At 35.9% G+C, this 72089-nt stretch overlaps 3 protein-coding genes and 1 long non-coding RNA gene across 4 annotated transcripts; 3 read left to right on the top strand and 1 right to left on the bottom strand.

Annotated features, from left to right (window-relative positions):
• The first annotated feature begins 18797 nt into the window (after positions 1–18797).
• Positions 18798–20661, top strand: LOC113276087. The gene is made up of 3 exons (XR_003323951.1): positions 18798–19009; positions 19797–19853; positions 20392–20661. It is a non-coding gene; the product is annotated as an uncharacterized LOC113276087 (long non-coding RNA).
• A 23912-nt stretch (positions 20662–44573) lies between these two features.
• On the top strand, positions 44574–45173 carry LOC113272773. Its single transcript, XM_026522569.1, has one exon. It carries the CDS (start codon positions 44574–44576, stop codon positions 45171–45173), a length of 600 nt encoding a protein of 199 aa, XP_026378354.1.
• A 3270-nt stretch (positions 45174–48443) lies between these two features.
• Positions 48444–51523, top strand: LOC113276085 (protein-tyrosine-phosphatase MKP1-like). The gene is made up of 2 exons (XM_026525675.1): positions 48444–50738; positions 51126–51523. Exons 1-2 carry the CDS (start codon positions 48594–48596, stop codon positions 51207–51209), a joined length of 2229 nt encoding a protein of 742 aa, XP_026381460.1. The 5' UTR covers positions 48444–48593; the 3' UTR covers positions 51210–51523.
• A 72-nt stretch (positions 51524–51595) lies between these two features.
• LOC113276086 (coilin-like) lies at positions 51596–56195 on the bottom strand. The gene is made up of 13 exons (XM_026525676.1): positions 55928–56195; positions 55734–55798; positions 55366–55632; positions 54997–55236; positions 54614–54683; positions 54077–54154; positions 53755–53896; positions 53611–53642; positions 53026–53220; positions 52716–52787; positions 52481–52627; positions 52204–52360; positions 51596–52080 (listed from the first exon to the last, which is right to left on the bottom strand). The coding sequence occupies exons 1-13, from the start codon at positions 56117–56119 to the stop codon at positions 51881–51883; spliced, it is 1857 nt and encodes a 618-aa protein (XP_026381461.1). The 5' UTR covers positions 56120–56195; the 3' UTR covers positions 51596–51880.
• Positions 56196–72089: the final 15894 nt, after the last annotated feature.

The raw sequence follows: 72089 nt of genomic DNA, 5'->3' as shown, positions 1-72089 counted from the left end.
TTCACCAATTGGTCAACAAAGGACTTTGGTGCATGCTCACACAAGCACCTGGGTACTACATGGTCGTCCATCATCCCATGTAGCCGGTCCTCCTTCATTCAATGATTAAATCTTCGATAAATCACCAACTGATCAGCAATCGATCAAAATTAGGGTTTCGGACTGAATGCTCTGCAAATCATGATTTTGAGCAAGTTTGAATACTAATAATTTTATGTTGATCCAGCAATCAACATCTTAATTAATTGTATAATATTCGGTCCAGCTATCAATATTTTAATTAATATTTTATTTGGTCATGTTACCAATAATTCATCAAACTAGCAATATCTGCTCAGAGGAGCAATATTTTCCCAAACAAGGAATATTGATATAACTATCGATATTCAGTAATTTTACTCAGACGAGTAATATTTTCTCAATCCATCAATATTGGTTCAACTATCAATATCCAACAATCCGTCATACAAGTAATATTTGCTTAGCTCATCAATATTTATCATGTTGATCCAATTATCAACATTTATTCAAGACCTATACATCTCAACAGACATGTTCAATCCATGAATCACTGAGCATTCGACAATCATGCTCAACTGAACAATATTTGGACTCACCGTCTAAGCAGTCAACAATTAACCAATTAAATGACGTCTGCCTTGCAGACTCCACGTTCGTGAAACAACAATCACGTCACATGGGGGGATATTAATTAGGGTTTTGGTCTGGCGGCCTATTGCACGTGTGTTCATCCATGATGAGAAATGTGAGTAAGTTGTGCAAGAGGTTGAGGGAGTTAGCAAAGTAGTGGGTGGACGATCAACCAAGTCTCCACACGACATGGAACTGATTTTACCACGATCTCCCACTTTCCCACTCTTTCACTCAAGAAACCGTCATACTTACAGGGATCAATGTGTTTACTATTATGGCAATATAAATAAGTTCTAAATCAATGAAAAAAACAACAATTCTCTCGATCGAAACTTATTCACATAACTCAGCACTCAGCAGTTCATCAATTTGCAGAAACCCAAAACACATCCACAATTCTTGATCATCATTGATCCTAAAAAATTATCAGCTTCCCTCCTACAGATCAACCCACATCCCTCTTTGTGACAGAATTGACTCTGTAACGACCATTGACTTGGTTTAGGCTGGAGTCCTAAAAACTGATCTCTCGAACTCAAAGCACTCCCGTGCAGTGCATCTGTTTGAGGTTAAGAAGTTTGTTCGGTTGAGGAGTCTTGTCCCGTACGGTCGTCTCTTCACTTCCCTAAAAACCAGCAAATCGTTTTTCCCCATCTACAACGGGTATGCATATTATGGTTCCCGGACTTGGAATAACATGCAACAGTTTAGCATACAAGTACGCACACTGTGATATATCCAATCATGGTTGATTATTCTAAACTCCTATTTCAATCATTGAAACATTCTTAGAAGATGACAATAGTTGTCTCACACAAACTATTAGCTTCAAAGAAATTTTCATGTGATCGAATGATCAATACGAAACATTCCGAGTCTACATCAGATGACTGTCTCACACAAATCATGTAAGATGTTACCATGCGATTTTTCACATGATCACCTTTTGAATTTCGTCAAGAATATAAGATGAACTTGGTTAAAGAGAAAGCTTACCAACACATATTTCAAGAAATGTGTAAGTGAGTTAAACTTAACTCGAAATATCAAATGTGCATAATCAAAGTCTATATAGTTATACGACTTTTGTCTCAAATAGGAGATAGAGTAGATAGACTATTCGGTTATATATGAGTTCAAGTTTGCACATACCTTTTCTTGATGAAATTCCACAAGCTCCCCTTAGTAGTTCTTCGTTTTCAATCGATGAACGCCGTGAAGTCTAATGCTCAACTACACTTACTATCCTAACCCGAGACTTAGCTATAATTAGACTAGAAATAAAGACTTATAGTTTTGGCAACTAAACTTGACAAACATGCTTGAGATAGCAACGCTTGCGAGTTTGATCGAGCAATGCTATAACACGGTGAAAACGATTTGCTGGTTTTTTAGGAAAGCGGAGGCTTGAGCGTGCGTGCGGAGACTCCTTGAACGAGAAAATTTCCTAAACCTGTTTCAAACAGATGCAATGCTTTCGAGAGATCAATTTGTAGGACTCCAGCCTAAACCAAGACAATGGCCGTTCCATAGTCAATTCGGTCACAAAGAGGGATGAAGGTCGATCTTTAGGAGCGAAGATGAGAAGTGTGTGAGATCAATGATGATAAAGGATTGTGATTTAGAGTAAGTTCTGATTGATTGATTGAATTCTTCAATGTTGAGAGTTCTTGTTCATATGAGAATTCATGGTTAGACGATTATTCTTCTTGTTCAATCGTGGATTCAGAAAATTATTTATATTACAAAAATAGTAGACACATTTATGTCAGTAAGTGTGACGGTTGCTGGAGTGAAAAAGTGGAAAAGTGGGAAATTGTGGTAAAACCAGTTCCACGTCGCGCGAAGGCTTGGTTGATTTTCCATCCACTACTTTGCTAACTCCCTCAACTGCTTGCATGAGTTACTCACATTTATCATCATGGTTGTACACACGTGTCATAGGCCGCCAGACCAAAACCCTAGTGAATATCCCTCCATGTGACATGATTGATGTCTCATGAATGTGGAGTCTGCAAGGAAGACATGTATTTAATTAGTCAGTTGTTGACTTGACTAAACGATGAGTCTTATCCTTGATGATTCGAGCATAATGAATGAATGTGGTATGCTCTGAGACTCATGGTTTGATCGTAAGGTGTCTGCTGGGACACAATGATGAAAAGACGTTGAGTCTTCATGAATTATGGTATATCATTTTACCAGTTGAAGTAAGATAATGCACAGACGTTGAGTCTTGATGGATTATGATACATCATTTAACCAATTGAGGTAATAATAATGTTTTGATAACTTTAATCGACGCGTGTTCAATGAGATTGCTCGATCAAGGAACTGTTAACAGGAAATATTGTTGAGCACTTGTCTGTGTCATGAATTGTCGAAGAAAAGAGAGTATAATGGTCGACTGACGAACAAATATTGGTTGATAAATCAATGAAATGTTAATAGATGAGCGAATGTTGATAGTTGAATCAACATGAGGAACATTGCTCGGTCGAGCAATTGAATATTGATAGTTGAATCAATATTGCTAGAAGTGGGTTCTGAACTCGGTTGACCGTGTATTTTACTAACTTAAGCAATTTAGTGTTGATAGATGAGCAAAGCAAATATTGCTCGTTTGATGATTATTGGTAGCGAGACCAAATAAAATATTAATTAAAAATACTGGTAGATGGACCGAATATTGTATAATTAATTAAGATTTTGATTACTAGATCAACATAAAATTATTAGTGTTTGAACTTGCTCAGAATTATGATTTGCAGAGCATTTGGTTTGAAACCCTAATTTTGATCGATTATTAGGTGAACATGAACTATGAGTTTTGTTCAGTCTTTTGATAAATCAAGGTGAACAGGAACCAAGATATACCGGACTTATATTCCATAAGAACAACCTAGAAATATCAATCATTTCACAATAATCTTAATCGTATGGTAGCGAAACAAGATATTGTAGAATCACAAACAATGAGACAAAGATGTTTGTGGCTACTTTTTATCTTGCCTATCGGAGAATCAATCTCGAGAAAATCTTAGAGAAGATAACACTCAATACGATAGAACATGGAAATATCAGAACACGCAATTACAGAGAAAATAGTTGGGTCTGGCTTCACAATCCCAATGAATTCGTCAAGTCGTTAACCTACAGGGTTTCGTGAAAAACCTAAGGTTAAAGGAGAATCGACTCTAGTCGCAACTAGTATCACACAGGAGGTGTGGGGATTAGGTCTCCCAGTTGCTAGATTTCTCCTTTATATAGTCTTCAAATCACGTTTTGCAATCAATGCTACATTGGTAACAAAGCATTCAATATTCACCGTCAGATGAAAACCTGATTAGACTCAAGCTATAAGTAGTCCGAGACATTGATATAAGTAGACTAGAAATGAAGACTTATAGTTTTGACCACTTAACTTGATAAACAAGCTTGAGATAACAATGCTTGCGAGTTCGACCGAGCATTGCTCTAACAATCTCCCCCTTTGTCAATTTTGGTGACAGAACTATCAATACATATGGATTACAAAATAAATAGACTTTTTAGCTTCTCATCCAAATGTTTGATCTCCTTGGTTCTTCAACATTACTCGAAATCTTCGTCACTTCCAAGTACTCCATGATTCTAAAGGTGTTCAACTCAACATCATTGTTGTTGAAGATCCATAGCTATAACAATGAGAAAACATTTGCTCTCAATCATTGTTGTACAATGCCATAGTATTATTACACAACATCAAAGTCCAATTGTATCACAACTTTGACAACAATACGATGGTGATATGTATCAATCCCCCTTAGTCAATACTTCATCTCACATGAAAACCACCCCCCTTACATAATGATCCGTAAACCATATGTATTTGTAGTGTGAACTACACATTAATTCTCCCCCTTTTTGTCAATAAAATTGGCAAAGGTACGAAACCTAATGGGATCCTAATAAAATTTCCATAGAGATACGTCAAGACCAAAAGAGAAAAACATATCAACTTTGTTTAGATGCAATCATATATCCGAAAATAAATGCATGTATCAAGGAGTTTATAAGCATACAATATAACTCCTATAATATTCCACAGCCACACTCCCCACAAAGATTTGGCAATAAAGCACAAGTTCAATTAAGAACTCTCCCCCATAAAATGTCATTCCCGAAAGAACAACATTTGCGACCTTACTTTCACAAGAAAAGAAGGATTTCTTTGGACATTAAAAAATTACATGAAACATGAATTTGTATCCAAAATTCTCAATTAAATTAACCACAAGAGAACCCGTGATTAATTTAATCGGAAATGCTCACTTAAGAAGACTTACGGAGCCGCACAGTATTTACACAAAAATGTGGATCAGGGAAGGACCAATACTGCAAAATATTCAAAGATTCGTTCTATTTTTAATCAATATTTGCATAGAGACATATAATAGAGTTAATCTTTGTAAACAAAAGTTCATCTTATCTTCCATCAATATTTACATATTGACATAATAGGCTTAACTTTTGTTTGTCAAAAGTTCATTCAATCTTTTACCAATATTGACATATGAAAGACATAACTTTTGACATGTATGGGACAATCATAGTTCACGGACGCAAACACACATATCCCATAACAAGTTGCAATATATGAAACCATAATGATTAATACTGCAAAATCATCTTCCAAATAAACTTTAGAATTTAAATAAATAAATCTAAAAATATTGGAAGATTAAAATCGTTGTAAATAACTATGTATACTCACGATAATGGCTATTCCAAACCCTAGTTATCCTTCTTAAAACACAAGAATAAATTCTCATAAGAAGTTTCCTAGAAAAAACAAGAAAACCAACAGATAAAGAATTTAATCGACATCTTCATCATCGGAAACCATCCAAGAGGCTTAAATCCTATCCATATCTTCCTTGATCTCGGGAAACTTAGTGCCAATCACACATAATTTCTCGTGCACGCATTTTATCTTGGAATTGATCTTACACACACCCTTGTGAATTTTATGAAGAAGACTCAAGGTGGTAGGATCACAAGAACCGTCAAGGGAATCACATCTTTTCCTTTTGCAAGCATTTTCCTTCATACGTTTGAAAGTACAAGGACGAACAAGCTTGAGAGTTCCAATGGAATTGACAATGGAAGCAATAGAATATGCTCGAAAAATTTGCTTAATTAAGCAAGGAAAGCTTAACTTCTTGTTGGATGATGTCGTTGAGAGTATTTGAAGAATGATGAAACCACAAATATCAAGACTTCGAGATCCCAATTCAAGGTAATAGACTAATTCCGCAAACTCACGATTCTACCGAGAATTGTCAATTGTGGAGGGACAAATATTAGATATACCAAGTTTTCCAAACGACATCAAGGCGAAGCTAAGATAGTTAGTAGGACCTTCAATCCAATTAATACTCTTACCACAAAGACCATTAAAAATGGTTTCATAGGATGGTCTTTCTCCGCTTAGTCTAGGAAGGCGAAAAATTACCTATAGGAATTTTGGTAATTCTTGAAATCAACTCTCTATTAACAAGAATTCTTTATCTATTTATCATGGTCTTGAATTCCATGTCATCAAAATCAACATCATGGATGTTAACATAGAAGATTCTTGTGAGAGTGTCAAAACCTTCACCAAGACCATTAAAGATGTTTCCAAGATTAAACTTTTCAAAGAAAACCAAATCTTCTTTATGACCACTAACCATATCCATTTTATTTTCTAGAATGAATCCACTATAAGAAATCCTTTCAAAGATCTTACTACTAGAATCACTGACAAATCTAATTCTAATAGAATCTTGATTTTGAGGTATAGTCATGCTAGAAGATGATGAAGCCAAGTTTTTTGAATCCTTCTTTGAAACCTTGAAATTTCCCATAAGACCTACAAAATGAAAGTACAAGAAGAAGGAAGAAATTACTTGATTAGCTCCTTGAATATGAATAAAACCCTTGGTCACTTTTGGGATCTCCAAAGAAGAATTTTAATGGAGATAAAACATGAACCCTAGAATCGTTCATATACGCGGACTAGAGAAGGAAGAAAAAGGATACGCGTACCATGCTTCTTATACCACCCAAAAATGGGCTTGGACCCGTTCATGAACCGTGACCCAGAAAAGGAAAGAAGGGTTTCTTAAGATGTTCAGCATCCAAGGTTCGCACACTGAAAGGATCAATACATTGCTTTAAAAGGATAGTAGAAAACAAATATATAACTTTAATAAACCTTGGAAAGAGAAAGAAAACTTGTCAAGAAATTTTTCTCATAAAAAAAAAGATTAAAAATAAATTAACCTGAACACAAAAAATAATCAAACCGTTACTTTCCCCATTACAAGTTATATACAAATAGGGTAGAGCCAAGCTTGCTACCAAGCAGCTGAATGTGCAGAGAGATCCTCATGCATTTTTTCTGGTTGATATTTGTGAAATGTACCAGAAGTATAATCATAGTAACGATGATACTCAGGGTTAATAGGTTATTTTAAAACCTTTTTCTTATGACCGAGGAATGACGTTTTCCGAAAATTAGAGCCTACATCAAACTCATTGGAAATATTTTTATTAATTTCATATGAGTAGGTAGTAAGCATGGTTCGTACATTATGAGTACATGATTTGACAGGTACAAAACTTTTATTATAAAGATACTTTTCCTCAATCGAATTAAGTTTTTCTGAGAATTTAAAAACGCTTTCAAAAGATCTAAATAGATCTTTGTCAATTGATCCATCACGAAAGTAATTCTCAAAAAGATTAAGAGCAAATCTAGTGAGATTCCATATCTTTGAGCGTTGACAACGTTTTCTCGAACGATATTTCTTAGAAGAACTTTTGATTTTTCCTTTAGACTGTTTCTCATCATCTAAGTTTTCCAAAGTCTTAGATGGAACGAGATTATCATAAGAGATCAGAGGTCTAAAGTTTAATAAGATCTTAACAGTCTTTAAGGTATTCTGACGTGCGTTACAGATGCCAAGAGCAAGTTTCCCAAAGAAATTTCTCATAGGGACAGACTTCAAGGATCAGTCAAACACAAAATTATTAGGTTTATAATGTTTGGCTGCTCTTATACCAATTGAAAAAGCGTGGGTCTAACAACCACACCCAATATTTCGCTTAGCAATCTGTATGACAACCCCAATATAATTCAAAGAGAATCAACTATACAATCAGACTCAATCATCTCAATTCAATCCGCAATCAAACAAATAGGAATTTGCGAGCCCGATTAAATAAGAGAAATAACTTGGACGGTATCATAAACCAATATCCAAGTGCCAATCAATTCAATCACCAACCCAAAGGCCGGATTCAAGAACTGATTGAATTTAACGCATAATCTGTGATATTTCTATTATATAATAACAAAATATAATGCGAAAAAGGAATAACAAAGACACCAGAAGTTTTGTTAACGAGGAAATCGCTAATGCAGAAAAACCCCGGGACCTAGTCCAGATTTGAACACTACACTGTATTAAGCCGCTACAGACACTAGCCTACTCCAAGTGAACTTCGGACTGGAATGTAGTTGAGCCCTAATCAATCTCCCATTGATCAAGGTACATTCGCGTTTCTTACACCTCTAGAACCACGTCGGATTCTCCTTTATATAGTCTTCAAATCAGGGTTTGCAATCGATGTTACCTTGGTAACAAAGCATTCAATATTCGCCGTTAGATGAAAACCTGATTAGACTCAAGCTAATATCTTTCAACTGTTAGATCGAACTTAGCTTGTTACACACAAATGAAAAATGACTTCTTTAGATATGAGTAACCGTACCTAAACATGTGCACCTTGTTAGCTCAAAAATAGTTAACCGAAGTTAGCCATATGATCACTTTCATATCAACCTTATTCATCTTAACCACAACTAGGTTAAATGACTCAAATGAAACTAGTTATAGAGTTTTCAAATTGTTTATATTCTCATAGAAGTATACAAGACACAATTGAATCAAAACCGATTTTGATTCACTCGAATCAAGTCATGAAAATTATAGCCACGGTTTGAAAAAGATTGCATTCCTTATTATGTATATACATGTATTAGTTCATGTACAAACCGATTCTTGAACTTAACCCACTCAAGTATGCAAACAGTTACGCATACTTAAGTAGCCGGACTTGGACTGTGTCCGACAGTATGTGAACGGGTACGCATACTATCACACATCCAAAACAACAGTTGAATTAGTACGCGTACGGGTACGCATACAAAAGTTCCCCGACTTCAAATGAGTTCGCCAGTACGCATACGTGTACGCATACCAAGTCTCTCGGACTTTACCTGCATACGGATATGCATACTATACCGGTCTTGGATCAGCATATGTGCAAGTGCGCATACTATGTATATAATCCAATTATGGTTAAGTGTTCTAAAATCTATTTCAATCATTGAAACTTTCTGAGAGGATGACAATAGTTGTTTTCACTAACTATTACCATCAAAGCGATTTTCAAGATATTGAAATAATCAATATGAAACATTCCGAGTCTACATCAAATGATTGTATCACACAAATCATGTAAGATGTTACCAGGCGATTTTCATATGATTATCTTTTGACTTTCGTCAAGAATATAAGATGAACTTGGTTAAAGCAAAATCTTACCAACACATATTTCGAGAAATATGTAAGCGAGTTAAACTCAACTCGAAATATGAAATGTGTATAATCGAATACTATATAGTAATACGACTTTTGTCTCAAGAAAGGAGATAGAGTAGAAATAGACTTTCCGAGTGATAGATGAGTTTCAGTCTCCACATACCTTTTGTTGATGAAGTTCCACAAGCTCTCCTTAGTAGTTCTTTGTATTCAATCGATGAACGCCATGAAGTCTAAAGCTCAACTACACAAACTATCCTAGTCCGAGACATTACTATAAGTATACTAGAAATCAAGACTTATAGTTTTGATCACTAAACTTGACAAACAAGCTTGAGATAGCAACGCTTGCGAGTTCGACCGAGCAGTGCTCTAGCACTTTTGTCAATTGATTGATAAAACTATCAATACATATGGATTAAAAAATAAATGAGACTTTGTATATTCTCATACATCATGCTTGATTTCCTTGGTTCTTCAACATTACTTGACTTCTTTGCCGCTCAAAATATTCTAGTGACTCTGAATGTGTTCGACCCAGCATCATTGTTGTTGAAGATCCGTAGCTATAAAAATAATCAACAAGATTGTTTTCATATTGTTATATAGTATCATAGTATTATCACACAACATCAAAGTTCAATTGTACCACAAATTTGACAATAATACTATGGTGATATGTATCACTCCCCCTTAGTCAATACTTCGTCTCACAAAGAAAATCACTCCCCCTTAATGATTCGTAAACCATATGTATGTAGTGTGAACTACAAAATAAGTCTCCCCCTTTTTGTCAATATAAATTGGCAAAGGTGCAAAAATTATGGGATCATAATGAAATTCTCATAGAGATACTTCATGACTAAAAGAGAACATATCAACTTTTTTTCGATGATTTCACATAGTATAAACTTAGTGTATTCACGAATGAGTTAATAAATATACATGATAACTCCTACAACATTACACAGACGTACTCCCCACAAAGATTTGACAATTAAGCACAAGTTCAATTAAGAAGTCTCCCCCAAAAAATGTCATTCCCAAAAGGAACAACAAGAGCGACCTTACTTTCACAAGAAAAGAAAGATTTCTTTGGACATTAACAAATCACATGAAACATGAATTTGTATCCAGAAAACTCAATTAAATTAAACACAAAGGAACCTTAATGATTAATTTAGTCGGAAATGCTCAACATAAGAAAAATTACGGAGTCATACAATACGTTCACATAAAGTGGATCATGGGAAGATCAATATTGTGGAATATTCAAAGGTTCATTCTCCTTTTCATCAAAATTTGCATAATGATACCATAAACTTAACCTTTGACATATAATCCAAAAGCTCATTATATTTTCCATCAATATTTGCATAGTGACAGAATAAACTTACTTTTACAATATATAAAACCAATAAAGATTAATACTACAAAATCATCTTCCAAATAACTTAGAATTTAAATAAAAAATCTAAAAACATTGCAAGATGAAGAACGTTGACAATAGCTATGTGGAATCACAATAATTTTTATTCCAAGCCCTAGTTATCCTTCTTAAAAGCACAAGAATAAATTCTCATAAGAAGTTTCCTAAATATTATAGATCTTTCTCAGAGCATCTACTGAATTCATTCTCAGAACCCATTAATTATGGGATCATTTAATTCTTCCAAATATTTAGAAATATCAATTAACTTACTAAGTTCTCTTTTTAGATCACACAAGATGTTGTTTGTCAGATATAACATTTGTCCATAATGAGCTATCTTTTCTAAGGAGAACATGATTTGAGATTTTAAATCATTTCTTTTGTTAATGAAATCTTTCACCATATCCCTAAAGTTATTATCATTTTGACAAAAAGATAAAATACAGTTAGAGTATGAACCTTTTTCATCATTCGAGCATTTCTCCTTTTTCTTCCTTGAACATTGGATTCTGTTAGAGCATAGCTCGTTTGAACTCACCAAGCGTTGGCATGTCAAGTTTGGTTGTCATATTTTAGTGAAGCAAAACTCATGTTAAGAGTCTCTTGATTATGTACTAGAGTCAACTTCGTATAGATTAGCTAGAAAGTATTAGGATATGAGACATTACAAGTATTACGTGAAGACTTGAAGTATGTGAAGAAGTAAGGAGCTACAACGACGACATCATCCTTCCACTTGAGGTTAGTAATATTTGACTTGAACTGTTTCATTCCCTAACGTATCTTTCAAGTCGTGCATATTGAAAACATAACTGCGAAGCTATGAATGATTATACTCTAGTTATACATAGTATTAAGGAATACAATACGAAGTATAACGCTTATCTTTTGAACTTCGTATATAAGACATCGACATAATCGTATGAATGCTATTGTGATTATGTATGGGTATGAGGTGAAGATTTCGTCCTAGAAAATAATGTTTTTACATTAGTTTAAAGGAAGTACAATTCATAAACTTGTGTTATGAATCGAAAGGGAAATCGCTAGGATTGTTGATATTGTTATTCATTGAAAATCTTTTGAATTACGAATATGTGTGTTTAGTATAACCACTCATGACTTGCTTATGTTCTTGGTAAAACTATTCACAAGTCCTGACTTTTGCATTGATATGACTTTTATTAGTGAAACCGATCTTAAGTAATCACCTGAGATAGTATGATCGATTTGTTGTAATTGGTATGACCAACTCTAGGCAAAGGGGAACCGATCCTAGTAAGAGGTGCAACCTATCACAAAAGGGGAGTCGATCCTTGTAAGAGGTGCAACAAGTTTCTAGTTATTGGGAACCGATCCTATGAACATGTGCAACACGTTTTTAGACATTGGGAACTGATCCTATGGACATCTGCACCAAATACAAGTTAGATACCATATATATGTGGGAACCGATCCTAGTACCTAGTCAACCAAGTTTTGGTAACTAGCGTGACTAATTCTAGTACCCACATGGAGGTATAACCAAAACTTGTTTTGGTAGAACCGTGAAACCCATGTTTGGTGATTTGATATGTTAATCAATCACGTAGTTCTTGGAAGTCAGATGAACCAATTCTAAACTTGTTTGGAAGTGTGGAAAATCGGTTCTAAGATTGTAAGTATGAAAAAGAACTTACAAGGTAAAGATGTCGACATACTTTGAACATGCGCAACAACGCTTACCTTTTATTGTTTAATGATATTCCTTAATAGCTAAAGGAGAATCCCGGATCGAAACTAAATTGAGAATCTTTTAATTAAGGTTTTTAATTTTATATTTGGAAAATAAAAATTAGTAATGTGCATTTACTAGTTGGAGATTTTCTAAGAGATTTCGGTCAATATTTGGACAAAGCATTTCCAGAAATTATGGAAGCCGAATTTGGTAATATATTGCATATCTTGAGAATATTTTCTTTTTTTGAAATTCCTTGGTGTCCAAACTTCCTTGGTCTATAAATATTGAAGTTTGCATACGAGCAAACTAATCCTCAGAGCCAGCAAAACTACCTAGTTGTGTTGTTACTTGTGGAGCCTCCTATTCGGAGAGGAAAATAACCTAATTAGGCGAAATCTCTTACGACCGCTCGGTTTAAAGACTTCTTTGGGATTGAGAAGATCTATTAGTACCGTTAGTGGGAAACTAGATAATTTCAGTTTATCTTTTGTTTTCGATTGATTTGATTGACTAACGGTTGTTGAACTTTGATTGCACCTAGTTTGTTTATGCTTGATAATCTTCTCTTCTGATATAAGATTCATTCAAACAATATCGAAGTTTCGACGTGGATCTTTAGAATGTTTGTAGATCTAAAAAAGTCTTGTGATAATCCGTTGTTAACAGACTCCATTCTGTATGTGATTGATCACAAGAGATTCAACTTGATTGGGTGCAGGTATTTAGTGAAGATCTAAGAAGATTTGAAGACGAAGAAGATTTCTGATTTGGGTTCATAATCTTTGGTGTGCACAATACTTGTTTCGGGTAAAGAGGATCCAACTATAATCGATTTAACCTTGTGATAGAATGGAATGATTAGTTGAGTAGATCGGCATCAATACTATTCTTTGTGATTAAAAGTATTGATTGCAAAATCTTGACAATTACTTTGGTAATTGTTATTGGATAGATCTAAGGACCTGACAAAGGAGTTTATTGGGATAAACGGAAGAGCCTTTTTTCGAACTCATATCACTTGGTTGAAAAGAGTTGTTACCGAACATATTTGTTGTTCCTTTACTGTTTGGAATACGAACAAAAGGAATTGTTCTAAGTGCGTGACTTATTTCAAGTTGGAGGCGTAGGGATACAAACGGAACTAGGTGAACTATAGGTTTAGTTGCTTGGTCTCAACTATACGAAGTTGGTATTATTTTGTATAGCGGCTTAACCCTGAGAGTATTCAATTCTGGATAAGATTCCGGGGTTTTTATGCATTTGTAGTTTCCTCGTTAACAAAATCTTGCCGTGTCATTTACTTTTATTTTCCGCAATTATAATTGTTGTTATTATAATTTAAAGTAAATTACAGAAACGTTAATTCTTATTTACTTGATAGCAATCCTATTGTGTTTGGTTAAGTCTGAACCTTTTATCAAGTAAACATACTTCGTTGTTGTATTGTCTCGATCTCGTATTCATAGACGATCACACGAAGTGTGAACCGATTAGTTGTACTGTCTCGACTCGGTCCATAGACAATCACTTTCGGATAAAGGACTTATAGGTGGAAAAGTTTTAGATTTAGGTATATTTGGGTACCCTCGTCTTTCAATTGGTATCAGAGCAGGCAAACACGAAAAGATCTAACAATCTGTGTTTGGTGCGATCCAACCTATAAGAATTGAATCTATGTCTGATTCAGTTAACGTAGTCGCATGATTTGATATCCTCAAGGTCCCATGGTGGAGGACACAAATGAAGAGTGCAATACTCTCATTAAAGGAATCTTCTAGGAGTTGGTTAAGAACTTACAACTTCTCGAGAAAGTCTCTCTTTCATCTAACAGATGACACACTGATTTCCCCTTATGAATATCTCATTCAAGGAAATCAATATAGTTCAAGAAGGATTCTCAATAGTAACCTGATTGGGTTACTGAATGCCTCCTATGTTGCTTCTATTTCTCATTGTGAACATCTCACTAAGAGAAATTATCATATCAAAATCTTAAAGTTTGTGAATCTTGTCTTTGGTCCTTTATCAACAATATCCACAAACAATCCTGTTGGATTAGATTTTAGAAGCAACCTTATGGAAAGGAATTCTCAAACAGAGCTCTTACTATATTGAAAAACAATATTGTAATAAAATCCTATTGCAATATAAGTCGAGTTAAAGAAACACTTCGAACTTATGACAACAAGAAGTATCTTTTCATCTTTTCAATGAAAAATAGCCATATGCATTCACCTCACAATGGTTTCTTCGAAACCAGTGACAGGCTAAAAGGATTTGGTAATCCTGATATGTCAAACTATGTCATAACCTATAACTCATGGGTTGATCTTCGGTTCTGTGGACCATTTCGGTTCCTAAAAATCCATGAACGGATTGGTATCATGCCTATTAAAAGAATCTATTACCGAAAATATGTTTTGTTAATAATAGATGTCTCCTCAACATCGGAAATAAATACTTGGACTGTTTTGCAAGTCTTTATAATATTTTCGGTCAAGGTAAACTTTGTGATTTCTCAAAATATTTATCTAGAGGCTCTCTTAAGCATACTTTCAAGGATGATACCGAATGAAGATCTAAGGAGAAAGCTTACAACGATGATTCTATCCAAGAAACTTGCTCGAATGTTCAAGGGAAAGTGCTACCAAATTCTACATATGGTGATGGAGTAACCTGTGGAGAAATTGTCAGTGAATACTGTATTCATGAGATTGAAAAATATCTTGATTCCCTAGAATCAGAAAGGCTAACGTTGTGCAACAACACATGTTGTCATTTAATTCAACTCATATCCTCTTCAAAGGTGCATGCATCCAGTTTACTAGATGGTGTACTAGACCTAATCGGAAGAAGAGTCCTACTTGATGAAAGAGTTGATACTGAATGGAAACGAGTACTCTACTACAAAAAGTTAATAAAAACATCCCATGAAAATTCGTCAGATGATGTTGTGCACCTTACCATCACTCTTAATCATCTTGAGAATGTTTTGTGGAAGTTTCAGTCTCTACTTGATGAGATTACTCCTTAAACGGAATTACAAATGACCTGAGAAGACACTTGTATTAGATAACAAGGATGAATAAGTTTAAACTCTTGTTCAGAAAAATAGACATCAGTTTTTGATTTCTTTCAATAATTGTGTAAGGTCTATTATGAATAAAACTATCTTATTTATGAATAAAATTATTAGTTCATAATTTTTCTTGTGATAGTTTTTTCGTTTACATAACATGTGCTTGAATGCTTTATTTTTATTGTTATGTATGTTTATGGGATGTTTGATTTCGGTTTTCATAACCTTGATATTCGATCTCATATTGTGTGAACCCTTATGGTTTGGGTGACCTTTTGATTTAGCAGGATTAAGTTCTAGCCCATGTTGGTAGGCTTTATCAAAGGATCATGAGGGGTTTTGATTGAAACAATATGTGAAAAAGTCATAATATGTTGAATCGTTTGGTTTAGCATAAAATCATGTGTTTCGGGGTTTCAACTTTTGCTATGCATAAGTTAAAACCGGTTTTCAACCTTTCTCTGGTAAAGTTTGGTTGTTGTTGTTCTTTTGTCTTGCAAGAGGATGAAAACATAGTGATATTTTGGTATCAATTCTCCCTGGGAAGATGCAAACATTAACGGAGAAGAGGATAAAGAATTTGAGGTAGCTACTTTGTTAGTTAATCGTTTTCCTGTTTAAGAAAATCCTGATTTTATTGCATATATTTATTGCTTTTGCTTAACAAAATTTCGGTACAATTGATGTTTATTCCATTGTTTATGTATGGATGTGTGTGATTCAATTGTTTCCGGTTAAGAAAAACTATTGTTATCTTGCTTTATTGATTGGTATCAATTGTTTAGGCTTACAAAATTTCGGTCCAATTGCGGTGCTTTAATGTCTATGTTGTTTCAATTGCTTCCGGTTGAGGTAAATAATTATGCAAGTTGATTTACTTGGTTTGTATGAATTGTTTATGGCTTAACAAAAGAGTTTTCGGGATGAACTGTTTAGTCCAATTCGATTCCGGATAGAAACTAAGTTATTCTGATCTTAGTTAGACTTATCAAAGTGGAGGTTTCAGTTATTCAAGTCTAATTGAATGCCTTAAAAAGAAATGCTAGTTAACTAACCTAGTAATTGTCTTGTTTAAAATTGAAAGGTCTATGTTATTGATGAGAATAACTAGAGCCCGATGAGAAAAATAGAGTTAATTCTGATCTTTATTTTGGTCTTATTGAAAAAGCGGTTGTATTTGTACAATCGGTTTAGCAAAGGAACTAAGGTGCTTAGTCGATTTTTGGTTTGCTAAACTATTAGGGAAAATTGCTTTGGGCAATTGTTTCCTTGGTAACATATCAAAACAAAATTACTTTGTAGTTTCGGTTTTGATATTGGTTATCAAAAATGGTGTGTGGAACCCTCGTGCTTAACTCTTATAAGTTTTGCAAGTGTTATAAGATTTGTAAGATCCTTTCGGTTTGCTTTTTTATTTGCTCGAACCTTTGTCATTTTATGACGAAAAGGGGGAGAAATATATGGAGTAAACAAGTGATATTTATATTGATTTGTATTAATTTGGTATCACTAAGGTAAAAGACAATGGTGCTTAAACGTTATATCTAACGAAAGAGTAAAGCATAGACTAAGGGAGAGTAACATATCATATGATGATTGGAATAACAAAGACGTGCGGATTGAAAAATCTACCTATCTTACCTTTAGGGGGAGTATTATCTTTGTTATTATAATGTCAACAACGACATTTATGGATTGAATGTATACAGATTATTGTGTTGTTGAATTCGGGAATCAAGCGATGTGTAATAAATTCTTGTAATTTTTTTTATCCATATGATGTAAGAGTTTTGTCACTAAAATTGACAAATGGGGAGATTGTTAGAGCATAGCTCGGTTGAACCCACCAAGCGTTGGTATGTCAAGTTTGGTTATCATATTTTAGTGAATCAAAACTCATTTAAAGAGTCGCTTGATTATTTACAAGAGTCAACTTCGTATAGGTTAGCTTGAAAGTATTAGGATATGAGACATTACAAGTATCACGTGAAGACTTTAAGCATGTGATGAAGTAAGAAGCTACAACGACGACATCATCCTTCCACTTGAGGTTAGTAATATTTGACTTGAACTGTTTCATTCCCTAACGTATCTTTCAAGTCGTGCATATTGAAAACATAACTGTGAAGTTGTGAATGATTATACTCTAGTTATACATAGTATTAAGGAATACAATACGAAGTATAACGCTTATCTTTTGAACTTCGTATATAAGACATCGACATAATCGTATGAATGCTATTGTGATTATGTATGGGTATGAGGTGAATATTTCGTCCTAGGAATTAATGTTTTTACATTAGTTTAAAGGAAGTACAATTCATAAACTTGTGTTATGAACCGAAAGGGAAATCGCTAGGCTTATTGATATTGTTATTCCTTGCAAATATTTTGAATTACCAATATGTGTGTTTAGTATAACCGCTCATGACTTGCTTATGTTCTTGGTAAAACTATTCACAAGGCCTGACTTTTGTATTGGTATGACTGTTATTAGTGAAACTGATCTTAAGTAATCACCTGAGATGGTATGATCGATTTGTTGTAATTGGTATGACCAACGCTAGGAAAAGGGGAACCGATCCTAGTAAGAGGTGCAACCGATCACAAAAGGGGAATCGATCCTTGTAAGAGGTGCAACAAGTTTCTAGTTATTGGGAACTGATCCTATGAACATGTGCAACACGTTTTTAGACATTGGGAACCGATCCTATGGACATGTGCACCAAATACAAGTTAGATACCATATATATGTGGGAACCGATTCTAGTACCTAGTCAACCAAGTTTTGGTAACTAGCGTGACTAATTCTAGTACCCACATGGAGGTAGAACCGAAACTTGTTTTGGTAAAACCGTGAAATCCATGTTTAGTGATTTGATAGGATAATCAATCACGTAGTTCTTGGAAATCAGATGAACCAATTCTAAACTTGTTTGGAAGTGTGACAAATCGATTCCAAGATTGTAAGTATGAAAAAGGATGTAAAAACCCAGTATTTACTTTTTGATTATCGACTAATCAAGGTGCTTTTATGCCTCGTACTGTGGTTGTGAATTTGGCTTAATAACATGTTAAGTTGTGCAGATCAGATGAGTTGCACTTGGACTACATTTTCACTTATTTATTTTTGGCTAGAACTGTGGCGGAGTTTCACTTCGACACCTAGGGTCCGTGTCATGCTTTGGTTAGTAAGCTGGTTAGGGGTAGTTTCGGAATGAGTTTGTGTCAAAACTCTTATGGTTTATCCATCTGAGACATTTGGTACCTGGTCACTGAAAGAGAATACTCACAGAGAAACCCACGAGAAACTCAGGTGAGAAGAAGAAGAAAAATTCAACCACGAACGTCGAAAAATTCTACCCAATTTTTCTATGAACCTTAGTGATTGAAAGTGAGGTGTTTGGTGTTCTGAATTTCGTCGACTGATAGGAAATTTGAGAGTAAAAGAAATGGATTTCTTATGTCCTCCTGATTGAAGATTGGAGGTATGGTTCAACCTTGATTACACATATTTTTTCAACAGATTGAGAATTTTACAGTTTATTCAATGATTCATTCCCTCAGATTTTAGCAATTTTTCTACTAAAATTAAGTATGTAAAACCTAGTTTTTTTTTTAAAGGTTTTGATTTCATCTCTGCCTAGTTCTGAATCATGATTGGATTGGAATTCGAAGTAAGGAGGAAATTAGTGATATTTAGGAAGCTGTGAACACCGAAAATCTTAGGATTTACTTGAATCCAATTCTCGTTTTGACCTCTCACTGTGGGTTCATGATAGGGGTTTAATTTGTTAGGAATTAGAATCAAATATAGTGTAGTCTCCCATTTCACTTTGAATTTTAGACTTCTTAAGCAAATTTGTTGGATCGGAATTAACGTCGTCATTTCAGAAAAGTTTCATACATTGTTTATTGACTTTTGGGTCTGATTATAGACTGTTTTGGGATTGAACTAGGTTAGGATGACTTCTTGAGAATTTTAGCTTTGTGAACAACAATTCCAGTGTGTTATTCAATGTCATTGTCAGATTTGTATGTTTTGAGATTTGACTCAACTGGAGTAACAACAAAATTGACACCTTCACTTCTTGAACTAGCTTTAAGTTTCTACTGTCAATGTTTACAGGTTACTCCAATATTTTCAGATTGATGTTAAGTGCTACAACTCGTTGTTTATAGGCCATAGTTAAGGGATAGATTAGTCTGTAATGTTATGTATAGGTCAGTTTCGGTAAGTTCGTTATTTTCTAACTTAATTTCTGTGTGCTTAAGGTATCTCTGGCTTCGATAGGCGAACTGCAAAGGTTAAGGTTTGAGTAGCGGGTAAAGGTGGGAACTTATATTACTCTTTTGTACCATTAATGTCTTTTCACAAAACTTACTTATGCACTTAAACAAAACTCATATATTGCTGGTCTTTGATTCCCTAAAGTTCTGTTGATTCTTTTGGCCTTTCTTTTACTTAGAAAGGACCTAAAATGTGGCTTGCCTGTATGTATGTTATGGGAAACAAGAGTTTCCATCTGTGGTACATAGGAACTTTGCTCCTCCATTTTATAACTACTTTCTTTCGAGATTTTATGCCATGGCTAGGGCGATACACCGCAGTATTACTATCTAGGTGCTGGAATTTGGCATTGAATATTATACATTGTTTGAAGGAGGAGTAAATTCCATGTACATGATTGTTATGCGAGTGTTGATCTTGTTTTAATATCTGGAATACTTGGTTGTTCATTTCAGTGATTCAAATGTTTATCTGTGTTTTGGGAAACTTGCATGGTTTGAAACTCAACTTTGATGATTACTTTTGAGAAGTGTAAGTATCTATTGGGCTTGTTTAGCTCACCCTTCCATCTCCTTTTAGTGGCAGGAAGCTCTGATGTAACTGGTGTTGACACGGCTGAAGAAGAGATTAATGTATGGGTCGAGTAAAGGGTTTTTAACTTGTATATAGAAAGGTAACTGCCGGTAACTTTTTGGGGGCAGATCTGTGTAGGTAGAACTTGAGAGTGATGTACTTTTGCATGTAAGTGAAGTACCAACTAATGTGTAGTGTATATTATCTATCTCCAACTCTTTGTATGTAAATAGTTAGTAATGTACTGAATATAGCTATCTTGGGTCCAGGTCTGTATACTCTTGTGCTGTCTTTGTTCTTTCCTTTTGTTTTCAACATCAGTATTTCGGACCCTTATTACTGTTCTTAGCACCCTAGTATGAAATAGTGTTTTAAACTCAGATTAGGGAATTGGGGCGCTACAGTGTTGGTATCAGAGCCCATTAGTAGGTCTTATAGGGCGCTTAGTAAAAGCTAGAGTTAAAGGACATCAAGAATAAAAATCTTATTGAATATGGTAGTTGTTATTTGTTGTTGTTTGTGAGTAGTATGCTTATAATATGTCTTGTAAAGTTTTAGACATTAAGATTTATATTCTTGTTGCGGTGGTAGAGAATGGCAGACAATAATGAAAATCAAAGTTTGGAGGGTGGAACTGAACAACATATTGAGAGTAGTAATCTGGAGATATTAATGAAGTCTATGGCAGAGATGAGGCAACATCAACTGTTATTGGAAGAAAGGCTTGGGATTTTGCCTCCAAGACACAACTCAGGGAGTGCAGGTCAAACTTCGAACCAAGGGAATCTGATTATGCCAGCACAAAATCAAAATCAACTTGGACAGTTACTTCCACTGTATATAAAGCTCGCTCCAGAAGAATTTAATGGCAGCCCACCAAATCCCGAGAAAGCGGAAGAATGATTGCAACATGTTTTAGAACATGTAATCGATGATAGAGATATGTGGGTCAGGTTGGCTACCTACATATTTCGAGGACCATCGTGAGATTGGTGGAAGGCAGTAATGAAAGCGGGTGATGAAGTAATGCTACCTACATATTTCGAGGACCAGCGCGAGATTGGTGGAAGGCAGTAATGAAAGCGGGTGATGTACCTGAAATAGGTTTAAAGTTTTGTTTATGGACAAGTATGTACCTGATCCGGCAAGAGATAGGAAATTTTATGAGTTCATGTTTTTAGAAAAGGGGTATGTCCGTTAACGCTTATAATGATAAATTTATAAGGTTGTCACGTTACGAAGCAGAGTTGATAGCCACGGATGAGGCTAAAGCGAAGAAATTTATCAGGGGATTGGATTCCGAGATGCGAAAGCAACTCTCATGTTTACGAATCAGGACATATGAGGATGCTTTGAATCAGTCTCTTGATTATGAAAAGGAGATGGAGGATCAACTTGCAACACGAGTTAGTGAAAGGCCACAACAATTTTCAGCAAGACAAGGACCAGCAAAACGGCCAATGTTTTCTGCTCCTATCAGATTTTTTTCAGACCATCAATAAGACCATGATCAACAGGATCAGCATCAATACCACCTACAACGCGTCCACCTGCAGTTAGACCTCAAGGAAGATGGGTACGTTTCCAGCGTCCACCTGCAATTAGACCTCAAGGAAGATGGGTACGTTTCCAGCAAGGAAGATGTGTACGTTTCCAGCAAGTACGTTCGGCTGCACCAACCTTCAAATGTTATGCCTGCGGTGAAGGGGGTCACCTTAGGAGAGATTGCCCAAAGAACCCACCAGCAGGGTTATCCCAACAAGGAACGGCATATGCAATGGAGCCAATAGTAACTTTTATCTAAGAAACATCAGAAGAGAGTCAAGTGTTTTATACCATGGTAGAAGGGGATGGTTCGGCGACCGATCAAGTAGTTGAAGGTAAGATGTTATTATTCAATCATCTAATTCATGTGCTGATAGACACTGATTCTACCCAATCATTTATAAATCTAAGCATAGCTACTGAACTGGAGTTGGACATGATATGTAACAACAAAATTTTAGCTTTGGCTACACCACTAGGGAGAAAAACCTTTCCTTTTCGAGTTTGCGAGAAATGTGTGATGATGGTTAATGACCAAGAATTTTTTGCAGACTTGATAGTGTTAGAAATGTGTGGTTCTGATATCATATTAGGTATGGATTGGTTAGCTAAATATCATGCTAGTGTGGATTGTTATGCAAAAGTATAACATTTCATTTTCCTGGTAAATCTCCGTTTGTGGGTTCCATAAAGCCACAGAGTTCGTTTCAGAAACTGAAAAAGGCTAGTGGTGAAAATGGGCTTGGTTTGCTTGCTTGTATCACTGAGGATACGGTGACAGTAGAGTCAATAGCTGTAGTGCGTGAATTTAAAGATGTGTTCCCTAATGTTCTGCCAGGGTTACCACCTAAGAGAGGCATAGATTTTTGCATTGATTTACTGCCAGGAACTTCTCCAATTTCGAAAAATCCTTACCATATGGCTTCTTGTGAAAAGAAAGAGTTAAAGTCACGGATAGAAGAGTTATTAAGTTTAGGATTTATTCCACTAGTTTTTCTCCATGGGGTGCTCCTGTTTTATTTGTGAAAAAGAAAGATAAATACGTTCAGGTTATGTGTGGATTATAGAAAGTTGAATAAGGTCACTATTAAGAATAGGTATCCACTTCCAAGGATAGATGATTTGTTCGATCAGTTGAAAGATGCTAATTTCTATGCTAAGATTGACTTTAGGACAGGGTATCATCAGTTAAGAATCAAGGAAGGTGATATTCCAAAAACAGCATTTAGGACAGCGTTACGGCACTATGAATATCTTGTTATGCCTTTTGGTTTATCTAACGCACCAGCTGCTTTCATGGATTTGATGCATAGGATACTCTGGCCATATTTGAATGTATGTGTGATTGTATTCATTGATGATATTCTGATTTATTCAAAGACTCGTGAAGATCATGAATTACGTTTGCGGAATGTTCTTCAAACTCTGCGTGAAAATTAGCTTTATGCAAAGTTTAGTAAATGTGAATTTTGGTTGAATGAGGTTAAATTTCTTGGTTATGTGGTTTCAAGTGGGGGAATCGCAGTAGATCCTTCAAAGATTGACAGCGTTCTGAATTGGCAACAACCAAGGAAAGTTTAAGAAATCCGAAGTTTCTTAGGTCTGGCAGGTTATTATCGTCGGTTTGTGAAGGGTTTTTCTGTTATTGCTTCTCCATTGAGTCGATTGACACAGAAAGGGGTTAAATTTGAATGGACGACTGAGTGTGAGTCTGCATTTCAAGAGCTGAAGGGACGTTTAACTTCTTCACCGGTGTTGAAAGTACCGAGTCCAGGGACAGTTTATACAGATGCATCTAATGTTGGGCTTGGGTGTGTGTTAATGCAGAGTATACATGTTATCGCTTATGCTTCCAGGAAGTTAGATTCATGAAAAGAATTACCCTACGCATGATTTGGAGTTGGCAGCTGTTGTGTTTTCTTTGAAGATATGGAGGCACTACATATATGGTGAGAAATTCAGGTTGTATTCAGATCATAAGAGTTTGCAATACTTGTTTTCTCAGAAGGAATTGAACATGAGGCAAAGACACTGGACAGAGTACATGAAAGACTATGACTATACTTTATTGTATCATCCGAGTAAGGCAAATATAGTGGCTGATGCTCTTAGTCGTAAGAAGGAGGGGATTCTGGCACAGTTAATGATCAAGGAATGGTAGTTATTGGATGAAGTTGCGGATTATTTATTCCAAAAAACTGATGATGGTAGTGTTTGCAAAGAGTACTTGGCTCAAATGACTGTACAATCTACATTGATTCAGAGGATAGTCAAGGCTCAGATTGAAAGTCAAGATTTCGTAAGGTATTTAGACATGGAAAATGACAGGGACAACAAGGACTGGAAGCTGCATTCTGATGAGGCTCTTCGTTTCAGGAATCGTTTATGGGTGCCGAAGAAAACAGGTTTAGAACTGAGGAATGATATATTAAATGAAGCTGTTAGAACATTACTCGGTCGAACTCGCATGCGTTGCTATCTCAAGCATGTTTGTCAATGTTAGTGATAAAAACTATAAGTCTTGTTTCTAGTCTATTATAGCTAAGTCTCGGACTAGGATAGAAAGTGTAGTTGAGCTCAAGGACTTCATGGCGATTCATCATACAAGTAGAAGAACTACTCAAGGAACCGGTGGAACTTCTCGACAAAAAGGTATGTGAAAACTTGAACTTATCTATCACTCAAAAGTCTATCTACTCTATCTCCTACTCTTTGAGACAATAAGTCGTATGCTATATATATAGACTTTGATTATACACATTTGGTATTTCGAGCTGAGTATACCTCACCTATCTATATCTCGAAATATAAGTTGATAAGCTTTTCGCGTTAACCAAGTTTATCTTTACCATGTGACGAAAGTCATGATATGTTTCAATCATCTTGAAAATTGCTTTGACGAGAAATGGTGTAACAACTGTATAACGTCCTCTAAGAATGTTTCAATGATTGAAATGAGAGTTTAGATTACATAACCAATGGTGGACATAAGCATTGTTGTGGAAACACATTTATGTATAAGTCCTATTCCTTGAGCTAAAGTTTGCGAACTTTGTTGATCAAGAGAACCGGAAAAATGGCGTGAGCCAAGTCCGCGAACTTTCGAAGTTCTCAAACCCGAGAATTTCTGCTGGAGGTGACAAACTACTTGCGTGAAACTAAGTCCGCGAACCCAGTCCGCGAATTGGCGAAGTTCGCATACCCGAGAATTTCTGTTGGAGATTGTAAACTCTGCCCGGTAACTTAAGTCCGCGAACCTAGTCTGCGAACTTGAGAAGGTTATATATCTGAAGATGATTTATGAACTTAAACTTTAAAAGACTAAGAAATGCAGTTTGCAAACCGTGGCTATAAAAGTTCATGAACCGATTCAAGTGAATCAAATCATCTTTGCTTCAATTATGTCTTATGTAGTACATGAGATTTCCTTGCAATTGAACAACTCTCTAACTAGTTCATTTGAAATCATTTGAACTAGTTATGGTGAAGAAGAACGTGGTTAATATGGAATGCTCATATGGCTAACCTTTTGGTTAACTATTGTTGAACCAACAAGTGCATACGTTTGGGTACGGTTAACAAACCTAGAAGCGTGCATTGTCAAGTGTGTGTAACAAGCTAAGTTTTCGATCTAACGGTTAAGAAATATTAACTTGAATCTAAATCAGGTTTTCATCTAACGGTGGATATTGATTGCTTTGTTACCAAGGTAACTTAATTGCAAACCCTGATTTAAGAGACTATATAAGGGGAACTCTAGTATCTGTGCAAAACTAATCCCCACACCTCACGTGTGATACAAGTTTGCATACTAAAGTCGGTTCTCCTTTAACCTTTGGTTTTCTTCTTCTAAAACCAGGTTAACGACTTAAAGACTTCATTGGGATTGTGAATCCAGACCGATACTACTTTTATCGTAGTTGTGTGATCTGATCTTGCATCTTCTATCGTATGAGTACAATCATATTGATTGGCTTGAGATTGATATCTCCGATAGGCAAGATATAAAAAGTAATCACAAACATCTTCGTCTCATTGTTTGTGATTCAGCAACATCTTGTTTCGCTACCATACGATTAAGATTGTTGTGAGGTGATTGATAACTCTAGGCTGTTCTTCGGGAATATAAGACCGGATTATCAATTGGTTCCTGTTCACCTTGATTATTATCAAAAGATGGAACAAAACCTTTTAGGGTTTATCTGTGGGAGACATATTGATCCTTTGATAGACTTGTCTGTGTGAGACAGATTTGTTTATTGTCAAATCTTCGACTTTGGGCCGTAGCAACTCTTGGTTGTGGGTGAGATCAGCTAAGGGAATCAAGTGCGCAGTATCCTGCTGGGATCAGAGGCGTAGGGAGTACAACTGTACCTTGGATCAGTGGGAGACTGATTGGGGTTCAACTACAGTCCAATCCAAAGTTAGCTTGGAGTAGGCTAGTGTCTGTAGCGGCTTAATACAGTGTGTGTTCAATCTGGACTAGGTCCCTGGGTTTTTTTGCATTTTCGGTTTCCTCGTTAACAAAATTTCTGGTGTCTATGTTATTTCAATTTCCGCATTATATTGTTTTATCTTTATAATTGAAATAATATAGGTTGTGCGTTAGATTATCAATTAGAGTAATCCAACCTTTGGTTGTTGATTGTCATTGATTGATCCTTGGATATTGGTCTTTGGTACCATCCAAGTTATTCCTTGTATTTGATTAGAACTCGCAGTTCCTGCTTGAGTAAATCAAATCAAGAAGAGAGATATACACTCGTTGATATACTTTTAATTGATTGAGTCTTGTTGATTCTCTTAAAAGTATATTCGAGTTTGTCCATACAGATTGCTAAGCGACATATTGGGTGGTGTTGTTAGACCCCCGCTTTTTCAATTGGTATCAGAGCAGGCAAACACGTTTAAGACCTTACAAGTCTGTGTTTGTAGCGATATGACTATATGGACAGTTGTGCTGTCTCAGTAAACGTACCACCAGTCTTCGATGGCTCAAACTACCTATGGTGGAAAATTGTTATGCGTACTTTTCTTCAATCGCGTGATTTCCAATCATGGGTTTATGTTGTTAATGGCTACGAGGTTCCCGTCGTTATAGTTGAAAATGCTACCATGCCTAAAAATATCGGTACATATACTGCTACTGAGTCACTTGATGCAAAGCAAAAATCCGACGGTTTGAATGCCATCATGCATGCCATTACCCCAGATCTTCGACACCATGTGGTTTCTTGCTCCACGTCTAAAGATGCTTGGGATACTTTAGAAACTGTATTTGAAGGTAACACCAGCGAAAAGGAAGCTAGGCTTCAAAACCTTAACTCCGAGTGGGAAAACCTTCATATGGCAGAGGAAGATTCATTTGATGAATTTTATCACAAAATGTTTGAAATTGTTAATGCATCCCGTGCACTGGGTAGGACTATTCCTGAAAAGGAAATTGTGATGAAGATCCTCAGATCGCTGCCATCTAACTACGAATCTAAAAAGCATGCCATCGTTGAGGGAAATAACCTTGATATTTTTTCGCGAAATACGCTTGTCGGGAAGCTTAAAATTTTCGATCGCGAACTTAAAATCAAGAGATAAACATCACTTGTCTAGTAGTCATTGTTACTACTCCTTATGAAAAATCTCACCATCCTAAATTGATTGATAAGAAAAATGAGAATTGTTTTGTTTCTACGTTGTCTTGGTTTATTATTATTGTTAAGATTATTTTACGTAACACTTTTTATTATAGATATAGTTTTCAAACAAAAGATCAAGCTAAATTTAAGTAATTATTTATTTTTATTTAATAGAAAAGTTTACGTTAAAAATAAAAAGATAAATTACAAAGACCATGATAGCCTGATTTCAAAGACTATATCAGTAGATTATAAACTCATAATAATAAACTATTACAAACTCATAATAGTTTATTTTTCATAAATTAAATCAAAAAAAATTTTGAAAAGAAAAAAAAAAGATCTTTAAAGAATAAAATATAAGGAGTGAAAATTTGTTTGTATTTAAATTTAAGGATAATTTTTGTCATTTATAAAATAGAATAGCGATAGAATAGATAAATCAAGCTTTAAAATTAGGTGGGATCAAAGCTTATGCTTCTGTAGCTTTTAAAAGCTCATCCTCTTCAGCTTTTAGAACTTGGGGAGTTTTGGAAGTGGTTTAGATTAAAAGCACTTCAAAAATCTTTTACCAAACACCAATGTCAAAAATTATTACCATATATATGTTTTGAAAGTGCTTTTTGAAGGCATTACCAAACCCACCCTTAGTCATAGAGAACTTTGAGACGCTTTTGTGGATGCAGAAGAAGAATGATAGTTCTCGAGAAATGAATTATAACATGAAGAAAAAGATAGTAATGAATTTTATAAAACGGAAAGAAACTTGGTCACTAGAATAGAATCATAGTAAAATTTGAGAAAATTACGATGAAATTATAAAATTATTGGGGTACTGAAAGGTGACTTTTCTATATAGTAAAGAAATATGAATGTTATGGAATGGTTTTTCTGTCCTTCATTTTAATTTCATCATAATTATGTCATATTCGATCCACTTTTCATTGAAAAATGTCAAATGGCTTTCGATTTGTTATAATTAGAGTGTTAAGTTTTGATAATAATCCTTACTTTTTTCTGAAAATAAGGCAACCCTCAGATAATTTTATGATCCAGTAACGGTTACAGACTGACTCTGGAGTTTTCAGTGGATACTGAGTATTTAAAGAGACAATAAAGACCTTCAAATCTCTTTACTACATAGTTATACGGCATAAAAATCAAAAAAAATTCCTACCGTCTCAATTGGATTGAATTGTAATAGTGGCCGTTTAAATGTTTTGATTTGGATCAAGAATACTACATCCAAATCACATAGCAAAACTACAAACAACAAATCTGGTAGAATCCATAGATCCAACTTGAAGTTTTTCTCAAAATTATAATAAAACAAGTGAATTATTGGAATATAAGAATCTTCCTTTAAAATAAATATCGAGTCTCCCTATCACTTGATCGGGAGGATTATATGTGAGTGGTTAATTTCTTTGCATGCTTAAATATGTGAAATGATTTTATTTTCCAAAAAAATAATTTGGATAATCAACTCAATGCCAATTTCTACAAATTGATCATAGTATCATGTGAATTAAGTTAAATGAGTTGGGTGATTTTTGGTTAATTTAATGCAATTGTAGGACATTAATCATTTCAACCAACTCAATGTTTTTTTGAAGAGTGGGTTTAGGGTTATAACGATACCTTACAAACTTGAAACTTCGAAGTCGACCGACTCAGACAGATTCTTAACTTATAATCAATTCATAAGACCTTGGACACATAAGAACAGTATTAAGTTGTATTGAAAACTGATCAAACTTTACAAGAGATTATAGAGATGCTTATAAAGTAATTCAATCAAGAAGGGAAAGTAAAGATAAAAGGCGGTGACAGTCTGTCAGATAATTAAAGACAGTTTCCGTACACTGACTGACTAAAATGAGAGTAACCGTTATACATATAAAACGAGTAACACATGTGAATCTAAAGACTATGAATGCTAAACACACAGACACACTAAATACTAATGACAGACACAAGAGCAGTGTGTGTCAACAACCCCCCTCAAACTGAGGATTAGATATAGTGCATCAGTTTTTGTTATAAGCTGAAGAATATATTCTTAGCAGTTCCCTTGGTATGTATATCATCAATATGCAACAGGGAGGGAACATATTGGACCACTAAAAAACCAGTAGCAATTAAACTCCAGATGGTGTGATAATCAACTTCAACATATTTGGTGCAGGCATGTAGAATAGAATTATCTGCAAAATGAGCAGCACCAATATTATCACAAAAAAAATAGTACATGGATAGTTAGAAGAAACATGTAAGTTGTGAAGCAATTAAGGCACACATATGAATTCTGAAGCTGCAACAACCAAATATTTGTATTCAGCTTCTTTAGAAGAGTTGGACAAACTAGGTTGTTTCTTGGATGAACAAGCAACTAATTTCTTTCCCAAGAACACACAATAACCAGTTGAGATTTTCTACTATCAGGACAACCATCCCAACCACTTTCACAATATACTATAATAGAAGAACTATCCCCTCCGTAGAGTGTAACACCAGAACCAAGTAACCCTTTGACATACCCAAAAAAATCACTTGGCCTACTGTAAATGAACATCTGCTGGATGATGCGTAAACTGATAAATGTAATTGATAACAAAACTGATATCAGGTCTTGTAAGAGTCAAATACTAAAGAATACCAACAATCCTCATATGATAAGCAACATCTTCTGATAAAATCCCATCATACAAAGAAACTATCTTCCCACTAGCTACTGGAGTTTTGCAATGTTTGCAGTCAACCATATCGAACTTATTAAGCAACTCCAAAGGGTATTTATTTTGCGTCAAAACTAAAGAATTTAAAGAATATTCAAAGTTGCTTTTATTCCCAGAAAATAGCTAAGAGGACCAAAATAGTTCATGGAAAATACAAGTTTAACATAAGAAATTAAAGTCTGTAAAAGCTCATCAGTAGAACCCACTATGACTATATCATCCACATAAACCAAAAGTATAACTTGAGCACCATACTTATTGAAAATAAACATTGAATTATCCATCTCGGACTTAATAAAATCATACTGCAACAGAAAACCACTAAGCTTATCATACCAAACCCTAGGGTGCTTGTTTTAGATTGATGTTCTGCAGATACAAAACCTGGTGGTTGTTCCATTTAAACATCCTCATGTAAATCTCCATGCAGAAATGCATTGGAGATATCTAACTGTCTCATTGGCCAACTAATGCTCAACAATACTCAAGATGCACCTGATAGCAGTATCCTTTACTACAGGATTAAAAGTATCTTCAAAATCAACACTGTCTACTTGATCATACCCTTTGGCCACTAATCTAGATTTGAACCTCTCTAGAGTATCATTAGATTTTAACTTGGTTTTGTAAACCCATTTACAACCAAGTATATTCATGCCAGGAACATAAGGAACTTCCTCCCAAGTATCATTGTCATGTAAAGCATCATATTCATTCTGCGTGGTGACTACCCATTTAGGATTCTTAGATACTTCTTTAAAACTTCTAGGTTCCACAAGACTAGCAGAACAAGCAGTTTTAGGTTCAATCATTTTATACAAAATAACATTAAAAGCAAGTGGGAAGTAGATGTCTAGTATGTGATAAAGCTACAAAATCAGTACCTAAAGATTTCTTCTTAACTATACCAGATTTAGATCTTGTATTAACTGAAGGAAGTACAACAGTAGAATGTTCATGAGGTGCAGAAGAGAGTACCTCACAAGTAGTAGAATCTGAAGTTGATTGCAGAAGAGAAACATCTGGTAAAGAAGAAATAACATAAGTAACAACAGAAGAATCCTGAGTAACAATACAAGAACCAACAAAATGAAAAATAGTCTCATTGAAAACAACATTAATAGAAGTACACACCTTTCTGGATATTTGACCATAGAATCAGTATCCTTTATGAAATGGGATATAACCTAGAGAAACATAAGAGATTGATAAGTTTATCTTGTCTAGAATAAGCTAGATGTGGAAAACAAATACAACCAAACACTTTCAAAAAGATATAATCAAGCAGCTTATTAAACAGAACTTCATAGGGACGCTTGAGCTGTAAGAGCTTAGTTGGAATCCTATTGATAAGATAAATTGCAGTTAAAAAGGCATCAAACCAGAACCTCTTAGGCATTGAAGCATTAAAGGACAAAGTATTGCCTACTTCTATAATTTGTCTAACCTTTCTTTCAGCAACAACATTTTGTTGATGTATAATATGACATGAAATTATCATAGAAATACCATTTGAATCCAAAAAATCCTTGAAAGATTCCTTAACAATCTCATAAGCACCGTCACATTGAAATTCTTTAATCTTTGTATCGAATGAATTTTTCATTGAAGATTTAAACAATGTGAAACAACTCATACTGTCAGTTCTACACTTTATAGGGAAATCCAGTTGACCTTGCTATAGTCATCAACAAATATTATGAAATATCTAAAACTAACATTGGAAAATATAGGTGTTGGACCCCAAATGTCACAATGCACGGGAACTAAAGGATAACAATCCCTAGAAGGAGAAGACACAAAAGGAAAACTCTTGCTTTTGCCAATATGACAAGACAAACAAACTTGATCAAATTCCTTATTTGACATCTTTATTGCTTCAGTTGAATGAATTTCTTCGCAATATGTACTGTTGGATAACCCAATCTTGTTGCAAAAGTATTGATAAAGCTACAAAAGAGGTAAAAGCTATAGCATGTGCATTTTTGGAAAGCATAGAGGACATGGATGACTTTCACTTGATATAGGTTGTCTTGCATTTGTCCTTTTGCAAGTACCTTCTTATTGAGAATAAGTTTTATTTTACACCCAAAAAAAAAAAAATCAAAATCAAAAGAACGGTCATTGTCATGAGTGAATTTAGTATTTGACAACAAGTTGTGCTAAATATGAGGAACAAAGAGAACATGATCCGGATGAAAAGAAGTGAACTAGTACCAGTCAGAGTAATAGGAAAACACTTACCATCACCCACCACGACATGCTCCTTCCCAACATATTCTTCAGTACTAGTCATGAGTGTATAGTTACGTATCATATGACTAATAGCTGTATAATCTGGAATCCAGATTGGTCAATTCTTATTGGAGCTCCAGTGACCAATTGAAGTACATGCTTTACCAGGTTCAGAAGTATGAAGCAAAGATTCAGCATGAGTCCATAGATTAAAAGTAGGAGAACAAATATGTATTCCTGTAAAAGCCTTCTGCAAAGGTGGATTGTTATTCTTTGAAACAACATACCTAAATATGTACCCATTTGAAAAATGTCCTCCTTTATTACAAATATGACAAGTTTTCGCACTATAATCTACAATTTGGTTTACCAATGGGTTGAACTCTCCTTTCTTAAAAGTAAATATAGAAGATACATAAGTAAAAGGATTACCAAAACAACTGGTTGGCTTTTTGAGAGTAAGAACCAGATATTTGCAAAAATGTCCTCCTTTGTTACAAATATGACAAGTGATTGCATTATAATCTACAGTTTTTTTTACCAATGGGTTGAACTTTCCTTTCTTAAAGGTAAACGTAGAAGATCCAGAAGTAGAATGATTACCAAAAGAATCAATTGGCTTTTGAGAGTAAGAACCATATGAGGTTTTTGGTTTCTTAAAATTTAAATGAAATACTAGGGTCAATAACTAAATAAGAAAAAGCTTCATTCTCCTGTTCTCTGAGCCATTGCTCGTGATTGACTAGTCTAGATCGTAATTCAGAAAAAGAAAGAGGTACTTCTCTATTTTGAACAGTAATAACAAAGTGAAAATATTCACTACTTAAACCAGAAAGAATGTACATAACGAGATTATCATATGGTACTGGTTTATGGGAATGGAAGACCAGTATAGATACAACAGATCCAAGAAAAATATTATAAAAACTAGGTTAGATTCAACTTATACTACTAGTTCAGTTCACTTCACTTCAGCTGCGACTGCTGCTTCACTTTGCTTCTAATGAATATTATCTATATATTCAACAATATACTTGAATGCCCCTAAATATTTTCAAATTTCCTCATTTACCCTTAATCTTAGCGGGTGCATGTTCCCAATAGATTTGTAGGCTCTCAACCGAACCCAACCCATTATTTAGTGGATTTTAAGAATGCATTTATACATGGACGGGTTGGGTGTGCACCCGCCAAAATACGGGAGGATTGGGTTGGAGCCGCCGATTTGGGTTCATATACTCACCCTAGGAACTACATCCCGACATGTTTATTAGTGCAGACCCTAGTTAGCAATTTGAAATATCATTCGGGAATGATTTGTGAAACGAACCGAATCGTCCGAATCCAATAATACTTCTGAATTACTTGAACTCCCGATTGGGTTGGATACGCCGATTTGGGTTCATATACTCATCCTAAGAAGTACATCCCTACATGTTTATTGGTGAAACTTGTTTTGAGGCATAGTCCTTTTTTTAGGCATACTAAATGATGATATCATCTAGGGTATGCTTATAAGGGGCATTCTAGCAATGGGTAGATTACTAAGTTGAGTCGTGCTGTAACGAAGTCACCCTCGTAACTACATCTGTAAGGGTGCACGTTTTAGCCCTTAGATATTATTAGAATGTATCTCAATGTAAGATTAGAAAATAAATTATATTTTTATCTTTCATAAATTTTGTATATACTATTTAATTTTCTTAATTTTCCTTTTTGTTTCTTAGCCCTTATAGTAAACGGAACAAATTTGACGCCCTCTAATTCAATCCTATTTCGTTCTCTTTTTGAAACATGAACTTCTTGACTGTAGCCTCCTTTTACAGGTACAATACAGAAGAAAGCAATGACTGCTTCTTGCAAAGTCAAAGACACTTGCCCTTTTATAATCCCTTTGTGCTGGAAGTTCGAATCCTCTTTGTGCTGGAAGTTAGAATTTTCCACTCTTTATCTAAGTGTCGTAACCATTAATAACTACTGTATTTGATGATCTCGCATGATATTCTCGATACTAGACAAAAAGGCAATACGTTTGGAAAGGCATCAGTCGGAATTGATGGTTTTAAACTCTTTACATTGACTGGTAACGAATCATGAGACACTTCCAAACTTATGTTAGCAAAACCTATAGCAAAACCTAAAAATTATAGGACCATAAAATTATTGTAGGCAACCAGTAAATTGCTAAAATTAATTAATCCCCTCATATTGTTGCCAGTACTTGAGTTAATCCATCTTCTTCCATATTCGAAGAGATAAAAACCCAACAGCAGTAGCCAGGTTTAGCAATTTAGAAAAAGTTAAATTGATTACCATCAAAAACCCAGGAAAGTTGTAATTTATTTCTTGATTTTTTATAAGGACTAAGGAGCAAATAAAATTAAATACTAGATATAAAAACAGTAAAAAATAATATATATTTCTTTTATTTTTAAAACTTGTCTCGAGATACATGCTTATCATATCTAAGGGTTAAAAAGTGCACCCTTACAGATACTGTCACGAGGGTAACCTCGTCACAGCATGACTCTTACTAAGTTACCCTTTATTATTTTAAATTACTTAAACTTACACTAATCAAAATCAAAATCAAAAACATAAACCTAAACTAATCAAAATCAAAATCAATTTAATTATTCTTCTCTTATTCTCCCTCTCAAACCGTTTGAATTTTTTTCTTTGTCGGTCAATCGTTCGCTCATAAATCTTTGATCGTTGATTAAAATCACTGTTGTAAAATCATCAGTAAAGCGAAGTGTTGCGCTAGAGATAACAAACTGTCGCAAAATCCCTAATTGAACCTACCTTTGTTCTGATTTTTTTTTTGTTTCAGAAGAACAGTTCGGCTGATCCAAAAATATCAATTTTGATCCGATCCTAGTTTATAGTTTAAAAAATCATTAAGTTCGACGCCGAATCTTTGACTTGAGTTGCTTAAAATTGCTAGTCGTACATTCAGCTAATAATTGATCTCCCATTACAAATAACATAACTTTTGGAATACATTAAGGATCGACTGATTCGAATTTGCTGACTTTCAGCCGAACTTAAGACTTCAGTTTCATAAAGTTGGTAAATTTAGGTTCGGCTTATAGTGGATGTCCAAGTATTAGCCGAACATAGTATTTTTGTTCAAATATTTTGAATAATTATCCAAACCTAAGCTATTGTTTAGCGAAATATTAGGTTCGTATGATTCGACTCTGGTTGGTTTTTGGCCGAACTTTTGACTTGAATAGGTTCAGAGATTCATTGATGTTAGGCTGGTTTGGTATTGCTAAATTTTGAGACGAACATTATATTGTAAGTCGCCTCTAAAACTAAAAAGAATAAACTTAAGGTTCGGCTAACTATTAGATAAGTTCGAATGAGTCGAAACATAAACAAAAATTCAAATACTTGGGTTCGGCTTTGAATTTATAAGCCGAATGGTTCTTCGCGCGTAGAGTTCGGCCTATAGTTTTCAGCCGAACTCAAAACAGATCTCCGAAAAAAATCAAATTTTTTGATGAATTCAACCCAGAGAAAGGAGACTAAACATCTTATAAAACTATACATGTGTATTATTAGCATAAAGTTCCTCATCACCCATTTTGAATCAAAATATTCTCAGATTTCTCATAAATCTCTCTGATACATACTAGAGATCTTTTTCAATTCCTTTTGGTTTTGCTCTGCAAAAACACTTAGCATTTCTCTGATACATACTAGAGATCATTTCCCTCCATAAAAAGAAGAACCTTAAAAGAAGAGCATAAAATTAACAGAGAGAAGAAATTTTATGATATGCAAATCCTTATTACTGAATCTGATTTTATTAATCAATCCAGAGACAAAGTTAGTTCTGAAACCAAGTCCCTTTTCGGATGCGTTTTCATGTTCTTTAGGTTTTCTTATAATACGCGTATGGTTTTGGACAAAGTTAATCACAATATGCATACTGTAACAGATCATCCTATCCGAGAATTTTCTTGTGGATTCAGAACATAAACCCTTGCTTTATCAAAGTTAATCTGTTCCCTCTGTTGATTCTTAACTCGTTGCAACTGGTGAGAATTTTCTAACTTTCGAATTCTACACTAACACAGGGAAAGAATATGACAAGCTTTCCGGGCAGAAGCATAGGAGGATCACATGTTTCTTTTTTTATTCATCATTTTGGAATAACTTCTTGCCAAAAAAATTAGAAGATTCTGTATCCGGGTTCAAATATACACAAAAGCTACTGCACAAATTTCAAATTTCAAGTAAAGTATTTAACTTTGAGATGAACAAGAAAAAAATCCCTTTTAAGTTGTTTCTCCAGAGACCGATTAATTTGTTTTCTAGAAGAAACAAAACCCTTATTAAAACCGGCAAACAAAATACTTTAGCAGAAAAATAAGAAACAATAAAACATAAAAGTCAACCCAAGTCAACCGCCACGTCATTGGTGGGATTGACGGTGGGATTTAGGGTGGGTTTAAAAGAATTATTGATAATAAATAAGGGTAATATATGGAAAAACTCATTTTAGAATTGAAAGTCCGCCTATCTAATGAGATAATAAATTTTTACAACTCCGCCTATCTATCGGGGACAAAGGGAGTACTAATTACTTAACTTTAACCAATCTTTAATAACATAAATTAATCACGATCATTAACATCTAACCATTATCATTAACACTAATTAAATAAGGGTATACTTGCCATTATTAAAAATGGATGAATAAGGGATGATGGTCTTTTTTATTTAGTGACCCTGTTTTGTTACCATTTAGTATGCCTCAAAAAAATACCAGTATGCCACAAGTTTTTTATCGGTGCTGAATGCTGGATGCTGAGTAAGTGGGTTGATCACTAATTCAACTTTCCTTCTTTTTTATGGTATTATAGTTGGAATTTAAATAAAAATTTACCAAAATTTGGAAGTGATTCATATGGAAAACGATTCTATTTCCCTCGAATTTCATTCAATTCCCGTTCTTCCAGAAGAGAAAGAAGTAAGTTATAGTTTGTCCAGGTTATTCAACTACCACTACTGAATACACTAAGGTTCTTTTGAATGAGGTGCAAAACAGGGGCATGCAAGTGAATTTACTGGTTCACATGAACAATGGCAAGTTGATCGAATTTTTTATAGTGGTAAATAGAGTTGTCGTTCACTCGGACTTGATGAGATTGATTTTAAGAATTAATAAACTAAAATAAAAGAAAAATATATATAAAAAATATTGTCACAAGATGAAGAGAGTTACTGGGACTAGGATTTCGTCGAATTCATAACATAAGGTTCGATTTGTTTATTCTCAACAATTAAAGCTCAATAAATAAAATTAACATGGACTCTGATTTTGCCAAGGTAGATTTTCAAAAGATTAGTTGTAAATCCTAAGCATGATGTATCAAAACATTTAAGCTAAGCATACCTCATCAAATTAAATGACAACCAATTAATTCAAATCATATTTCAATTAAAATTAATGCAAAAGTCTTAAATAAAATAAAATAATTTTACCCATGTATGAAATTCGTCTTCCTCCGTCGTCCCAGTGTTGGGGATTAGCTCGTCACGTCGAAAACACACTTAAAATATTTATTCATGGCTCAAAAAGTGGTTTACAAATGATAAAAATGTGAGAAAATTATTAAAGCAGTGATTTTCTTTTCTCTCCAAAACTTCCCCCAAATATGCTCTCTAGCTCTCTATTTATACACACAACTACACATCACTCAAATATATTCTTCCATAACTTCAAAATCTTCTTCTTTCTAATTAAAAATATCTTCAAGAATTTTTCGTTCTCTTTATTCTATATATGTCTTTACTAAACCCATATCTTCTTTAATTCGCAGAATAAAATCTTCTAAGGATATCTTTCTTGTTTAATACAAGATAACTTCCTTTTTCTTCAAAACTTCATGTTTGTAAGGCAAGAAGATATTCTTATCTTAAAGATAATAAATCCTTTACCGTTGAAACCAAATTTTCCGCCAATTTTTCTTTTCAAATCAAGGAAGAAGATGGAGCCCCCTTAACCAGTAATGGGGAGCGATTAGCATTTGGCTCCCCGGGGTGCCCCTTATCAGTTAGGTGCCCCTTATCCAAAACTGAGAGTCTGAATAACATGTGTCCTCCGGGTGCCTATACCAACTTTTCGAGCCGAATTTTCCAAAAATGTTTATTTTCCAAAAATACCTACAAACACATAAAACACCATAATAAGTAGAAAATCGCGTACCAACAATACTGAAAATTGAGGACAATTCGGTCACAAAAATGTGTCTATCAAATACCCCCAAACTTATTATTTGCTAGTCCTTGAGCAAATCTAATCTAGAAAAATAAAAATGACTACACTTAGCACGTGCAGCAAGCCGTTAAACCGCTAGGTGGCCCTAGCGGCGGAGTGTTGTCTCCGGAGGGTTTACCAGAGGTGTACCCACAAAACCTTTACTCTGGACCCTAGCTATCTACGCAAAACCTTGGAAGGTACTAAATAATCTCCTTGGTTGGCATACTCTCATTGACTACAGGAGGAAGTACCCTGATGCGAAATTCCAATTGATGTACACGAGTTTGAACTCAAGCATACTAAAATTCATATAAGTGACAGAGCTCTACTCAGATAATTTATGTACATCATAACCGGAGTCAACCAATCACATGGAAAGATTAAGAAGATGGATGTAGAAAAAAACATAGATGGTTTTGATGTTGACGAAGGTGAACCTATCCTAATGGACTGAGATACCGGTCTGACTAATATCAACACAGCTGGCATATACAAGAGAACCAGCGGGTGATAATCCTAGCTCTAGGTCAACACAACTGGCATATACAAGGGCTCCAGTGGTCGACTTTATTGAATTTATTCCGGTTAGTCTGATGGTCTGGTTTTTTTTTTTTTTTTTTGTATCTCAATCATTCTATTTCACCCAGTCATTTATAAGAAAATAAAAACAGAAGGTGAAAAGGATTCAACGAGATATGGAGAAACTACCATGTTTTTTTAAAAAAATTCTAACACCCGAGCTCTGTGCTTTTATGAATAGACTCTTTAGATGTTTCCATCTAATAAGATTGGTTCCTCAACTCCTATAACCAAGATGCTTCCATCCACTTAGATCGGTTAGTGCCATCCTTAATAAACATAAATTTCTAGGCTCTGGAGTTTATTTATTGCAACTAAAAAGTTTCTCCCATACCCTCAAAACTTAAATCTAACATTGTCCTAAATGTTCTAAAGATAATATTAAAACCATATTAACAAGGAGAAATTGTTACCATTTGAAGCAAAAGAGTTAAGGAAAGATATTACCGTATTGCATGAGATTGGGTTACCTCCCAAGAAGTGCTAAGTTTAAAATCTTCAGCCAGACTAAGAAAGGATTAGTCATCTTATAGAATCATAAAGTAATAGCCGGAATAACTGCGAATCACCAAAACCAAATAGAGATATCACAAGTAAAAGGAATCTGCACCATGCCAAGAAAGTTAACAAATAAAGCACACCCTTGTCTAGTTTCTTGTTTAAGACAACTACATCTAGCTGTGGTTCAGGTTCATGTTCTATAACTGGGTCTAGATAACATATTTTCCTAGGTTGCATTTTCTCAAAAGTTAGATCCGAATGTTCAGGTTCTAGAGTTTGGAAAAACTCAAATAAAAACTTAGAAGCACATAATAATAACCTAAATAATTGCGGATCCTTAAGGTCAATCAAATTTAACTTACACAACTGACCACAAAGAGAGTGGTGGTCTTCCTTAAACAAATATGTCGACCCTAATCTCCTAAAGTAATTAGGTTTAGTCTCGAAACTTAATATCTGACACATTTGAATTTCATAAGTTCCCACAATTGGAGAAAAAGATTTTGGTGGGAAAAACAAAGTCAATCGAGGTATCGTAGCCTGGGTTAACCATATCAACCAGAGGATGGGTTTCTAACAACTGAACTTCTTTCTGGACATCATTAGGTTCAGGAAAATGTGTATGAATATAATCTTGTAAAATGGTTGAGGCATATATGTTAAGTTCCAAGTGAGGGACCTTTTTAAGAGTTAAAGCACATGGAGAATAAAAATCACCCCCAAACTTAGAGTTTTCAGTGTCTCTATAAAGACTAGTCACAACTTCCCTAGTTTCAAGGTCATCAGATTCCTGAAAATGGTCAATTGATTCTTCTAAGTCAGGTACATCCTCTCTCATCTCTACGATTTCATTTTGTTTTTCTAAGACTAATGTTTCTAAATCGCTAGACTCGAAAACAATATTCTCAGGATAAACCCGCTCCTCTAAACTATCATCGCCTTCGTAATCAAAAGGAAATACTACATCATCTAAGGAAGTCTTATCTTTAGTCAAATCCTCATCCTTTTGAATAGGTGAATAATTATTAAAATTATTTGGATTTAAACTATAAATAATATTATCATTATAAAGCTCAGTTGGAGTAACAAATTCATGATCACTATGCCTAAATATTGCAGATTCTTCATCAGCACTATCCTCATCATAATCATAATAACATGAAAATGGTTGAACCTCATCTAAAGTATTGCTTCCAATTCTATCCTTGTCATCTTGATTATGTAAATAAAAAATTTCCTCACTTTCAAGGTTGATTTTTGAAGCAATATATTGGCAATTCAGTGTAATTCGAGCAATTCTTTCTTCCGTCTCTAACTCAAGCCTACGTGTTGACTCAACAAACTCACGTGTTGACTCAGTTAACTTACATGTTGACTCAGCTAACTTCCTGAGGTTATCTTCTAAAGAAGGTTCACTCATTGTTACAGTTCTTTCGTCTATAACTAAGTCATATGTGTCCGCTGACTTATGTGTTAACTCATGTAACTTACGCGTTGACTCAAGTATCTTACGTGCCTCATCTATAGAAGAGGAATTTAGGAATTTTGCTCGTATGACCGGTATTCATGTGAATAGTAATTGGGCTCACCATGGTATGAGCCATAATCTTCAAAAGGTTGGCATTCCCAACCACTATTCACACTATGGTCAAAGTAATGTCCATTTTGAAAATCAGTCGGATATTCGTTGTATTGGCTATTGTAATACCAGTTCGACATTCTCAACACAAAATAAACCCACTGACAGGGGATTCGTGGGTGGATAGAGCCTTACCTCCCGCACCAGACGGGCGATGAACCGTTGAAGTCGACTCAGGCCACCGACTCCAATGTCAGTGTACGAACCCGAGGGGCCGAGACGGTATCGTAACCGTCATCCTTCCCTGGAACAGTTTTATTTAAATGAACCTTTTCTTAGGGTTTTTAAAAATAATAATGTCCAATGTCCAAAAATAAAGTCCAAAAAATGTCCAAAAAAAAAAGAAAAAAAAATACAACAATAAAATCCTAATTACAGTTTCTAAAAATAAAATAAAATAAAATATCTATATACAAAAATCTTCTTCTTCACTCCTTTTGGATTCCTCTTTTCTTTCCTTCTTTGGGTTCTCTTTTGTTTTCAGCACTTTTTCCCTTTTTCTTTAGCTCAGCTCCAAATCTGAAAACAAACAAGAAATACCAAAAGGCGTAGATAAGAAAAAAAATAATAAAATAAAAATAAAACCTAAAAACAAATCTATACACAAGTCCGCGTTGGCTGCGCCAACAATTGATCGAATTTTATATAATGGTAAATAGAGTTGTCGTTCACTCGGACTTGATGAGATTGATTTTAAAAATTAATAAACTAAAATAAAAGAAAAATATATACAAAATATTGTCACAAGATGAAGAGAGTTACTGGGACTAGGATTTCGTCGAATTCATAACATAGGGTTCGATTTATTTATTCTCAACAATTAAAGCTCAATAAATAAAATTAACATGGACTCTGATTTTGCCAAGGTAGATTCTCAAAAGATTAGTTGTAAATCCTAAGCATGATGTATCAAAACATTTAAGCTACGCATACCTCATCAAATTAAATGACAACCAATTAATTCAAATCATATTTCAATTAAAATTAATGCAAAAGTCTTAAAAGAATTAAATAATTTTACCCATGTATGAAATTTGTCTTCCTCCGTCGTCCAAGTGTTGGGGATTAGCTCATCACGTCGAAAACACACTTAAAATATTTATTCATGGCTCAAAAAGTGGTTTACAAATGATGAAAATGTGAGAAAATTATTAAAACATTGATTTTCTTTTCTCTCCAAAACTTCCCTCAAATGTGCTCTCTAGCTTTCTATTTATACACACAAATACACATCACTCAAATATATTATTCCATAACTCCAAAATCTTCTTCTTTTTAATTAAAAATATCTTCAAGAATTTTTCCTTCTCTTTATTCTATATATGTCTTTACTAAACACATATCTTCTTTAATTCGCAGAATAAAATCCAAGATAAAATCTTCTAAGGATATCTTTCTTGTTAATACAAGATAACTTCCTTTTTCTTCAAAACTTCATGTTTGTAAGGCAAGAAGATATTCTTATCTTAAAGATAATAAATCCTTTACCGTTGAAACCAAATTTCCCGCCAATTTTTCTTTTCAAATCAAGGAAGAAGATGGAGCCCCCTTAACCAGTAATGGGGAGAGTTTAGCAGTTGGCTCCCTGGGGTGCCCCTTATCAGTTAGGTGCCCCTTATCCAAAACTGAGAGTCCGAATAACATGTGTCCTCCGGGTGCCTATACCAACTTTTCGAGCCGAATTTTCCAAAAATGTTTATTTTCCAAAAATACCTACAAACACATAAAACACCATAATAAGTAGAAAATCGAGTTCCAACAGTATTGAAAATTGAGGACAATTCGGTCACAAAAATGTGTCTATCACAAGCCTGATGTCATGGTGACCACCTCGCCACAAATCTCTTTGAAGACTTACAAGAGACGAACTATTAGGACACCAACAAGGCTACCAGAACACCTAATGATCCCCAACACTCCGGAGTTCGCAGCTCAACCACGTCCTGCTAAAGTTCACAAGTTTGCTTCCATTGCTCAGTTAGGACAACAACAGATAATGAGGCCATGGAATCCAAATTTTGAAATCCCAACTCTGAGACAACGGAAACCAAGATCTTCCAGAAGCATGTTTCAGCAGGCAAGGAACACCGGGACTCCTGAATCCCCAAACAATACAAGGGACAACACAAATTTGGAGAACAACAATGGTGGCAACAACTCATCTTCAACTACAGCCATACCAGCTTGGAGGTTATCCTTAGACGCAAGGACTATCGCCGAAGCTGAGGAAAAGATTGCGCGTGGTGTTGGCTTGAACCAACACATGCCTAGGTCATGAGTTACTTGGCTTGGAACTGTCAAGGCATTCACAATGCGTTGACAGTCTCTAAATTACGTGAATACACACGTAAATTTAGACCTTCGTTAATTTTCTTGTCTGAAACTTTGACGACTGTATCGCATATGTCTTTTTTGGGTACTTCTCTAGGTTTTTTTGGTTCTTTCTCAGTTCCTTGTGAGGGACATAAATGTGGCCTCTTCTTATTGTGGACATGTCACCTTAATGTCTCAGTTTTAGTTGCTAATCAGAATGTTATTCATGCCTACATCACTACAACTCAACCTCAACCAACTTCTCCATGGATGTTTACTGGCGTCTATGGACCTCCTCAACCAACTCCAAGATTTGCAATGTGGAAATTTTTTGACAACATCATCACTCCACCAACTATCCCTTGGCTGCTTATGGGGGATTTCAATGAAGTTTTAGAGCAACATGAAGAAAAAGGTGGAAGGCCTGTCAGAAATGGTCAGGTCAGAATTTTCAACAATTTCATAAACTCTCATGGCCTCATTGATTTAGGTTTTCAGGGAGATACTTTTACCTGGACCAATAATCAAACTGATGGCAACTTCATCATGGAGAGATTAGACAGAGGCCTAGCTTCTCACAATGGTTAGATAACAACCCACAAGCACTACTCAGACATTTACCAAGAATTGGATCAGATCATGCACCACTTCTACTAAATGAAAGAGCAATGGCAAGGCGGGGTACAAAAAACTTTCGTGTTGAACACTTTTGGTTTCTACACCTACAAATGAAGGACATTGTTATTAATGCGTGGCAACAAATTTTTTATCAACATGAAGCAGCAACTGCAGGCCAAAAGCTGCTTACCAAAATGAAAGAAACTTCCATAGATATACAACAATGGCATAAGCAGACCTTTGGACATCTCCCAGAATTATTAAAAGAAGCTGAATTTCAAATACAATTAGCCCAATTGAAGTGCGCAACAACAACAGGCACTAAGCTACTGTTTTGGTTACAACATGAAAACGAGACAAGGAATTCACACCTCATGCTCCTTCACTACCATGCTGAATACTGGAAACAAAGATCAAGAATTGAGTGGCTGAACAATGGAGACCTCAACACTAGATTCTTTCACACAAAAGCTACTATCAACAACAGAATCAATCACATTCACCAGTTACAAGATGCTAATCAGAGATGGGTTTACAATCAAAGCCAAATTATTAAAATGATGATACAACACTATGAACAACAATACATAGTGGCACCAACAGATATTGACATGCAACTTTTTGCTAATGTAAACCCAAGAATATCTCAATACCACTGCTTACAGCTGATGAGAACTCCAACAACTGAGGAAATCCACAAAGCACTATAGAGTATTGGATCAGACAAGGCTCCTGGGCCGGATGGATACACAAATAAGTTTTTCAAAACCTTTTGGGACACAACCAAACCACAGATCATAGACCTAGTTTCCAATTTCTTTGATAACGTTGAACTTGCATATCCTTTCTACCACACCAACATTACTCTCATTCCAAAATCTGAAACCTGAATTCTGTGAATGATTACAGACCCATAGGTTTATGCAATGTGGTCTATAAAATCATCTCTAAACTTCTGGTAGATAGGTTGAGACCAATTTTACAATTTATGATCAGTCCATACCAGAGTGCTTTCGTTCCTAACAGCGCAATTCATGATAATATAGCCATTGCCACTGAAATTTTTCATCACATTCGTTCCACTCCGCCAACAAAAAACCCAAAAATTTCTATGAAGCTTGACATCAAGAAAGCTTATGACAGCCTCGATTGGGGATGTGTGAGGCAAACTCTATGTTCTTTGGGTTTCCCAAACAAATTTGTGGAATATATAATGTTGTGTATAACCTCAATGACGTATGCTATCAACATCAATGGAAATCCTCAGGGTTGTGACACGCTAACTCGAGGACTACGGCAGGGGGACCCTCTGTCCCCATACATCTTCATCATGTGCGCAGAAATACTCTCCACCAACTTGGCAATACTGAAAAATGTTGGAAGACTAAAAGGACTAAGCATCTCAGCGTACAGCCCACCAATACTCCATTTGATGTATGCTGATGACTTTCTTATTACTTGCACAACAAACCAGGATACATGTGAGAACTTGAAGAATATGTTACATAGCTACTCGAGCTTAGCCGGACAAGCAATCAATCTCCATAAGTCAGTTATCATTCATCATCCTAACACAACCGAAAGTGTGACAGATTGGATGACTCAGATGTTTAACATTCCAACAACAGCAGACCCACCTAAATACTTAAGTGTGGAGCTTAATATTGGAAGAAAATCGTCACCAATTTTTGCACAACTTCTACAGAGATCGGAAAGAAAAGCCAAAGGGTGGATGGCCAAATGTTTCAATCAGGCGGGAAGATGGCTGCTCATCAATACAAGTCTGATACCTACATCCAATCACATTATGCAGACACATCTACTATCAGCACATGTCCATCATAAAATAGACAAGTTTGCCAGGAATTTTTTTGGGGGGTATGACAAGGCAACCAGAAAATTGCATATGGTGGGGAAAGAAAAACTACACCTATCGATCAGGCTTGGAGGATTGGGAATCAGGGACTCGCGCAAATAAAACTTTGCATTACTGGGAAAAAGGGTGTGGAAAATACATGAAAACCCAGATACAATATGTAACACGGTTTACAGAACAAAATACATGGGAAATGAGTCGATCCTACCGAAACCCCCAACTCCACAACCAACAACTAGCCCGACATGGAAAAACATAATGAAAATCTCGCACTTTGTGCAGGAACATTATGCGATCTAGATTGGAGATGGAAAGTCAACAACAATTAAGGACAATTGGATACCCGTGCATGCTCGTCTGCCAAACCTGGAAGAGTTAGGCAACAAGCTGGTAAGTACCCTCATGGTACCACACTCTTTTAATTGGAACACCACTTTGATAGATCAGACTTTTCCCCCAAGCATTAGCAATGCAATTAGAGCCATTCACATCCCAAACCCATCCACTCCAGATAGGCCTATCTGGCCTCATGCAAGAAAGGGGCAGTACACGGTGAAAAGTGGCTATGAGATGCTTATGCATACTCAAACAACTTCAACTAATCCGTTTCCACATATGAGTACACCCAACATAGAAAAAAGATATAGATCATTATGGAAAGCAAACTGCCCCCAAAAAATCCGACTTTTCCTCTATAAAGTTAGCCACAATGGATTACCAACATTTGATGCACTGCATTATAGACACATTACCAACATCAATATGTGCCCAATATGCAATCAACAACCGGAAACAGTACAACATTGTCTTTTCGACTGTGCAACAGCCAAGAGGACATGGTATCTTTTCTGTAGACATGCCAACAGCAATGCAAGCCGCCAAAATGTTTACAACAACATTGAACTACCACGGCATCCGTTACCAACAATCATAGGTCAACCAAGACAACACCAGGGCGCAACAGCTAATACCCACCAACCAGGAAGAGGTCAAACGTCTACCATCCTGATACAGCCGCCACTAAATTTTGGAGACTTTCTGTAGATACAGGGATACAAGGAAATCTTCACGTTGGCCTATTACACACTATGGAATATCTGGCTCTCAAGAAATGCAAAGGTTTATAACAACATCATACACACAACAAATCACACCTTCCAAATTTCTTTACTGCTAAGTCAGGAATATAGATGGGAAATCCAACATAAGATCTGCGCAAGGAATACAACGGAACAACAACAACAAAGGAGGACTTCAACAACACTCTGGATAAAGTGGAATGCACCATAACATCATTGGCTAAAAATAAACACGGATGGCGCTAGTAAGATGGATTCTCATGGGACACCCGAGACGGCTGGTGCGGGATGGATTTGCAGAGATGCATACGCACGAGTTTTAATGGCAATGACGGCACCGGTTGGAAAAACAACAACTATCGTGGCAGAAACATGGGCGTTGCTATTAGCTATTAGAATGGCGGCTATCAGAGAATGGAACCACATCCAATTTGAGACGGACTCAGCAGCACTGTTAACGTTCTTATCAAAAGAAGCAGACGAAGCTCCATGGATCATTCGTCATATGCTGCAGGAGATACAACTACATCCGCAACAAGTACATCCATATGTGATAACTCACACATATAGGGAAGCCAACCAGGCAGCAGATGGACTTGCAGACTATGCGGCAAAGAAACAATTACAGGCGGGGAATGCACTCGGTGGCAACAACTCAACTCACATTTGTAAACACACAGTTCCGGATTTCATCAATGTAACCGTAACGAATGACTCAATGGAGACTCGTTACCCAAAAGAAGTTCAAACCGGTTTAGTTAATAAAAACTCCTCTTTTCAACAAAACAAAACAAAACAAAAAAAAGGTATTCAACTACCACACAAAGAATTTTGTTTCTTGTTTTAGACTTTTTAACTTTTTTTTTTTTTTTGAAAAGAACTTTTTAACTTTCTATTTCCGCACCTTTCCTTCCTTTGTTGTGCTACTTGTTATTGTTGAGTTTCACTTGGTCTTTGTTGTTGAATTTATCTACTCTAGAGTCTAGACCGTCAAAGGGTTTTAGGTGAGACATGTAAACAAACAATTTAAGACTAAGACTGAGTTATCATTAGGTACTTAAGATCCATTTTCACCCAGAAAACAAGGATATTTTCGTTTTTCTGTCTTTCTAGGAAGAATCCTTTCATGGGGATCTCACTTTATTTGTGAAATTTTAATTGGGTTAGTGAGTGAAATGATAGGAGAAGAACAAAATGGAAACCCCTCGGATTCGAATTCCGGGGTAATTGCTCTTCGGAAAATTTACTGGAGGTCTGCTTCATGGTCTGAACGTTCTCCAAATAGTAGACCAAAGGTTGGAACAACACAGGCTAAAACTAGGTTATGTCTTCCACCGCTCAAGAAGGATAAACTTGCTTTTTTCGATAAAGAATGTTCGAGAATTACTGATCATATATACTTAGGAAGTGAAGCGGTGGCTAAGAATCGTGAAATTCTTCGGAAAAATGGTATTACTCATGTACTTAATTGTGTTGGTTTTGTTTGCCCTGAGTACTTCAAAGAAGATCTGGTTTATAAGACTTTGTGGTTACAAGATAATCCATCTGAGGATATAACTTGTATACTATATGATGTCTTTGATTACTTTGAAGAAGTTCGTGAGCAGAATGGACGAGTACTCGTTCATTGCTGCCAGGGAATTTCTAGATCCACTTCATTGGTTATAGCTTATCTTATGTGGAGAGACGGGCAAAGTTTTGAGAATGCATTTCAGCTTGTGAAAGCTGCTAGGGGTGTTGTGAATCCAAATATGGGATTTGCTTGCCAATTACTTCAGTGTCAGAAGCGGGTTCACGCTGTACCAGCGAGCCCAAATTCGGTTCTTAGGATGTACCGGATGGCTCCTCATTCATCGTACGACCCTCTCCATCTTGTCCCCAAAGTACTACACTATCCTAGCCCTCTTGGGCTGGATTCTCGTGGTGCATTCATCATTCATGTACCATCAGGTATTTATGTCTGGGTAGGGGTTAATTGCAACCAAGTAATGGCAAATGATGCAAGAGTATCTGCGTTTCAAGTGGTTCGTTACGAGAGAGCTCAAGGTTTAGTTTTGACTGTAGAAGAGGGAAAGGAACCACCGAGCTTTTGGGATGTTTTTGCTAGTAACCCTCTCTTTCTGGGTGATAGGGATCAGGCTGTGAAGGTCAAAATAGAAGCTAATGGAGGTTGGTCCGAAGAAATGAATCACGACGTGGTGAAAACTGAGTTTGGAGTTGGCAAGAAGATGGTGGTTGAGTATGATACTGATTTTGAAAATTTTCACAAGGCACTCTCGGGTGGTGTAGTATCGCCTTGTCCGCTGTCGAGAACTGGAAATGAGAAATTTGTTAATGGTATCATGAAAGAAATTGTTGCAGCACCTCAATTTACCTTTAAAAGTTCTCAGTCAGAAATGTTGATGGATTCTTGTAGAGAAGAGGAGTTCTATGTTCCTTCTACAGATCCTCCTTCTTTGTCACCTTCCCCTCGTTGTAGATCGCCTAATTCATTCAACAGTTATTCAGACTCAAGTCCAGACTCCAATTCCAAGTCTCGATCACCTTTGCCTTCACCTTCACTGTCAGATCATTCCAGTTTCTTTACCACTTCACCGGCTTCTTCTAACTGGTCTGACTCTTCATCTTTATCTCGTCAGTTATCACCTAGAGAACCTTTTGATGTCAAGCCTACTCCTCGAGCAAGAATTGTTCCATATCCATTCAAAGGGTTTGGATCCTCTATCGCAGAACGTAGAGGAAAAACTCCTCCTTCTCTGATGTTGCCACCGGTTGACGAGCCTCCACAACTTTCCAGAACCATGGTTAGATCATGGACATTTTCACACTTAGCTTTAGATGAAAATGTAATGGAGAGCAATGTAAACCAAGGATTTGAATGTCAGGATTTTCACGAACCGTGTAAAAGAGAATTGCCGTCATATTCCGAGCAGTTGGTTAGTGGAAATGACATTAAAATTAGGATAGCAGATGAGCATCTAGGAAAGCATTGTACGGTGTCAGAACAATTAGTCACTGAAGTTTTAGATGTTATAAACCCGGTTGTCTATCGCTGGCCCAACGTTGAAAAGGTTGATATGTTTCATGATGGGGTGCTTGATTCTAAATCAGTTTTCCTCCTGCTAGCTCCCGAGGCAAATGCAGGAAAACAGAAGTCAAAAATTTTGTATGTCTGGGTAGGTAGAGATGCACAATATGACCAAGTGCTGAGTTCCATGATTGGAAGTGATGTTGTGAACGAAGATAAGCACTTCCATTGGGAGAATGTAGGCAACAAATTCCTTGCTCAAATGGGACTGCCGATGGATACCCCGGTACAGGTATGCATAGCATCTCTAATTTAAGCATATGTAGTATTTAGACGGTCAACATGGTAGAGCTGCAATAACTTATACCCTGGCGTTATTCTCTTTTCCTGCATTAAGCAAGTGAAAATCCTTGATGCAGCATACTTCCGTATCAAAAATTTTACTTATATGTAAGCATATCTTTCTTTTCACATGAATGAATCCATAAAGTTTTTCCCATTGCTCTACGTTGCACAAAGAAAACATATTTTATTATAGCTGCCGGATGTCTTTCCTTTGTGCCTGGTCGATGTACTCTGTCTTCCTTTGGGGTTCTGTGGAATATTTGACTTCTCTAGTGGTTTTGTGCTTTCTAATTGATGGACTGGGTAGTAATCTCAGTATTGATCTAATGAACAGATAACAAGAGATGGTGAAGAGACCAGGCAATTTCCGGAACATCTCCCACATCCAGTTCATCAAGCAGTAGAGAGCTGCCTGTAACTGACGAGGTAGTGACAGACAGGTTGTCGAAGCAGATGTCTTTTGCATAACTCTGTTTAACAGCTTAAGGTTCCAATTTACCTAAGTTGGATCCTGGCCTTAGCCTTTTGCTGCAGGTGAGACAGCATCCCATGTAGGGTGGAGCTACTAAATATTTTCTCCCTGCATGTGTGATGAACCAACGGATGAATGTTTGAACCACCAATTGAAGGAATAGTAGTCTGTACATAAAATAAAGCATGCTGTAAATTGTAATCAATACTACGATGCATTTGAGAATTTGGAGCAAATGGTGTACATTTCCTCTTTCTTTATCTGTAATGTATAGTTTAATGAAGCTAATTCCAATACCGAAGGTATTGCCGTTCAGATTATGAAGTAAAAAATGAGCAAAAGAAAGAAATGACTAGAAGAAAGTTTTTAAACATCCATCAGGCTCATTATACAAGTTCGTTCCGACATTGTCTATAATATGTCAAGCTAGAAGGCTGCAGAACATCGCAGGTCTGCAGATTAAGCATCCCCCTTTACTACTGAACAAAGATTGAACGGAAAATATGATTACATGATCAATTAGAGAACACCAAGGTGGTCTAACGAATAAGTATGCTCAAGGATCATAGTGCATGGACAACAACTACCAGATATAACCTGCCTCTGACCGAAAAATATCAAGCTGATAGCTCATTCCCAGCTCTCAATCTGGTCATGGTTGGGCCCAAAGCGGTACTTCTCATCGCCCTGTACGTCCACCACGAACTTCTTTCGGGCCCCTCGTTTTTGTTCCAGCCATTGTTCTTTGACAGCTGTGTCTTCTTATCGTTCAATGCCTGACTAATTTCTTCCCAGGCATTTGCCGATCCTCCATTTTCTACAAATATTATAGCCATGCATAATCAATGAAATGTGTTGTTACAAATCAACAAGTTTTAGACGTGATTCCAAGTGTAATAATCAATGAAATGATCTCTTCGTCCCCAAAGACTTCACATACCTGAGAATTGACTATTACGGACTCTGTTAACACGAAAACCTGATGTTGCCTCTTTAGCAGTTACAGAAGCTTCATTCTGGTTATTGGCAGCTTCAGTTGGAGCATGCGAGCTTTCAGAGTTGAGAATACGCACATCTGAAAGTAATGCAAATTCAATCTGGCAAACTAAGGATATCAGTTTCTGAAGCAATTTTGTCAACTAAGATGCTTATAGTAGTGGGAAGAATCTTACAATGGCATTTGATTTCTAAAGAATCAAAAATGATGCTAATAGTACCTCTAAAGAGCCGTCATCATTGTACAAGGAGGCATCTACTTGTGGTACATCTGTCTCTTCCATTTCGCCAGAAACAATTGGATACTCAGGAACAGGTACCAGCACAACCCTATTGGTCACAGAGTCACATGATGATACTTTTCCAACCTATAGAAAACTCCAAACATGTTAAAAGGGTGGTTATGTACACAAGTTCTGTATTTTAGCATAATTCACAAATACGAAGAATTTGTACTCGAAAAGGTGAAAGCTCCGGGCACCAAGACGAAGATAACTCTAGCACACGATATGCAACCACATCACCTTCCTGCAATTAAACAGAGAAGAGTTAGTTCTTTCAAGGTGAAGAACAACATTAACATGAACCAAGCAGTGAATGGATAGTGCCACGAATTGGTAGAACTTCGATATTCCATAATTCTTTCTCTTTTGAAGAAAGAAAGTAATGGTTTAGCTAGAACAAAGTATGCTGCAGGAGTTTGAAATAATTTCTGATGTTGGAAAATCTGAAGTATACTGTGCAGGTCAAGGCATCGAAAATGAACCTTAGGGAAGCTCGATACTGGCTTCAGCTTCTCAAAGTCAATGGAAGTTTGAACAAGCTTCCTTTCACAAGGAAGCTTCTCAACAGCTTCCTCCCATGGATCTTTATAATTGTTGCTTCTAGACATTGTAGTTTTCTCTTGACCCCACTTCTGTCCCTTCTTCTTGTTGGTGGCGCCATTCCACTGGAAGTTTTCCTGAAGGAATTTTCAAGGAGATGATAGAATAACTTAAATCATGATTTCTCAAAATTGATATGGTTACCAAATTTGTGACTTTTTGAACCAAGTAACTGAATGGCCAGGCATTCTAGCCACTACTCTGGTGATGCTACAGGTATTCCAGGTTACCAGGGCAGAAAATCACAACAAACGAGTCAGTACTAGTGACACACGGCAGATGGACTTCTAGCAACCTATTAAAGGTTAGACTTTATACTCCCCATGTACTCTGCAGGCGGACATGTCACCACAAAATGCAGGTATTTATATGTTATATAATCGAGTTTGGGTTCTTCCCGTTAACGATGAGAAATGGGATCCTGAGTAGCGAAATCCAGAAACAAATACAATGGGCTCAGACCATACCTCAGGATTATGAATTCGCTGAGCCACCTCATCTGCATCACCAAAGCAGTACACTTGTTACAGTGAAACCAAGTCATGATTCTAAATTTCCAAAATATAAGCGATAATAGTGTTAATTTTACAAATCATGACTAGGGATCAGACCTTCATCAAGGGGTTCAAAACGGATGTGGCCTGGCTTAACCACTACGGGAACAATTTCAGCTTCTTTATAAGTAACTTTCACAGGTAAAGATTGTGAAGGTTTAGTCTGCACGGGTTTCACAGGTAAAAGGCTCTGAAATGCCTGCAAGCAAGCAAGAAAAGTAGCAGTGATCAATACAAATGAACCATAGTTCAAACATGAAAAAATTACTATTGAGTGCCCTCAGAGCAAATACATCATTTAAGTATGAGAAAGTGGCGAATGTAAGATATGAGAAAGTGGCTATGCAATTGCACGAACTTTTTTGTTTCAGAAAAATACCTCATTCTTTACTGAGATGGCCTGTTCCTGCTTCCACTTTCTTTTGGCCTTTTTACGCCTAGAACTTCTGCTAGTCAACTGACAAAACAATTGGGTAAGCATGAGACAAATCCTAAACTCATGTAAACTTTACAGTGTGAAACTGTATTAATAAAGCTGAGAAACAAGGGCTAAACGGCAAAATCAGAAATGAACTTCTGAAACACAAAATCCATTATCATTGTATGATACCAGACCTCGCCAACGTCTCTAATCACATCAATCAACATTTATGCAGGAAATGAGAATTCTAAAGTTGTATTCTGTTTCAGGTTATACTTCATAAGTTTACAAAGCGACTAATCAGAAAGCTTACATCTGTTTTGAAGTTAACCTTAATTATATTCACAAGAAAGCACGTTTCTTCCTATGTAACATTACAAATTACAACCAAATGACGAATACAATGAGGGGAATAAATAAACTCCTCAATGCAATATACTAAAAACTACATAAAGTAAAATGAACCCGAGCAAAATGACGGGTGGGGTATCAAACCTTGTTCACGCCTTCGGAAGTACGAATCTTTTCCAGATTTTGTGCACCATTTTCCTGATGTTGATCATCACTGTAAAAAGGACATGACATGATGAACTTACGCGTTAGAAGTATAATTCAGAAAAATGCAGATTTTCGGCAACAACTTTGTAATGTGGCAAAGCTGAACAAACTATGCAAATAAGTTGTGCCAGTAGTCTTCCTGACAAATATGTCGGAATCCCTGATCAACAACTTCAGTAAGGCTTGAAGTAACACAAATACGTGAAAAGACGTATAGTTCCAGTTTGTGCACAGTAACATATCTGCTGACCAAACTAGGCCTTCACGAGAATAACCTAAGAAACATGCCAAGCACTGAAGCTACAGAGCATGTATTATACCTCTCGTCACTGACAATAGACTCCATTGTTTTTTTAATCGTATCATCAAGTTGACTGGCCTTCACTTTCTTCAACTTGCCAGTTTTCTTGGAAGACCTTTTCTTTTTCTGAGATGATTTACCAGATGGCACCCTGGTGTTATTGTTATCGCCTTCCTCTGGCTCCATACTCACATTATTTCCAGCATCCTCGGCTGGTACACTTTCATCATTCTGAGGGCTATTACATTTAATCCGCTTCCTGCCATGCAAATTATACCAACAACAACTCAATTCAGTACCTACACACAGCTTAGAAATACATCAATAAAACCATAAATAAACTGTAACTCGTGCAGAAAACATCTAAATGTAAGACTAAAAACCATACTTGGTGCCCTGGACTTTCTTCGACAACTTCCGCTTCTTCGAGATAGCTTTGCCAGGCAGGGGAGTTCTGTCAACAACAAAATCCGTCCCAGGGATATCACTTTTAGAGTCTTCTTCTTCACTTTTGTAACCCCTATTTTCCTTTTCAATCTCATCAAGAGCTAAAAGTTTAACCCCTGAAAGTACATTCTGGTCTCCTAGAACTTCATAAACATCCTCCTGATCATCAAGTATCCTAAAAACATCTTCCCGCACTTTCTTCTTGACTCTGATTGAAACATTCCACGCAATAAATACACATTAAATTCAAAATACATCAACATAAAGAAGCCCCAAATTAAGATCATATAAGATAAACCCAAATCAGACCTGATAATATCTTTATCTTTAAGAATGTTGGTTGATTCAAAATGGGGCAAAACAAATCCATCCATCTGCAAAAAACAAAAAACTCATTGAGCAATAAAATCAAATAGACAGTCTACAAAAGATTTACCCAAACACACACGTAGATATATATCTATAAACTAAACCCTGAGAGAGAGAGAGAGAGAGCAACTTACAGAGAGGAGAAGGCCATTAGGGCAAGATTTGTGTAGTCGGAAAGTATGGATCAGATGAGACTCGAAGTCAGAAATGGTTTCAAATTCTGGTTTAAGAAGTGACCAACATCGTTTAAGACCGAGGGTTTTCTGAGAGTTGTCGAGTATAGTTTTATGATCATTGAATACCAATCGAAGCCTTACAGAATCCATGCAGAAGCAAAGAAAGGGAAAAGCTAAAACCCTCTTTTCTTGTTTTGTGTTGGGTTTTGGTGAGAGAAAGAAAGAGAAGGGGGAGAAATTTTGAGAAAATAGGTAGTAGGGGGACGGGACAGACTTTGATGCGCTAGGGCGCACCAGTAATTCCGGTGGACCACATAAAAACCGTTCAAACACAAATCAAGTGACCCCGCCCCTCAGGAAGAAATAGGGTCCTATTTTAAGGTTGCTTGTGAGAGTGCAGTTTTAACGTGGTTTACTTTTCACGGTTCAACAAGAACTTTTTAACGCACATAAACTTCTTACAAGACAGATATTGTTTGGGAATGAATTTTTTTTTTTTTTAACAAAAGCACTCTGCAGGGTAGGTATCAATGGCAACATCATATTTTGAGTTTTGCCATACTAGGTGGCCTGACAAATTTATCATGCCACTATGGGAAAAGCACTCAAAGATAGACTCTGTCTCTAACGGTTATTTTCAAATAATGTTTATTCATCTTATGTACATATTCCACTAATTTCAATTTACTCAAACCACTTTTTACACAAGTTCCACACTATCTGCCTATTTTTTTCATAAATTCCTCAATTTACTTGCTTTGTATTTCATGATCAGTGGACTCTTCTGATGAAGAGATGCAAATTCGTATGAATCGGTTTAAATCACAACAACATATGTATATTCAAATATTGTGACAACTTGATGATGAGTCATATGAAGATAGAAAACTAACCAGCACTATGATGTTGGTATATTCACGCAGATACCTAGAGCTCGGAGCCAAAAGAAGATGTATGTATAGAGAGCAAGATGAGTTCCACCAGAAGTTGATGCACGATTATTCTCTTCACAATTGTGTGTACTCTTATGAAGATTTTCAATGCCAATTCGACAATGACCCGAGACTTGGTAATAAATATTATTAATGAGATTTGTCAGAAAAAACCTCAATTTAATTATCAGTTTGATGCACTGAATATTAAAGGTCGTTATCTTGAACAAAACTTTACTTCAGACTTAAGAATTAGGTTATGGGCGTTGTCGGCTAAAAATAGTTTGTTGGTTTTCTAGTAAAAAATGGAGCAGTAGGCAAGTGTTTGATGAAGGAAATCGTTCTAAACCTTTAAACAAATGTACTGCACGAGAGTACTTTGAGTTCCATAGACTAATCTGTAGGACTCTGGCCTGAACCAAGATATTGGATGTTCCAGATTCAATTCGATCACAAGGAATGAGAAGGGTCAGTCTGTAAGGAGGGAAGATGAGAATATGTGGAGATTAATGAAGATTAGTCAATTGATGATGTGATGTGTTGAACTGCTTTGAAGATGATTTCTCCATGTAGACGAGAGAAGATGATTGATAATTGATTGTTGTGCGTTGAGTCTTACTCCTTTCGGCTGTTTTATCAAGTCATAGGTTGATGAACCTATTTATTGCAGCACATCGATCTCTTGTAAGTGGTGACAGTTGAAGAGGAGTGGAAGAATGGGGAAGTGGGAGAACATGCATAAACCACTTCCACTTTGTATGCACTACACCAAATTCCCGGATTAGTAACAGAAATTCGCAATGGCTTGCTGGTCGTTTCGAAATTTCCGTGACGAAAAAGTTGAACAGGCATGAGCCGTTACGAACTATTGAAAAATTCGTAACAATGGCAAGCCATTACGAATGTTTTTTATAGGCATGCCAGCCACACGCTTGGTCACACCTGAGTCGTAACACTTGCAATTTGTGCGTGTGTCATTCACACGCGTACTATTGTGTTTCCTCCCAAGATGAGTAACATTAGAGTATATTTCCTCCTATGCGTGTGCCATTCACATGAATGATTCTTTTCATCCCATGCCTTGGTGAGAATCGACAGATCGATTTTTCATTTTTCATTTCTCTTTTCTCCTTTTCTGCTCCTGCCTCTCTTCTTTGAAACCCTAGTGAAACTTCATCTTCATCTTCAATAATCTACAGCCAAGAAACATCACAGAAAGCTCTCAATCATCTTCAATCATCGAATTTTCTTCTCGTTTTTCATTTCTTTTCTCTATCTTTTATCAGTTTTTTGATTTTAGGGTTTTTCATCGTATGTTAATATAGTTTAGGATTTTGATTTCATAGATTTGTACAAGTCTTTCATCATCTGTAGGGTTTTAGTTTTTTCGATTTGTCATATATGCTGATTTGAAGATTATTTGGTATCATTGAAGGAAGAAGAAGATAACTCATTGAACTAATTAGGTTTTTTACACCATACAAATCGAGAGAAAAAGGCTTCAATAAAAATCATGGATCGTCAAAATGGGTAAGTTCTTCAAACCCAAACATCATTTTTCAGTTTAGTTCACATCTATGTTTTCAAATTTTGGTTTAATGTAACGTATCACACGTGATCTCTGAATCTTTTATTTATTTATTAGAGCATGAAACAGTTAGCTGTAACGTTTGATTCAAGAATAATTTTATAATATGACGAATATCTGTGAGCTGAAGCGTCTCTGTATGTAGCTTCTTTGTTAAAATCGTAGTATCTTTAATTGTATGACCTACTTATTATTTATTCGATTTTCGTTTGTTCTCTACTTTGTTTTTTCTTGAGGTCCCCAAACTATAGTGTGACCTCACGACCTATAGGGTGGAACTTTTTAGTGTTTTGAGTAACTTTGACATCCAGTATTCCACAACTTACTTAAGATCAATTCACTCTCCAGTTTTTTTCTTATTTGATAGAGGCAAACTGCACTAACACAAATTCAGTGAGGTAGTTTATTTTTTACTTTATGGGTGATAAGGGTCCCTGGCCCTAGGTGGGGCATTAGCTGCATTGGCAGCTTGTACAACAATGTCCTCTCCCTTGTTCGTTTCACCTGGAGTCTTCATCATTGAAGCTTCGTCCCTAAATTATTAATCTTTTTCCTTTAGTTTTTGTTTGGTCCCTTTTTGTATGATATATTCCCAAAATAGTCCTCTTAACAATCATTTTTTATACGTGATTTTTATCTTATATGATATATTCCCATTAATTGAGCAGTGGAAGTGACACGTTGAATTTATGCTCCTCCATGAATCGGAAAACCGCTGAGTTATGGGGTAGATTGAGGTATATATTTTATTTGTGAGCTTCTTCTACTTTCTGTAAATTACCAATTTCTCGTATTATCCCATTTAGTCTTAGTCTTGGTTATGTTAAATCAAGCAAATAGACAAGGTGAACACTTTCTATGATTTACATCTCAATACGAGACTTGTCAAATCAACCATTGTGCATTTCCAGGTAAAAAACTCGTTTTTTACCTTCCATTTTTTCCCTGTATACATCGTTTGACTAAATTTTTCTGACCTGATGAATACATACATTATGCATTGTTAATGTTAAGTAGCTCCTTATGCATCTGTCCATGTTAGACTTTGATGTAGAATTGATGCAAGTTAATGTCCACTTTAGAATTTTTAATTATTTGTTGTAGTTGTCAACCTATTGTTACATCTGTCCTTGACCAGTGCAAAAACTAGCACTTCAAACTAACACTATGTTTGTTTACTCCTGACTCATCTGAGTCATCTGGATCTGAGTGAAATCACCTGACTCATCTGGATCTGACTCAATATGTTTGTTTTGAGTCAGATCTGACTCATTTGACTTAAAAAGCGTGAGTCAGTGGTTTGGTCCCGTGAGTCAGGGGTATTTTGTTGCCTGACTCAAACGGTTCCGAGTTAGGGGTTATGTCTGAGTCATAGGTCGAGTCAGATCTGACTCAAAATGCAAAACAAACGGTCTGACTGCTGACTCGGCCCGAGTCAGAGGTTGACTCAGATCCAGACGTCGAGTCAGCTACAAACAAACAAGATGTAAGATTTAAAATTGTCTACGACATATGAGAACCATATACGGTACACTAAAATCAAGAACATCATAACCAGCTAGGATTTTTTTGTTACCGTTTAATGAACTTGTTCATATATGTTGTAATTCTGAACAGTAGGTATTAGAAACCGCAAGAAAGTCTATGATGAACAGACTCATTCATGGAAGCGTGTAGCATTACTATTTATTTGGTTTCCTGGTTGAAGTCTAGTTATTGATAGAAAATATGTGCTTTCTATGATGATTACATACATAGTGGTCAATCTCAACCTTTTGAACTCTAAAATCTCAACAGTCTTTGCTTTTTGATTCGTTTCTCCTGCAACCCTTTTCTTCTTTGCTTACAGACCTAACAGATGTTATGTTTTATGTCAAGAAGACTTCCCCGATGAATCTCTTCGGATGTATGATGATGCTTGCCCCATCCCTGAAGAACATGAAAAGGAGAAAATCGCATTTGATCTATATCGTGTTGCTGCAAATGTTTATATACAGCTTAAAAAGTAAGAAATGTGGTGTTTCTGTTATCTCTTTCGTATTATCCTATATGTGACTGTTATATGCTATCTCTAACCATCTGAATTTGGTTTATGCTGTCGCGTTTGCCGAATTTTCTTGTTTAACAACATCTCTGCTAAAATCGTTGTTAACAGTGTTTTGTGTCTGCAGATGAAGTACTGCGTAGGTGCTTCTTTCTTGAAAAAGAGAGCTCCTGCAAGAGAAGTGTCCATGGATTGAAGATGCGTAGCTGCTGTCGCTTTGGATTTCATTCGCTTCACCAATTATGCTTCAAATACAGTAGTCTGCGGCATGAGAAGCCTGTTATGTGAGTCATGTTTCTGTGCTTGTTAATCTGCAACATGAGAAAACTTAGAATTAGGTTGGGAAATTATAAAGTTTATTAAGTTTCTGTGAACTTCATTTTGGAACTTACGAGTTTCTATGTATTCCCCTTAGAAATTTGATACTTAACAAAAAAAATTGGTGCTTCGAAAAATTTCAGTTCTTTTTTTATTGAATGTGATATGAGTTGATTGAAGATATTATTGTTGAATGTGAATGATGAATGGATTGAAATGTGTATCCAGGATGTTTGGAATTCCGGCTGAAAATGAATTGTAGGTCAATGTTGACTTGCAATAATTATTTTGATGTTACAAAAAATATCGTAACGGGTCTCACCTGTTACCACGTGTCAAATCGTAACGGCTCGCCTCTGTTACTAACGTCGTTACAACCCAAATTTCGTAACGGCTCCATTGCCGTTATGAAAAATTTGTAATACACCCTTTTGAAACAGGTAATGGCCGTTACAACCCCGATTCATAACGGCTCAGTTCAGTTTCTAATTCCAAAATTTGGTATAGTGATGGAAGACTTGGTGGATTGACCATCCACTATTCCATTTACTCCTTCAACTGCTAGCACAACTTTCTCACATTTCTCATCGTGGATGTACTACACATCGCACATGATGTAGGATGTCATACCAAAACCCACGTGTAAAAGTTTGCTTTGCAGATATATTTTTATGATCAACTGTTGACCTAGTTAGCCTATGGGTCTTAACTGATGAACTGAAAAAAGTTCGTAATTCATGATTATGATGGATGAAGGATGAAGTATTTGCGGGAAGAACAACATGCTTTGTGGACCATGAATATTGAATTAGGTCACTGATGATTGTGGAAGATCATCATGCTAGCTGAGGCAATAATTAAAATAATGGTTGACTGACAAACCAAATGTTTGTTGATGAACCATCTGAGTATTGGTTGATAAACCAATAAAATATTGATACTTGGATCAGTATGAAATCCTCAAATATTGATGGTTGAATCAGCATAAGAAATATTACATTGCAGAGCAACTGATAGATGAATCAATATTACATCTTGAACAAATAAATCTTGGTAGCAGACTGACTTCACATTGCTAGATATACCAATATTACTAGTCAAAGCAACTAAAGTATTATTTGATGAAGGAATTGACAGTCAGCGCAAATATTGTTAGTCAGAGCAAATATTGCTTGATCAATGAATATTAATTAATTAATTAAAAAATATATTGGTAGACGGATCAATATTAAATTATTAATCAAAATATTGATTGCTGGATCAACATAAAAATTATTGGTGTTTGAACATGTTCAGAATTATGCTTAGCGAAGCATTATGTTCAAAACCCTAATTTTGATAAATGAATGATCTAAATGAGGATCAACCATGGATGAGAGGGCCATGGTGGTGAGGACCGAACATGTAGTACCCAGATGCTTGACTAAGAATTCACCAAAGTCAGTTGTAGAGAAATTGGTGTATGGATGATTATATTAGTATTTAGTCATAATTAAAATAGTACTTTGCTGAGCATTAGGTTATAAAACCTAACTATGGAAGGGGGAGGGACGACCAGGGAGTGTAGAAACTGGCCCCTGGTGGTCGTGGGACCATCCAATGGTGAACGGATCATCTCCCAAGTTGTGGGAGAGAGTTTGAACCAAATATGAACTCTATAATATTAATTAGGTCATTAATCAATGATGGAGGTGAGACCGAATTTCGGAAAGCAAGGAGTCGACCATGGACGGCCATGGTGGCATGCTCATGTCACTATGATGCCCGGGGACCAATCATGAGAATTTTCTGATGGTCCATCGAGCATTATTTCATCATTTTATGGAGAATTTGAATTTGACTAAAACTCTTAATTTTGCTTGAAAGACCAATATTTGAAAATATTAAATAATATGATTTTAATATTTGAAAATTTAAAAACAATTTTTTTTTATGGTAGAAAGTCATAATGGTTGCAGGAACACTGCCTTTGCAAACCATATGGTACATGGAGTAATATTTGGTAAGATCTGGAAAGCAGGAGTTTTGATCACAAGAGGAAGTCCTTGAAAGAGGAAATCCTAAAATAATAGTAATAAAATCTATAATACAAAACAGAAGGGGTTTTTGAGCTTGGACGGTCAGATAACATTTTGAAAGACAAAGGTTGCATTCGACTATCCTAGTCTTGTCCCAGCCAAAGACATACGACGAATGTAAAATTTGTAACCTCCTTCAATTATAAATATATACATTGATTAGATTTCCCATCATTATGATCATCAAAAAAACATTAAATGTGACAAAAAAAATAAAGACCATCATTTATATCTCTTGGAGTTAAATACATGTATAGTTAATGTTATTATCAATAATAGATTAGCCATCCTTCATCAAATTATAAAAAAAGAACAACACTGGAAGAAAAAAAAATATTTTTCATTTGGGAACCAGTTAAATATGATAAGGTACCATCAAGAGAAAATTTGAACAATAATGTGTATGCATGTTAATTCTAATAGAGTCTAATGTTGAGCAAGTGAGTAAACTAACTGTAATTCTGAAATAAAGTTGCACAAAGATTACAGTTGAGTACCTTTTTTAGTTCTTGTGTCGATTTTTATTTGACAAACTCATGTATTCAATGTTTAGTGAAAACTTTTGAGGAACCTTCGGGTGTCATAATTACCGTGCACGCATCCTAGAGTATATGAGTTCATATTAAACCCAAAGGGTTTTGTTAGTACTGTTAGAGCACTGCTCGGTCGAACTCGCAAGCGTTTCTATCTCAAGCTTGTTTGTCAAGTTTAGCTGATCAAAACTATATAGTACTTGATTTCTAGTCTACTTATAGCTATGTCTCGGATTAGGACAGAAGTGTGTAGTTGAGCTTTAGACTTCACAACGTTCACCAATTGAAGAAGAAGATCTACTGAAGATCTTGGAGGAACTTCATCAACAAAAGGTATGTGGAGACTAAAAATTATCTATCACTCAGAAGTCTATTATATTATATCTTCTAAAGAGACTAAGTCGTATAGATATATAGACTTTTACATTATACACATTTGATATTTCGAGCCGAGTTTATCTCACTTATCTATTTCTCGGAATATGTGTTGGAACTTTTTAGCTTTAGGCAAGTTCATCGTATACTTGACGAGTTCAGTTGGAAGCAATTTATTTGTTGGAAACTAAATCAAAGATGATCATGTGAAAATTACTTTGAACATCTTAAATGATTTGTTTGAGACAGTCATTTGATGATAACTTGGGAAGTTTCGTAATGGTCGATTAATCACTTGAAAATTTGCTTGAAGCTAGTGGTATGTGTAAGATTACCATTGTTGTCTTATAAGAATATTTCAATGATTAAATGAGAGTTTAGAACGACTACCAATACCTGGATATATCACAGTATGTATACTTTGTATGTGCACTGTGGAAGTCTAGTTCAGGTCCGGAACTATTATTTGTGAACCTTGTTTGCGAACAGGTATACCTGTGAAAAGGTTTGAAACTGTTGTTCGCGTACCCTGTTTGCGAACGGCTATACAAAGGCCAAGTCCGAACTGTTGTTCACGTATCCTGTTTGCGAACGACTAGAAAAGCAAAAGTCCGGAACTGTTGTTCGCGTACTCAGTTCGCGTACACAGTGATCAAGTCTAAAATTGGTAAAGTGTGATTTTCATACTCATGAACTCAAGTTCATTTGCGAAATCAGTTTGCGTACTAAAGTCCCTAGAACTTTAATGATTAAGGTATGTGAACTAGTTTTACAAACCGTGGCATTATGTTCATGAATTGGTTCTTGTAAGTACTTTGTACAATTACAAACCAAACTGATTTTGTTTCAAGTGGTTCATATATATTTCTATGAGATGATGAACATTTTAACAACTCTCTTGAAACACATATAGTTTCAATTGATTATCTATCATGATTGATTGATCATCAATTTGATCTAGAAGTGTTAGATGAATATGGCTAAGTTGTAAGTGTAAATATGGCTAACTTCGGTTAATTATTATTGACTCAACAAGGTATGCATGTTTGGGTACGTTTCATCCATGTCTAAATATATGTATATTTCATTTGTGTGTATCAATCTAATACCATCTAAAGGTGGAGATTGATTGTTTAGTTTCTAAGCAGACTTAGCTTGAATCTTAAATCAGGAGTTCATCTAACGGTGAATATTAATTGCTTTGTAACTAAGCTTTCTTAGCTTTGATTATAAGCAACCCTGATTTGAAGACTATATAAGGGAGAACTCTAGCAGCTGGGAAACCTAATCCCGACACGCTCGTGTGTCCTAGTTGTAAACTAGAGTCGATTCTCCTTTAACCTAGGTTTTTCCGAAACCATTATTAGGTTAACGACTTGAAGATTTCATTTGGGATTCGTGAAGCCAGATCCAACTATTTTCTTTGTAGTTGCGTATTCAGATCTTACTTGTTCTATCGTATTTAGTTTTATCTTCTCTAAGATTTACTCGAGAATCATCTCTGATAGGTAAGATATAAAAAGTAATCACAACAGTTTCGTCTCAGACTCTTGTGATTCCGCAATAACTTCTTTTGTTAATCAGTTAGGTTATTCTGAGGTGACTAATATTTCTAGGCTGCTCTTCGGGAGTATAAGACTGGATTATTAGTTGGTTCCTGTTCACCTTGATCTTTGTATCAAAAGACGGAGCAAAAATAATAAAGGATATGCATATGTGTGGGAGACAGATTTTTTTATAAGTCTTCGACTTTGGGTCGTAACAACTCTTAGTTGTGGGTGAGATCATCTAAGGGAATCAAGTGCGCGGAGTCTTGCCGGGATTCAAGAGGCATAAGGAACGTGACTATACCTTAATCGGTGTGAGACTTAGTTAAGGCTCAAATACATTCCAGTCCGAAGTTAACTTGTAGTAGGCTAGAGTCTGTAGCGTCTTAATAGAGTGTGGTGTTCCAATCTGGACTAGGTCCCGGGGTTTCTCTGCATTTGCGGTTTCCTCGTTAACAAAATTTCCGGTGTCTGTGTTATTTCTTTTCCGCATTATATTTGTTTATATAATTGAAATATCACAGGTTGTGTGTAGTTCAATCAGTTGATAAATCCGACCTTGATTGTTGGATGGAACTTGATTGACACTCGGCTATTGGTCTTTGGTACCATCCGAGTTATTCTCATATCAATCAGTCTCACGGATTTCTATCTAGTTGATTTACTTATTGTATTAAGAAAGAGATAAATCTCTTTGATATCTTTCTTGATTGAGTCTCTCTTTTAAGTTGGTGCTCTCGGAATTATATTGGAGTTTAGTCCATACAAATTGCCAGTATTGGGTATGGTTGTTATACCCCCCCCCCCTTCAATTGGTATCAGAGCAGGCAAACACACTAAGACCTCATAATTCTGTGTTTGTAGCAATCTGTTCTCTATGAAGAGAATCTCAACAAACGTACATTGTCATGACTTCCAAAGTTTTTGATTATGCCAAATGTCTTGGTATTACCTCAAAGGATAACTCCTTAGCAGATTCTTCTAAATCCCGAGGTAAAAAACTTATGATATCAGATTCTGATAACATTCCCTCTAAAGTGACACTTAACTCTATGTCAGAATCCGAGTTGGAGCTCACCAGAAGCTTAAAAAAATCTGCTGAGATTATTGATTTTCAAGCTTCTAAAATTAAATCGCTTGAAGAAAAATATGCTTAGTTCACCTAACGAACTTGAGAAGTCTCTTGATAGAGTACATGAACTCTATTGCATTATTGAGTCTTTCTCTAACAATATAAAAAATCTTGTTCAAGAAACTACTATACAGTGTGAAAAGATTAGTATTCTTGAAGATACTATTAAAGAAGATTCAATAAGAGAAGAACTTTTAATCAAGGATCATTCGTCAGAAATGAATAGTTATTGTGTTGAAAAAAAGAAAATGGTTGAATTTCTTTTGTTAGCCCAAGAACAGTACAACTCCTTGAAAAAGGAAAACTCTGTTATAGTGAGTAAGTTTTCTTTTGTGCCTGATATACCTAGCATGAAGAAAATTAATTCTAAGGAAATATCCCGTAAGAAACATCTACATGACTTGCTGATATCCAACAGGGTTGTGAATCAAAAATGGGATTCATCACCAGTCTCTTGTCCACGAATCTGTTCATTCTGCGGGAAAAAGAACCATGGTGTTTTACATTGTTTTGCTATAAAAAAACAAATTACTGATCATCAAAAGCTGCTTCTTTTTGTAGTCAACGAAGTAAATAATCTGACTGCAGCCACAATGGATTTCATTCCTGCAGAAAGCCAGAAATCTCATAAAAGGGTTTTTCAAGGTCACTCCTCTCAAAAACTCTATAGGAACAGTGACTCTCGCAATGGTGTGATGGTAGGCTCGGAAACCTACAATAATAATACTGCAAGTGAGTGTCTAATTAGTAGACAATGACAAGTACAGGTCGTTCCCATACAAGTATATTCATCTCTACTTCTCTGCAATGCAAACATCAGTGTAACAACTCAACCATGGCCAACTCCAAATGCTTCAAGAACCGATGTTGCCAAACCAAACACCCATTTCGAAATCAACACATACTCCATCTAAATCTCCACTTCGTTGTTGCAACCATAATACCCTGGAATCCATCTCCACTTTCACGTTCAAACTATAAACACAGTTCCCATATATGTCGAGTACAGACCATGCCATACTCCATCGACTGAACATCGTCCAACAGCATCCTCCTCCTCACTCGTTCAACCAACACACACCCATTCCAGATCGTTTCTCAATCACTACCGTGTCTGCATAAACTCCAGCCTACACATTTCCATTCCCCATCTTTCTTCGCAGGAATTCCAGCTACAACTCGAGCTTAAAATGACAACAGACTAGTGTTCCTTTCTTTTACCTTTGCTCATTAACATTTCTCTGTAATTTCAATCTCTCGGCAAGAACTAGAAGCACCAGCAGCTGCTTCGGAGAAATGAAAACAAAATGGAAGTTGTACACATGTTGACCCTGTTCCAAATCTTCTTTATTATAATAAAACGAGATATTGCTGAAGTAGCTGTACACATCCCACTATCTCTTAATCTCAAATGGGTTCACGTGCTTGCATGCACAGTAACAATTCTTAACTTAGCTGCAATATTCTCTGGCCGTGACATGGGCTTTGCTGACAACTTAAATTGTTAGCTCCACAGTCCACTGTTAACACGATTCTCATTCTTCTGTGCCGTGAACCAGAATATCGGTGACTTTTGTGGCAAATACCATTTAGCTTCTCGTTTTAACAATTTTCCCATCGGGTGACTGGATGTTCTTGTACTTTCTACAAAAGCACTAAAATAGTGTTGTTAGATAAAATAACGAGTCCTACCTAATATAAACATGGATATAAAATATAGCACTTACGTGATTATCATGTGACTTCTTACATCACCGATGTCCAGGTTCCCAATGATGATAAGAATGTGTCTGGCATGTCTAAGTCTAGGGAATCGGTTTCTCGTGACCTTTCTAGAACGGATTCCAAGAGGTCCTAGACTTAATCCTCAGAGAAATCCTTCTAATGGAGGCTCAAAAAGGTCAATATCTAAATCGCCTGGAATAAGATATAACTGAAGGAAAGTACGGAATACATGGCACAAACACTTAGAGATAGTTACAACTCTTCCCTCGATATATGTAGTTGGATTACATCTCACTCTGTTACCTAGTTTCTAAGTAAATTCATCCTTGAAACTAACTTGAGAGTTGCAAGGATCTTTTTTTGTGTCATACTCAAGTTCGTTGTACGATATCGTCTGATCATGTGCTTTATTTTGTTTTTATAAAAAAAAAATAATAAAATTGTTCTCTTCATCATGTGAATGTTGAGTCATATCTTGACTCCTAATAACTGATACATCTTGTTGTTTTTTTTCTCTTTCATGTGCTCTAATTTAAAGTATTTTTTGGAAAACTTCTAATTATTGAGCTATGAAGATCTATGATATGACTGAGAACAGATAGTGTGTTTCCTTATTTGGATCTTAGTTGACCCATTAATCATCCTTAAACGATCAGTGAACGTCCGTGTACTCATATTCTTAAGAGTTTATATAGGTTTCCTTAAAAATGGATCTTCTGTGTTTCAAATCTAGACTAGGTCCCGGGGTTTTTCTACATTTGCAGTTTTCTCGTTAACAAAATTTCTGGTGTCTGTGTTATTTATTTTCCGTATTATATTTGTTTATATTATTGAAATACAAGTTGTGTCGTAGTTCAATCAGTTGATAAATCCGACCTTAATTGTTGGATAAAACTTGATTAACACTCGGCCATTGGTCTTTGGTACAATCCGAGTTATTCTCATATCAATCAGTCTCACGGATTTCTATCTAGTTGATTTACTGATTATATTGAGAAAGAGATAAAGCTCTTTGATATCTTTCTTGATTGAGTCTCACTTTTAAGTTGGTTCTCTCGGAATTATATTGGAGTTTAATCCATACATATTGCCGAACGAAATATGGGGTATGGTTGGTATACCCCCCACGTTTTCAAGTACTAAAAATTTAAACCTTGCCAAGTTCCAGAATTTTACATGTTTTATAGAATCACAATTGATGAGAGTAAAAGTGTATTTAAATTCTATGTAGTAAATAAAACCACAAATTATATATGTCGTTATCAAAACTATAATTAGTGTCTTCAAATGGAGAAGGAAACATGTGGTAGTTTTTTTCCTGAAAGTGCACCACCAATAATTTAGAAGACTCGGGTAATGTAACAAACACTTGTACATTTATCACTGATCAGATCAAGGCAATACCAAATTTATAATTATTTGCATGGCAGATATCTAAGATTTTCATAACTACAAGTTCTCATGGGTCAAAATAAATAGTTCATAGTATTTATTTAAATCATTATGACCAAAAATTATATCGTCTCGCCATTACAGCACGTGTTATTTCTAGTTAATAATAAAAGAAAAAGAGGGAAGGACCGGCCAAAACCGTCACCATGTCCGTCCAACCGTGTACGCGCACCCGCAAGGGTTTACTTATTATAATTTTTTATTAGAAGAGATCCACCAGGGACATATTAATAATAATCGAAAATAGGTACAACATCGGTGGAGGGTAACCTAGCAATAAGATGATCCCCTGGCAACATTTGTTGTGGACGTGAAATGGATGTGTTCGGATACCATGCACTTCACTGTGCAAGTAAAGTTGGTCTTAAATTCCGACACAATTTGTTAAGGGACATTATTGTCGACATTTGCTACAGGGCAGGCGTCGCGGCGGGTAAAGAAGTCCCTTCGGGATTCCTATATGGAGATAATAAGACCCTCAAGCCTGCTGACATTCTTATATATACCTGGTTGAACGAGCAAGATACTAGTTTTGATGTTACCGGAGTCTCACCATTCTGAGGTGGTGGAATTCGTAGCTTCACACCGGGTCATGCAATTTCTATCACAGTTACTCATAAGTGCAATAAATATTTAGACAAGTGTACATCTCAGGGATATCGATTTTGTGCACTGGCATTTAGGAATTTGGGAGAGATTGAAAAGGACTTTGTTATTCTGTTAAAGAGATTGAAGGATTCTCTGACCAACTACAATGTTAATAGCAAAGTAGGGATTCTACTTTTCATAGGATAGGTTTGGCTATCCAAAAGGGTATTGGCGCACAGATTGTAGCCCGACTCCCACCCATTCCTGTGTAAATATTTACTCTTTATTTTTCAATAAAAGCCCAGTGCGGCCTCTTTTATTTTTATTATTCTTATAAAAAATTATATTTTGGTATTATTGGATAAATATTATTACATTAACTAGTTGGAAGCCTAACAAGTTAAGCTCTAACAACATACTACTACATTAATTGAACAGGTTGTTGTGCTAGCCTACCAGCGAGCCTCATGGGTAACCTAACCAAGGGAGCCGATGCGAATGGGGGGGGGGGGGGCTGAGATTGTGTCACAAGGGGGGAAAACTAACTCAACCTTCCATGTTAATTTATGCAATACTACGCCATTGGGGGCTCGAACATGAACACATGAAACTTTGAGGAACAGGGATGACCAGCTGAGCTAGGTACCCGTTTTTTATTATTATTATTGTTTTTTTACTGAAATATATAACAATGAATTATTTTTTTAATAACCCATTATTATTTTTATTATAATGAAAAGGAAAAGTAAAGTTTTTACAAGAAACTCGATGGGAGACTAGCAACAAGTTGGGCTCTAACACCTTTTTGAATAGCTAAACCTATTCTAATAAAAACAAAATTACGGCCATTAATATTTACATCATGCTAGCTATATAATTCTTCAATATTATCTCTCGAACTCAAAGCACTCCCGTAGTGCATCTGTTTGAGGTCAGGCAGTTTGCTCGGTTGAGGAGTCTCCATCCTCACGGTCGTCTCTCCACTTCCTGAAAAACCAGCAAATCGGTTTTCCCCATCAACTGATTGGCGACCACAATGGGAGATTAATCTCTCGGTTGAAATCTCAAACTTTCACAAAATGGTTGATCTTAGGTCAGGTTCAGTTACAAATCCTAACCGAAACAATGCTAGCACTAGCAGTAGTGGTGGTACTCCAGAAACTACTCCTGCTTCCAACAACGGTGTTGGTGATAACACACCTCCTCAAACCAACATCGGAAGCAATCCTCTCTTCGACGGTCTCCGGAAGAAATCAGAAAAAATCCTCCTACCATAGCTGATCTCATGAAGGTACAAGAGACTCTCTCCAAAAATTAGATTGACATGGTTACCACTCAGAAGGAGTTATGCACTTATCTCAAAACTCTCACAGACAAGATGTCATAGAAAACTCATAAGAAAGGAAAAGCCAAAGAAACATATCCTACCGTTGATCCCGAAATCTCTCCAATCCAGATTCCAGAAGATGATGAAGTTGTTGCAGACAATCCTCCAGCGAAGGAATCATCAAATTTCATCACTCGTGAAGATTTGGAGCGTCTCCTGGAGAACCGTGGAAAAGAAAAAAAAACATCCTCTATTCACCATCATCAACCTCCATATCCTGCAGCAGAGAATTCCTCTTCTGAAGGGTTACACTTCTCCAATGTTCAGACTCTATGATGGAACGGGCAATGTCGAGAACATGTCCCGATTCCTGGAATCATTGGGTGAACATGAACACAATCATGTTGTTCGTCTGAAAGAATTTTCAAAATCTCTGACCAGGTGAGCATACACCTGGTATAATAACATCACGCCAGGAAGC

Source organism: Papaver somniferum, chromosome 4 (assembly GCF_003573695.1).
Source record: "Papaver somniferum cultivar HN1 chromosome 4, ASM357369v1, whole genome shotgun sequence".
NCBI classification, from domain to species: domain Eukaryota; kingdom Viridiplantae; phylum Streptophyta; class Magnoliopsida; order Ranunculales; family Papaveraceae; genus Papaver; species Papaver somniferum.
This window is presented reverse-complemented; position numbering and strand designations above follow the sequence as displayed.

Excerpts from the sequence above, each read along its gene's own strand:
- LOC113276086 (XM_026525676.1), bottom strand. The coding sequence starts at position 56,119 with ATGGATTCTGTAAGGCTTCGATTGGTATTCAATGATCATAAAACTATA. Across the intron at positions 53,897-54,076 it reads CCATCTCAGTAAAGAATGAG|GCATTTCAGAGCCTTTTACC; the intron begins GTATTTTTCTGA and ends GCTTGCTTGCAG. Across the intron at positions 52,788-53,025 it reads CAGTATCGAGCTTCCCTAAG|GAAGGTGATGTGGTTGCATA; the intron begins GTTCATTTTCGA and ends GTTTAATTGCAG.
- LOC113272773 (XM_026522569.1), top strand. The coding sequence starts at position 44,574 with ATGAAGGACATTGTTATTAATGCGTGGCAACAAATTTTTTATCAACAT.
- LOC113276085 (XM_026525675.1), top strand. The coding sequence starts at position 48,594 with ATGATAGGAGAAGAACAAAATGGAAACCCCTCGGATTCGAATTCCGGG. Across the intron at positions 50,739-51,125 it reads CGATGGATACCCCGGTACAG|ATAACAAGAGATGGTGAAGA; the intron begins GTATGCATAGCA and ends TCTAATGAACAG.